The sequence below is a fragment of the Papilio machaon genome, chromosome 28 (assembly GCF_912999745.1).
Source record: "Papilio machaon chromosome 28, ilPapMach1.1, whole genome shotgun sequence".
Classification (NCBI taxonomy): Eukaryota; Metazoa; Arthropoda; class Insecta; order Lepidoptera; family Papilionidae; genus Papilio; species Papilio machaon.
The window spans coordinates 3,015,855-3,076,802 of NC_060013.1; the positions used below are offsets into that span (position 1 = coordinate 3,015,855).

At 34.4% G+C, this 60,948-nt stretch overlaps 4 protein-coding genes and 1 long non-coding RNA gene across 5 annotated transcripts; 3 read left to right on the plus strand and 2 right to left on the minus strand.

Moving 5' to 3' along the window:
* Nucleotides 1-9,337: 9,337 nt before the first annotated feature.
* On the minus strand, nt 9,338-12,554 carry LOC106708134. Its single transcript, XR_001356883.2, has 4 exons — nt 12,458-12,554; nt 10,525-10,557; nt 9,935-10,029; nt 9,338-9,416 (listed from the first exon to the last, which is right to left on the minus strand). It is a non-coding gene; the product is annotated as an uncharacterized LOC106708134 (long non-coding RNA).
* Nucleotides 12,555-18,914: 6,360 nt separating this feature from the next.
* On the plus strand, nt 18,915-28,162 carry LOC106708132. Its single transcript, XM_045684963.1, has 9 exons — nt 18,915-19,044; nt 20,331-20,476; nt 21,353-21,424; nt 22,521-22,616; nt 23,246-23,338; nt 23,676-23,759; nt 26,467-26,562; nt 27,467-27,559; nt 28,081-28,162. Exons 1-9 carry the CDS (start codon nt 19,040-19,042, stop codon nt 28,125-28,127), a joined length of 732 nt encoding a protein of 243 aa, XP_045540919.1. The 5' UTR covers nt 18,915-19,039; the 3' UTR covers nt 28,128-28,162.
* A 2,618-nt stretch (nt 28,163-30,780) lies between these two features.
* On the plus strand, nt 30,781-47,787 carry LOC106708131 (heat shock 70 kDa protein cognate 5). Its single transcript, XM_045684959.1, has 15 exons — nt 30,781-31,013; nt 31,231-31,286; nt 33,117-33,204; nt 33,600-33,837; nt 34,542-34,703; nt 36,075-36,165; nt 38,817-38,979; nt 39,369-39,524; nt 40,326-40,472; nt 41,443-41,683; nt 42,297-42,506; nt 43,973-44,160; nt 45,535-45,675; nt 46,981-47,079; nt 47,531-47,787. Exons 1-14 carry the CDS (start codon nt 30,915-30,917, stop codon nt 47,056-47,058), a joined length of 2,058 nt encoding a protein of 685 aa, XP_045540915.1. The 5' UTR covers nt 30,781-30,914; the 3' UTR covers nt 47,059-47,079; nt 47,531-47,787.
* A 2,427-nt stretch (nt 47,788-50,214) lies between these two features.
* LOC106708130 lies at nt 50,215-52,793 on the minus strand. Its single transcript, XM_014499596.2, has 5 exons — nt 52,193-52,793; nt 51,730-51,888; nt 51,466-51,614; nt 51,006-51,113; nt 50,215-50,467 (listed from the first exon to the last, which is right to left on the minus strand). The coding sequence occupies exons 1-5, from the start codon at nt 52,791-52,793 to the stop codon at nt 50,294-50,296; spliced, it is 1,191 nt and encodes a 396-aa protein (XP_014355082.2). The 3' UTR covers nt 50,215-50,293.
* Nucleotides 52,794-53,207: 414 nt separating this feature from the next.
* LOC106708141 (V-type proton ATPase subunit S1) lies at nt 53,208-58,449 on the plus strand. The gene is made up of 3 exons (XM_014499617.2): nt 53,208-54,181; nt 55,637-55,794; nt 58,007-58,449. The coding sequence occupies exons 1-3, from the start codon at nt 53,362-53,364 to the stop codon at nt 58,226-58,228; spliced, it is 1,200 nt and encodes a 399-aa protein (XP_014355103.2). The 5' UTR covers nt 53,208-53,361; the 3' UTR covers nt 58,229-58,449.
* Nucleotides 58,450-60,948: the final 2,499 nt, after the last annotated feature.

The window sequence follows — 60,948 nt, forward strand, 5'->3', positions numbered from 1 at the left end:
TTCATTATTGTTGGCGGGTTTACCCGACAAATTCTCGCGATATGATAATGGCGATCGAGCATTCAGGGTTAGATATTTCCGTTGAAGTCATTAAAACGAAACTATTAGACATGACCAACTAAAAATATTCACCAGATTATCCACTATATGCTACCGACGAGTTCTTGGATACTTTGGACATATTGCCCGGAGAAACCTCGATAACCTAGACAAATTGGTCGTGGTTGGAAAGATTGACGGTAAAAGGTCACGGGGTCGATCACCTACCCGATGGTCTGATCAAGTTCAAGATATATTGGGACTCAATATCACGACTGCCTTGAGACAAGCCGAAGACAGAACGGCGTGGAGGCAGCTGGTCGACGCATCTGTAAAGGCATATCAAGACGAGCACGACCTTCAGTAATGAAGTATACGAAGAAGAAGAAGAATTAGACATGAGTGATAATGTTGGCAGCAGTGAGTCGGAAAGCGCATTTTTATCCAATTCCATTTTATCCAGTTCCTCCATCACTGTACTCCTAGGCCAACAGTTTTATTAATCTTTATTTATTTGTTTTGTTTACACTAATAATGCACGTCTGCTTTATTTTTTGCATGAAACTTAGACATGGTCAGATTTGAAACATCGCACAAAAAGGAAATCTCTCTATAATCAAAAAAATCGTTAACAAACTGGTGGTGGTTTGTGCAGACTTGTGTCATTAAACGACTTAGAAAAGCGTGTCAGCTTTTTAATTAGTGTGTGGAATGTTTTTGGAGGGCCCATCCAAGAAACAATTGTTCTAAGCTATTTCTAACAGCTTCCAATTTACTTGTTCTTCTCAATATATTTAAAGATGACACAGATTAGGCATAACAGATAATTAATTATTTCTGCCAATCCTTTGCAAGGGCAAGTGCTATAATATCACATTTCATCACTCAAAACTTTATATTTTAGGAACTACCAGTAGAGGAACCGCAAGCTGAGTAGCCTCCAGTTGAGGAACCATCTATCCAAATACCACTTTTAGAGCAGATCACTGACAGTAATTTATTACAATCCTGTTATTTCATTTAGAAAACAGATATGTAAATCTATTCTTCAGTTGGTAACTGTAGTAATAGAAAAATATTTAATTAGTACTTCAATTTATTTACCCATGTTTAATGTTTAGTTTTTCCTTATTATATACAGTTTAAGCATTAATATTTACTAACTTTATCATCTTATTTCAGATGATGAACAAAATTATATCTATGCTACCTCCTCTTCAAGAGTACATGCTGCCCCATCATCAGCAATTGAAGCTGCATCTGATTTTGGTCCTAGCCAAGGTAAATCCAAATATAAATTTAAAGGGTTGAAACACTTTACAGTTGTAAATTCTAATTTCATCATGTTAGGTAGGCGAGTAAGAGGCAGCACTCCCTCGCAGAATACTGACACCATAATGGCCATGCTTAGAGGGAATTGCTTCACTATGGTGACGGTTACAGATGTATTTTATTTACTTTATTTACAAACACCTATTATTTATTTACAGATTCATCGCAGAACCGACGAAGGCGCGTTCTAAAATCTACGCGGCGGACCTCCTCTAATGAGACGCCGTATGAGCGAGTGGCAAAAGAGTTTGCTGCTGCAGAATAAAAACGGTTGAAGTTGGAGGAGCATCGTAACAGGCGGCAGCATGAAATTGAATTAAGACGGCTTGAGCTGGATACCTTGCATTAAACCAATCTTCACGCGAGGGAAGCTGTCAGAGTCCAAATTGATAGGGATGCAATAAACATTCAACAGGAATTCCTCAAACTCTTTAAAGAAGCGATTGATAAATTTTCTGATAATAGAAATTACAGTTCACTTTTCTTTCTGCTGGTGATAAGTGATACCCATGGAGATCAGCACAAAAAAAAACCGAAATGACTTTCTTAACAACCCAATAATATGATTTATTAAGGAACACAACATTAAACTTAAAAGGCAGACTGATGAAAAAATTGTAAAAGGGGGGGGGGGGGAATCAACAGACATATAGGTTTGTAACAGGAAAAAAATTCATTGATTAATCAATACAGGACCTTCAGAAGTTGAATTCGACGGAAAAGCAAAAACCTGGTAAGAGTGCATTACAGGGTTATTCGATGGGGGCGTCGTGTGTCAAGTTTTTTACTTATATCTATTGTTATCAAAATTAAATTATATGTTAAGTTATTGACTTGACCATTACTATCTGACGCCAAAGCTGGATCCGCCTTTGGATGATTGGCTATCGTCATTTTTGTCTCGTCACGATCAAATATACCTCAGGACTTCAGAGACAACATAGATTGCAAGGGCGAAAAAACCTACACATATACTAGATAGATTTATACTATAACTATGTACTGTACAGTAGAGCCTCGATAATCCGTACTCAGGCTAATCCGAACGTCGCTATAATCCGAACTGCATACCCCACCCCACTTCCTCGCCTTCGCCTCGCTGCTATGTTGTTTATTAATTAGTCTGCAGTTACGACTGCCACGTTGCGCGTCCATTCCACGTTTTTCTGACGCCGTTAAAGACGCCATTTTTTCGCTAGCGCAATGTTGGGATCATGTATCATCGTCTCTTATCGAAAAATCTTGGAAGCCTCTTTGGCCTGAAAAAATAAATTCAACAGAAGATAGATCAGAAGAAAATGATGACTTCGACGTAGAAGACGATCTCCCGCTCAGTCTTTTACGTAATCGTGGTTATACAGAAGAAACCATTTCCACTTTCTTGTCCATGAGTGAAGAGGAGAATTGCACAGATCCTATAACTGATGATCAGATCATAACCCAAATAACGCAAGAGAATGACGAGTCTTTAGCTGAAGATTATTTTGCTTCAAATGTCAAGAAAATTACTCATTCACAAGCCATATCATCTTTGAACACTTGCTTGGAGTGGGCTGAAGAAAATGACCTGTCCTTATCGGAAAAGATGATGCTACGTAACTTGAGGGACAAAGCTTTTTTCTGGTCCATCAACAGGACTCGCCAAACTAAAATAGATCAGTTTATGACTAAATAGACAATTACACCTTACATAGTCCGAACAGGGGTTAGTTTTTGCTAGTTCGGATTATCAAGGCTCTACTGTACTTGTGTATATGTATTGCTCATAACAACTATCGGATATAACGTCGGTAACTATACGGTTCTTTCAATGTCGCTATATCAGGTTTTGACTGTAGTTCATAATTCATATGTTAATTAATTTTATGAGCAAAAAAAAGAACATTACTTTATGCTAATTATATTCACTAAACGTTTCGCTTCAACAAGAAGCGAAACGTTTAGCGAAGAAACAAATGAGAACGACGAATTGGATTGTACAATGGGCCAAAGAAAACATTACACCAACAGAAATAAATTGTCTCCTTGGAAAGTCATCGCTAGTCATAAAGGAACTAGAAGAGAGCATTATCACATCATTTACATCTCCACCGCAAAAAACTGGGGGCATAACAGCATCCTTGGAAAAACTATTAGATCCAAAGAACACAAATGTTCTCAAATTGCATGTATTCAGTGCTTGCTTAAGTATATTACTACCGGCCCTGATCGTACAACACTTAAGCAAATTCTCACCGAGCGTGACAAAAAAGTGGCAATGTGCGTCTCTCATTCATTGGGAATTGATCCTGAACAAACAAAGGGTAACCGTACAAGTGCCGAGAGGAGAAATAGTATTTTTCGAATACAAAGCCCAACACGAAACATTGATGACGGACAAATGGATCAGAGCACTACTGATGCCAATCAAATCATACATGAGAATACATTCAATAATGAATGGGAGCATGATCAGCGTGCAAGCTCCGACAATGACACTGGAGGTGAACAGAATGCCATTCCACAACAAAGAAGACTCAACAATAGCGACAGACGTCTTAAACTTATCCGAGAAAATCAGGAACTTGTGCTTTACTTATGTAAAAACAAGGCTTTTGACGAAGGGGAAGCTACACGACTATTATGCAACACACCTCAGGGGATTGCAATTCAGTTCAACCGAAACTTCGGAGAACGACTACAGCATTACGTATCGCCAGGACACTGGTATTTCAGGAATCGGTTGAACAGAGACTACAGCGCGCAAAACAATACGAACTCCAACAAGACCCAACAATAAACGATCCCCCAGTTGTGGAACAAGGAATTGACAATTTAGTAAATCTATTGGAAAACAATGGCATTCATCCGTACCAATTTGCAAAACTAACTAAAGAACATTTCTACGGACAAACGGAAAAAAGGAACAATTTGTTTTTCTTGGGACCACCGAGTAGCGGAAAAACAATGATAATGGAGAGTCTTGTAAACATGCATTACAATTTTACAAGACTAACGGGACTCGCACCAACGTCATCGTTCAATTTCGCCAGTTTAATTCACACAAACGCCTGTTTCATGGACGAGTGTAAATTAACGGATAACCAATTTGAACAATGGAAATTACTTGCAGCGAGACAACCGATGTCAACCGATGTAAAATACAAGACACGACAAGATGTGAAAAATTGTATTCTCTACACGGCAAGTAATTATCCAATATGTACATACATAACGACATCAGACGCGAAAGAAGCGGTAGACACGAGAACAATAACATTTTATTTCTCGTGTCCCACTAAATACTTCAAATTAAACCCATTTATATGGGAAGGATTTTGGAGCATTTACGGAACCATTTCAGATATAACAAATTATATACCCTAACACTGCATACTGGATATTGTACCTTAGTAATAAGACATAAGAAATAATCGAAATGCACAACAATATAACCTAATAAAATTGCACAATTAGATACCAAGTGTTTTTATTTCACACCTGCATGGGGTTCACAGACCAAATAAAAGGGGGAGCACGCCACACAACAAATTTAGTATGGAACAAACACCCGAAGAATCAACACCACACACAGGATACACGTTACCAGGCTATAAATATCTAGGTCCGGGAAATGATCTAGACTTAGGCGAACCAACAAACGAATTAGACAAATTAGCAAAAGAACACGACGATAGTTATAACGAAGCACAACAAGAATACGACGAAGCAATAAACGAAGGAAAAAACGAAAAGGAACAAAAAAAAATCGCACAACAAAAAATTAAACAAGCAGACGAAACATTCCTAAAACAAGTATACCAATATACGCCTACATCAAAATACGACGAAGCCGCACGAATAGCAGCATGTCTTATATATATATATATATGTCTATATATATATATATGTCTTTAATGGCCAATAGCCCTTTGAGGGTGTTTTTAAAGAAATATAATAAAGTGCTAATGTGATGTCAAAAAAATGTATAAAAAAATATAAAATACTGTATTAGAGAAGGATAGTTGTCTTTAGCTTGGATCTTGTCTAAGCAAAGTTTAACTTCGGTTTCAATCGTCAATCAATTTTAAATTAATAAACTAGTTGTCGACCGCGACTCTGTCCGCGGGGAATAAAAAAAAACATAATAAATAGCCTGTGTGATTTTCCAAACAATGTTCTACATCTGTAACAAATTTCATCAAGATCTGTTGAGCCGTTCTGGAGATAATTTCAAACTAACATCCATCAATCCGTTTAAACATTCACAAGTATAATATGTTTGGAAGTCTCTCTTGTAAATTTGAAATTTATCATATTGTCCCATAACATACTACAAACAACGGTAAAAGTTATTATTCACAAACAACCCAATATGAAGATTTCATTCCAGTAGAAAAATACAAACAGATTGCAACACATCCATCTATAATGAAGACAATTAGAATCAGCTTAAAAAAGTGCCAAAATTTACAATCTTTTTTGAAGTGAAATATAGGATAATATATCTAATATATAAAATTCTCGTGTCACAGTTTTCGTTCCCGTACTCCTCCGAAACGGCTTGACCGATTCTCATGAAATTTTGTGAGCATATTCAGTAGGTCTGAGAATCGGCCAACATCTATTTTTCATTTTTTTTTTAAGTGCGCGCGGACGGAGTCGCGGGCGACAGCTAGTATTTAATAATAAACACTGTCCAGTACTTCACAAAAAGAGAGCAATCTTCCCTGGCTCTTGCAGTCACAGTGCATTCATTTAGACATCCCGGGACTCACAAGTTACACTAAAGATTCAAGTCTCACATAATCCTGTCTATGTCAAGAAGTCAGTGTATGTTTTGAAGAAGAAAACAAATAAAGAGGTTTTATTCATCACAATAGAGGTAATAAAATAAACAAGTTTGTAAGAGGAAGTAAATTGTTACCTTAAGAGTCTCTCGGTTTTTCAAAGATTCAAGAAAAAAGACAAAGCAAAGACAACCATTCTCTGTTGAAGTTTTTCACTAACCTACTTCAAATATATCATACTTCATAACTTGAAAAATTTGTATTTGTTTTTTTTTTGTAAACTAGCCGGACAGACCAGCCAGTTTGGCCGGACATTTGGATAGAAAGGTCGGACACACTATATTATTTAGGATTTTGTCTCGGTATTAATAGGTACACTCTCGTTTGGGAAATGTAAAAAGCCCAACAAAAGCCGGACAACTCAGACACCCTTTTATTTTGGCTGGACACTCAATCAAAAAGCCTACCTATGTCCGGCTTTATCCGGACTCCTGGCAACGCTAACAATAGCTCTGTCATCAAGATTTATAAGGAAAAGATTATCAAATGTGACACAGCTCAATGCTAGGTTATAAGCCAGGATACTATAGTATATTGTACCTTTGCTTGTTTGAAAAATTAATTGCCTTCCAATCTACAAAACAGATAGCAAAAACATTAGAATTTCATTGTTTAAAAATCGTAAGTTAACAATATACTGTACACGTCGTATTTTTAAAGTTTTATAATTAAAAAAAGAACCCCATTTGTTTCAAACATTGTAATAGAAGTTGGCTTTGGAAATAAAATGATTTAACAAAAATATGACTTACAACACAGTACTGCAACTTGTATAACTACATAACATATATTCAAAAATACGACCCAACCAATACAACGACTAAAAGCAAACAACAATAAACTCAACTTTCAAATATGAATTTAGCCTGGAAAGGTGACATGTTAAAGTAAGATGATATTAAATCTGGAAACCCAGTGCTTCGATTTTCGCGATTGGGATAAACAGGGATATGATGAACTCAATAGGTTATGCCAACATTTTGGACAACTATAAAAATATAAGACGGTGCAAATTTCACAAGACAAGCATAAAACATATTTACTTCAATAACAAAATTACTAACGTCGATCAACTACTGTCAATTTGTTGTTTTATTTCATTTTTTTGCAATTTTTAAAACAGAAAAACACTTGAATAATAAACTTGATTCAAGATTTCACGATTCTAAATTCTAAAAGGGCAAATTAGTCATAGACAAGTGACAAATCAAAAACAAGTACCAAAGAGTATGTAACTACTTCGTACAAGTACAACACTTTAAAACATTACAAAGAGTAAGCTATAACGTAAAGCTGTAACGAAACGAAAATGTTAATTAAATTTTTTCAGCTGATCGAAAACCTAGTTGATTTTATAAACAGGTTAGTCATACATTTAATAAATAAAAAAAAAACGACTCGTGTCTCTTTCGTTTCACCCAAAACATCCCTGAGCATTTCTCAAAATTTTTGACCATAGTCATAACGTCGATGTCCCACGTTTTTTTCCTTGATTACTTTATTACTATGGTGTTACAAGTTATATACATAATACTGTAACTGTATGGATATTAATAAAGTATCAGATAGTATTTTAAAAGAGTGTAAAAATTAAAAAGTTACTTTTAAAATTAATATTCTGATCTGATAAATACCGAAATTTTTGTAGTATGAATATAGTTTGTCCCATTTATGACCGCAATGATTTCGAACTCATTTATTTTCATTACATTCTAAGAAGTTCTACATATGTTATAGCTATATGTTCTTTTGGTTTCCATTACCATTAAACGCTAAACCTTGGATACCAAGTTTGTTATGCAAAAGTTGTGTTGAATCTTTGCGACTGTGAGCAAACAAAAAAGACCCACTTTAAAAGTACAAAGCTCCTATGACTTGGCGTCAACCATCCAACCATCGTAATGACTATTATTTCTGTTTAACGAAAATCATAGGAATAAACCACAAAAATGTCTCTAAGTGGATATATACAAACTTAAAATCTGCCATAAGACCAGTCTTGAGTATTAGTGACACATCAACATCACAGCATGCATATAAAACGGGTTGATAAAACAGCTCGTAAAAGCTCTTAACAAAGATGGCGAATGTTTCAAATACATTGAAAAAGTGTTTCCAAAATTGAGTAGTGAAAAAATCAAAGGTGGTATTTCCATGGCCCACAAATCAGGAAGTTGATAGATGATAAAAATTTTATCAACCATATGACAGCTGTCGAAAAATGTGCATGGGAAGAGTTTGCTTGGGTAGTGAGAAATTTTTTGGGCAATAGGAAGTCTGACGGCTACATTCAGCACGTTGAACAATTGCTGATACACTTCCAGCGGCTTGGATGCAACATGAGTATCAAGCTTCACTACCATCACAGCCATCTTGAATATTCCTGAAAATCTCGGTGACCTAAGCGAGGAACAAGCAGAGCGCTTTCAACAGGATATTCGCACTATGGAGGAGAGATATCAGGGGTACTGGAATGAACATATGATGGCTGATTATTGTTGGAGCATTCAAAATAGTACTCATAATACATCTCAAAATCCAAAAAAAGGAAATTTTCTTCTGAATAAATATATTTAATAAATTTTTATACTTAAACTATGTGCATTTTCAAAAAACCCTGTCACTTCGTAACTCCAAAACTAGAGCTGGTTCATAAAAACGGTACATATTTTTGAAATCAGCATGGAAATTCAGATTCATGTAAAAAATCTCATGCAACAGACATGCTGTATTCCTGTGTTATTGTTTGAAGGTATCTCCAGAACGGCTCAACGGAACTTCATGAAATTTGTAAGAACACATGGGCTAATTATGTATAATTTTTTTTAATCGCGCGCGAACGGAGTCACGTCCGACAGCTACTTTGACATTATTGAGAACTTCAATGCATCTGTTGTTACTTTGATCAGCTGCTATCTATTTTTCATACCCTTGTGTTAAAAAAGGAAAGTAAGGATGGGTAGGAGAAGTGTATTTGGCGGAAGAGGGAACACATTTTCTGAGCATCCCCTTCTCCATTGAATAGGATTATATAGGTAGGCAACGCATCTGCATTTGTGGATGTTTATAGTCAGGTGGCTGTTTGCTCGTTTGCCACCTTTTGATATAAAAAAAATACAGTTTTTTTTAATTGTTTTTATTTTTTTTATTTCACTTTCTCGAAGTTTATACTTTCCATGGGGTTGCGTCTAGATCGGGGACTGAACGGGACGTTTTCTGTAATTAAAAAAAAAAAAATTTATTAACACATTCACCGCCCATTCATACTGCGTGTTTGTGTCAATTAGTGAATATAGTGAAATTGAAAGTTACATTAGGACTGGATTAACCTTATAATCCTTCGTAATCTACGTCAAAGATAATTAATCCAATTAATAAATAAATTAAATAAAGAAACGTCAATTTATATTTTACTTTTTTTTATTTATTTTGTAAGTGAATCTTACTTATATAAATTCGAAACTTTAGACGGATTGATGGATGTTTGTTAGAAAGTAACGGATCTTTGTTAGTAAGTAACGGATCTTGATGAAATTTGACAGATGTAGAACATAGTCTGGAAGGATACATATGGTACTTATGAAGTTTTTTTTTTAAAATTACGGACGGAGTTACGGGCAACAGCTAGTTGTTAAATGAGGGTAGCTAATGTTAGAAAATTATGTAATAACATTTTTCATCAGAAATTGTTTTTGAATTTACGAGATTTTGCGTAATATCTCTGGTTAACTTACATAATTTTCGGGCACGTCACAACAGCATTCCGGGGTAAAAGATTCGCACTGTCCATAACGAACGCAGATTTCAGGATTACAAACGTGTACCGTGTCTATAAGGTTAACAGAAGCGAGTTATTAATGGCAAGGTGATCGGGTAGTGAAACACGACCATACAGAAGACATCCAACAACTGACAACTATAGCTATAGACTATAGATATAGGCTGGAGAGTTCGCTGCTTGGAATAAACAGCTTTTACTTCTTTAAGATTTCAAATCCTCCGTTACTGTCGACTATTTCTATATTATTAGTTCGAGTTTCCAACACCGCTACGAAATGGAACAGGCACAAAATACCATGGCTTGTAGCCAGTCCATTGGGTTATAAAGTCCAGTGCCCTTATATAATTTTGTAACTGCCAAAAGAACATTTTCTAAATTGATACTCTAGATGCCAAAGTTAAAAGAGTTTTTTTCTCAGATTGTTTAAATTTAAATAAAAAAACTACAAGAAAATATTCGTTAACAAATCGCTGATGTTATCTGTGTAGTGCAAAAATTGTACAAATATAGGGGAAAAAAATGATAAATATTGTTGATACAAACCTCTTTCGGGTCTCGGTTTCAGCGCGATTGTTGCTGAGGAAAATAACAATAATATTATAGTAGAAAAATAATAATACAATACGCCAAAGACATTAAATATATCAGATGTGACATTACGAACCAAACCGAATTCTAAAAGATGTACTAAGTACTGGTACAGTGTTTTTTCGTTGATTTCGCGCGGGGGGTAGCAGCCTCCTGGTCTTGAGAATTAAACTGGAATACCTACTAAACCCTCCATGTTCTTTGTCTGACAGGGCTGTGACATCTACGTTACTACTGGTACACTAACGGTTATCTATAAATGGACTCAAACACCAACTATAATTTCATATTTAATAAGATGCGATAGTATTTTCTGTATCTATTACTAATATAATGTTCGTAAGAATCCAGTGATACAGTACTACAACAAAACTGGACAGCAACTGACTTCAAGTACGCGCACAAATGTACACAGTGAGTGTAGTTTGTCGACAACAAAAAATAACATCGAGTGCGGACTTAATGTGCAGTGAGAACGCGGACAGTAGTAGTGGTCGCCGAATCAGAAAGAAGGTAGACTGATACGGCTATCTTTAACATTTTTTACACTACCGCACAACACCAGTCAACCCGTGAACATGGCGCATGCAACTATGCCGAAATATCGGGAGCTCAAACAGCCTAATCGTGGTAAGAATCCCGTTTCTTACGAGCAGTATATTAATATTATCTGCGATCTCTATAACTATCTAATACTTGTATGAAATCTCTGCAACAAACGTTACAGTAGAAAAATACTTAACGTAATTTATTACGTAATACAATATTACCTGGTTCTATTCTAGGAAAACGTGGTCATCATGAAATATGTAAATTCAAGTAATCCAAGTATATCTATACTAGTATGACATTGAGGAAAGATTTCTATGTATGTATGGAGGAATTTATTCGTTGAAACAAAACTACAAGATTTAAAAAATCTTATACCATTAACAAGTTACGTTGAAAGCTACATACTTCACTGAGATATATATGCTAGACTAGTATACTAGTAGTACTAGTAGTCGCCCGCGACTCCGTCCGCACGGGATTAAAAAAAAACAGTAAAGTAGCCTATGTGTTCTTAATATCCGTTGAGCCGTTCCGGAGATACCTTCAAACAAACATCCATCCATTCATCTATTCATCGAAACGTTCGCATTTATATTATTAATAAGATTTTTTTTTATATTTCGCGCAGAATAAGTCAATGGTAAAAACTAGTTTTTAATTAAATAAATTATACAGTAATTATTGAATGTAATTTAAAGGCGTCTCTTTTATTAATACACAATCCGACAAACAGAGGTACGCAGATTCAGTTAATTCTTACTTAATCAGTGCCTTAGTGTAGATAAATAAAAAAAACCTTTTAATTGTTCATTTAGATACATCTAAAATCTAAATCTTTCTATCGAGCGTCGATGGCTCAGGGGTTAAGCACTTGACTTGCAATCCGCAGGTCCTGGGTTCGAATCCCGCCATATACTAATGTGTTTTTCGATTTTCAATTTACATATGTACATTTATCCGACGTTCTTACGGTGAAGGAAAACATCGTGATGCTGCACATATCTGGGAAGAAATTCAAAGATATGTGTGAAGTCAACCAACCCGCACTAGGCTAGCGTGGTTAACTATGGCCTAATCACACCTAACTTGAGGTAGGCTCCATGCCCCTCGGTGGGGACGTATAGTGAGCTGATGAAGATGAAATCTTTCTCTAAGGCCAGAACGCATCTACACTTTATCTAGTGATCCGAATGTCTGCAGGCGTCGATAAGTTTTCTTAAAAAAAAACTGTTATAGGAAGCCCTTATTGGTGGTTATACAAGATGACAGAAATCGACAGTATTCATAACATTAGGCATGTTAAGTATATATATAATAATTAAATTTAATAACATACATACGAACAGTAGAGCTACCAAAATGGTGATTTTCAACATGGTGCCGTTTTCGCGCCAAATTTTCAAAGATTATAACAAAATGTCCGACGCACTGACATTTATATACAGATTGTAAATTTAAAATAAATTGTATTTTGTTTTTTTTTATTAAATCTTGATATTGTAATGAAATTAATAAGCAAAAAAATTATATAGTTATTTCACGCTTTATCATTTTTTGATTTGATGGAAAAATAATTCTACCAAGTACAAGAAAAATAGTTTTTTTAATAATCTAGAAAAAAGATTCGACAAGGATTTATTTTTTCATTAAAGTATACTGCTAAAAGTATCTATTTTAATTATTTTATTACTAGCTGTCGCCCGCGACTTCGTCTGCGCGGAATCATTATCCATCCATTCATCCATCTAAATTTTTTTAATCTTTCCTGTCATAAGAACCTTTACCTGACAATAACAAAAACACAACAAAAAAAAAGTGAAATCGGTCCAGCCGTTCACGCGTGATGGCGTGACCAAGGGATATGTTTGTATGGGAAATAGAAAAAGGCTGTTTTTAGGGTTTTCCCGGAAATTATTCGATTTTTTCTCGCCTTTTAAACCTTCCCTAGTCCTCCACAAACATTTCAAGACTAAGATAAGATAAATCCGTTCAGCTGTTCTCGAGTTTTAGTGAGACTAACGAACAGCAATTCATATAAATATATATAGATTGATCCAAAAATTATATATAGAAAGCAAATAAAATAATAATTATTCTACAAAGTCAATTAAAAATTGTATAATACAATTTTACGGATACCATCGATTATTTTAGTTCAAATCAGGAAAAATTGTTTTTTAAAATTACACATTCCAAGAAACTGTCCACTACTTCATTCGAGGGGAATTAAAAAAACTCATAATAAATACATGGATTATGTCAATCAGGGATTGTATAGCTTCCTTACCATGAAAGAGTTTTTTAATTCGGTTCAGTGAACCAGACAATCAAACCTTCTCTCTTTATAATAATTTATACATTATTATATACTAGTTGTGGGCCGCGACTTCGACAGCGCGAATTAAAAAAAACCTTACTGACCTATGTGTTCTTCCAGACTATGTTGTACAATTTATGTAAATTTTGCATGCAGATACCTTTTAACAAACATCCATCCATCAATACATCCAAACATTCGCATTTATAATTAACTAGCTAGATATCTTCAAACAAACATTCGCATTTTATATATATAAAAGAAAGTTGTGTTAGTTACACTATTTATAACTCAAGAACGGCTGAATTGATTTGACTGAAAATTAGTGGGCAGGTAGCTTAGAACCAGGAAACGGACATAGGATAATTTTTACCCCGTTTTCTATTTTTTATTCCGCGCGGACGGAGTCGCGGGTAAAAGCTAGTTTATAATATTAGTAAGATTCACTATATAAAGGTGAATTGTAGTGAAATAAATTTAATTTTACCCTTACAAGAATTAAGAATACAAGAAGTTACTAAAACGGAAAAAAATATGATATGATTAGTCATATTCCTTAAAATCTACAATCATTTCGAGAATATTTATCGCAAAATTGGTAAATGTTTCCTTGAATTGTGAACTATATCACATTTTGGAACAAAGTCACTAAAACAAACGTAGGTTGCATGCAGACTGCATGCAGACTGCGCATGTGTGACGTAAACATACAACCTATTCTCCGTGAAAAGTCAACAGTCACTTATTATTACTATAATGAATTATTTTAGTTGTTATCCTCTTTCCCTTCCCCCAATTTTCATATTAGGAATGGAAGTAAAAACGGATTTGTTGCAGTATATTTAGAGAAATCCCTTTTCTATAAAACCTTTCCTCTGTTTTTTAAAGGTAGGCAAGATATGAACATCTATATCTATCTATCTATATATATAGTCAGAAAGTCGTGTTAGTTACACTATTTATAACTCAAGAACGGCTGAATCGATTTGACTGAAAATTGGTGGGCAGGTAGCTTAGAACCAGGAAACGGACATAGGATAGTTTTTACCCCGTTTTCTATTTTTTATTCCGCGCGGACGGAGTCGCGGGTAAAAGCTAGTTATAATATATATAACTAGCTGTCGCCAACGACTCCGTCGTATTTAAAAAAAAAAACTTAATAAGTACCCTATATGTTCTTACAGACTATGTTCTACATCTGTGACAAATTTCATCAAAATTAGTTGAGCCATTCTGGAGATACCTTCAATCAAACATCCATCCATCTAAACATTCGCATGTATACACACACATCAAAAAAGTCTAAGCAACACATACTATTTCAAATTATTAATCAATTATTATATAATTTCATACCAAGTAGGTAATACCTATGTAAACTTTTTTGATCTAGCTGGCTGATTGTAAAAAAAATTGAGGATTATTTGTTTTTTTTTTTAGAAATTTTACAGCGTTTTCTTTCATCATCATCATCATCATCATCAACCTGCCCTTATCCCTATGTAGGGTCGGCACAGTATGTACTACTCCTCCATACATCTCTATCAGCCGTCATATCTGAATTTACCCCCTTCTTACGCATATCCTCTTTCACACAATTTTGCTTATTAAAATTTAGTAATCTGTATCAATTTCATGATTAAAACAATACTTTGAAAAAAGTTTTGAACAAATTTGGATTTTGAGACATCTTTTACGTTATGGAGCGACGCGACGTCATTTGAACGCAACAGATGAAGTGACAACAACTCGAAAACTGATAAATTTAATAAAATTTCATTGGAAGCAATTGCCGTAGGATAACATGAAGTATAACACAGTAATAGTCTCATCGATTCTATGAATAATTGCAGTATCATCGATTCTATGAATAATTGATGCTAGCAAGTTCTCCATAACAGAGGAGGTATTTATTGCTGTGTATTAAGTTATGCTATTTTTGTTCATTTAATTTTAGTTTAAGTTTAGTTGATTAGGCACCTTACTTTGTACTACGTACATACATTACTTACTCGTAGTTATTGTTAACTAGCTTTTGCCCGCGACTCCGTCCGCGCGGAATAAAATATAGAAAACGGGGTAAAAATTATCCTATGTCCGTTTCCTGGTTCTAAGCTATCTGCCCACCAATTTTCAGTCAAATCAGCCGTTCTTGAGTTATAAATAGTGTAACTAACACGACTTTCTTTTATATATATATATATAGATAGAGATTATTAAAAACATGCAACAAATTCAGGCGTAATTCTATAATTTTCTAAAGTATTTATTTATTTTTATTTATTTTAAGTATGTATTTATTTCCTTTTAGCCACGTTACGCGCATCGCGAATCTTACCAATATTTTAAACAACAATTTGTACTTACATAGTGAGAGTGGCAAGAAAATCTCAATGAAAATCTGAACATAAGTTCCTTACGGTTCAGGACTTTATAATATGACTCACTGCACATCACAAAACAACACTGATTATAAATATTTTGCCGCAACTTCTTGCCACTCCGAGTATCCCTTTCAGACTGGTAGTCAGACTGACGCATAGAACAGAATACAGAACAGAACAGAGAACAGAAAACAGAACAGACAGAAAACAGAACAGAAAACAGAACAGAACAGAAAACAGAACAGAACACAGAACAGAACAAAGAACAGTACAAAGAACAGAACACAGAACAAAACACAGAACAGAACAAAGAACTGAACAAAGAATAGAACAAAGAACAGAACACAGAACAAAACACAGCACAGAACAAAGAACTGAACAAAGAATAGAACAAAGAACAGAACACAGAACAGAACAAAGAAAAGAACAATGAACAGAAAACAGAACAGAACACAGAAAAGAACACAGTACAGAACAATGAACAGAAAACAGAACAGAACACAGAACAGAATTTTTTTAATTGTTTTTATTTCTGTTCTGTTCTGTTTATGTTATGTTCAGTTCTGTGTTCTGATCTGTTCTCTTCTGCTTCTGCTTCTGCTTTTGCGTTTGCTTCTGCTTCTGCTTCTACTTCTACTTCTTGTTCTAATTCTGCTTCTTGTTCTACTTTGTACTGCTACTTCTGCTTCTTGTTCTAGTTTTACTTCTTCTTCTGCTTCTTGTTCTACATTAACTTATACTTCTACTTCCACTTCTACTTCTTATTCTTTTTCTAGTTCTACTTCTTGTTCTATTTCTGCTTCTTGTTCTTGTTCTACTTTATACTTCTTCTTCTGCGTCTTGTTCTAGGTCTACTTTTGCATCTGCTGTGCTTTGCGTACTGTAACTAGAAAAGTCTAATGTGATAACGATCGCCATCTGTAGAATTTGATGTGTTTCTGTTTACTAAACTAAAGATTGGGCTCCGAACAGAGGATAAGTTCAGTAGTTCAACAACCGCTTTTTGCATAGATGTCTTAAATTAAAAATATACATATTTATATATTTATACATAGTTGTTGCCCGCGACTACGTCCGTGCGGAATTAAAAAACGTAATAAGTTGCCTATGTGTTCTTTCAGACTATGTCCTACATATGTGCAAAATTTTATCAAGATCTGTTGAGACGTTCCGGAGATAAGTTCAAACATCCATCCATCTAAACTTTCGCTTTAGTAATATTAGTAAGTAATAATTGAGATGATAACGTGATGTATATATATCGTCACAAGATTTTCATATATATAAGAAGATACTAGCTGTGCCCGCGACTTCGTCCGCGTGAAATACTATTTTGGGTAGCATTTTTTTTGAGCTAATTATTTTATTTAACCAACGTGCTATGCTTTGATGTATGTAGAAGAACATAGAAAGAGGTGTGCCCGAACCGCGCCAAATGTAGGTCCTGGGTCTCTGCCTACCCCTCTGGGTTACGGGTCGAGAATTATGTTGTTGTTGTTTTTTTTACTTAAACTTATAAAAAATGCCAAAAAATATTAAACTTACAAAATATTCACATAAACATCTTCCCATACAAACTTTCATCCCCTATTCCGTTTTGTTATATTGCAACCTTGAGGGTAAAACTTTTACAAATTTCAAATTTCATATTTATTTATATCAAATCAGCAGCCTAAAAAATAAGTTTCAAGCTTCTAACTGTAAAAATGACGATAATTCCATACAAACTTTCACCCCCACGTTCAACCCCTTGCAAACCCTTTTTCGCGCTGTAAAGTAGTCTTTATCCTTTCTCGGGCTCTAAACTAAATATTTGTAACGGTAACAGCAAAACATATTGAACAAAACATTCAACAAAATCTAAAATATTCCCAAACAAAATTTCATCCCTAATTGTTATTTAGCACGCTTAAGAGTAAACTTTTTCAAATATTGAATATTAATTTCTTTATATCAAATTAGCAGCCTCAAAAATAAGTTTCAAGCTTCTAACTGTAAAAGAAGACGATACTTCCATACAATTTTCCACCCCCTCTTTCAACCCCTTACAACCCCCTTTTCGCGTTAAAATGTAGCCTACGTCTTTCCTCAGGCTCTAGACTCAATATTGGCAAGGATAACAGCAAAACATATTAAACAAAACATTCACCAAAACCGAGCATATTGCCAATCAAAATTTCATCCCCTATTGTTATTTAGCACCCTTGGGGGTAAATTTTTTACAAAAATTTAATTTCATATTTATTTATATAGAATTAGCAACCTCAAAAATAAGTTTCAAGCTTCCAACTGTAAAAATGACGATAATTCCATACAAACTTTCACCCCCACGTTCAACCCCTTGCAAACCCTTTTTCGCGTTAAAATGTGCCCTATGTCCTTCCTCAGGCTCTAGACTAAATATTGGTAAGGGTAATAGCAAAACATATTAAAGAAAACATTCAACAAAACCGAATATATTGCCAAACAAAATTTCATCCCCTATTGTTATTTAGCACCCTTGGGGGTAAAATTTTTCCAAAAATTTAATTTCATATTTATCTTTATCAAATTAGCCTTGAAAATAAGTTTCAATCTTCTACCTGTAAAAATGACGATAATTCCATACAAACTTTCACCCCCACTTTCAACCCCTTACAACCCATTTTTCGCGTTAAAATGTAGCCTATGTCCATCCTCAGGCTCTAGACTAAATATTGGTAAGGGTAATAGCAAAACATATTAAAGAAAACATTCAACAAAACCGAATATATTGCCAAACAAAATTTCATCCCCTATTGTTATTTAGCACCCTTGGGGGTAAAATTTTTCCAAAAATTTAATTTCATATTTATCTTTATCAAATTAGCCTTGAAAATAAGTTTCAATCTTCTACCTGTAAAAATGACGATAATTCCATACAAACTTTCACCCCCACTTTCAACCCCTTACAACCCATTTTTCGCGTTAAAATGTAGCCTATGTCCATCCTCAGGCTCTAGACTATCTGTGTACAAAATTTCATTTAAATCGGTTCAGTAGTTTTTGCGTGAAAGCGAGACAGACAGACAGACAGAGTTACTTTCGCATTTATAATATTAGTAAGGATTTCGTCGGCTTGTACAAGTTTGTGCAATCACTTATCTGGTCAATAGCCAGTCGCCCTTGGAGAGTGAGCGTGTGAACAAGCCAGTTGTTAATATTACAAAAATAATTTAAAAAGTTAATACAAAGTAAAATGCAGTAAGTCATATTTTAATATATTATATTTTTTGTGATTCGATTCTTTGGTGCTTTTTTGTTGTCTTATTTTAGGAGTAAGTAAAGTGGTTATTTAACAAGTATGTACGAGTACTTAAAAGGATGTCTCAACCTAAAATATATTTATAATAATTTTGTTTTGAAATAATAAAAAAACACAATGATTTAGCAAGTTTTTTCTGATTCTGATTTATCAGATTTTTTTTTTTATAAAATCGGCAATGTATTTTAACAGTTTCCTTAACAATATTAAAAAAATCTTTTTCAATTAATACTTCCATTACTGTAGACTGACGAAATTTTAGTGTTATTTTTCAATAGTATTATTTTTAAGTAATATCTTTGTGTACTCTTCAATATTAACTGTGTTAATTTTCAAATTCTTCTTTTCCCGCCTTAAAAAAAGGATACAAAAATTTTCACTTAACAAATGAATATAATAATAGTTAATTTAAATCAAATAAACGTTTAACTTGTGAGACATTGTTATTTGCATTCGCAAGGTTACTCGTATCCGTACTAAAGGTTATCAATATAAGTTATTAGTTAGTTATTTGAAGCATTGTATCCAATGACCGAATAAACGATCTCTTTTTGCTTGTCTAAAGTACAGTCGTCATCAGTCGCGGTGTTCCACCCAAATCGTCAATAGTTAAAAAGTTCTGTACATCTGAAAGCGATATAATTCAGTTAATTTTGTGGCAATATTTATGTCTCTAATTAATCAACACATTGATATCATTCTAAATTTTTATTTGCAAGAAGGAGATAGTTGCATCTCACAAGTAAAAATCTGTAACCGAAACACCGTAAACTAACGTGACTGTACTTTGAATTATAATCGTAATAGATTTGTTTTGAATATAAAACACCAGTACGGCAACTAAAATATTTTTATTCATTGTTAAGTCATTTATATTAAACTATGTACATATTTACACTAAAATTCAATAAAACTAATAATTACTATTCCGTTGTTAAGTTCCCGCGCTCTATTCTCCTACTACTTTTTACCTATATTAGAGTTTTATTACAAAAGGCAAAGGTTTTGATTGCCAGAATGCCACCTCTTTGGCAGAACACAAACTCCATCTGTCAAAGAGAGGGATTACATAATTACGAGTACATCAACACTTTGTTCTTCATCTTTCAATCACTTACAGTTGGTTTCTGAGACCAAGATCTCTGTATAAAACATATCTTCATCCCTGTCTTTAACATAACGAAAATAACAATATCACTTAAATTGATTTCCGATCGTTTTGTAGGTTCGTGAAGAGTATACTAATTTTATCAATAAGTTGTTTGACTTTAGCCAAAGTGGAAATTGACTATAACACTTTACCATTGATCATAAAAGGATATCTCGACAAAAATACCCCGGATTTTTCGTCCCGCATAGGTGAAACAAAAGGTTAGTTAATTTTTTTTTATATTATAAGACGGTAAACGTGCATGAGGCCACTTGAATTCGCCGAAATGAACATTGACGCCGATATGGACATCCGCGATTGCAAATGCGTTGCCTACCTTCTATCGACGGAGGAAGAGAAGCACGGAAAGAGTATATTTCCCTTCCTACGCGTCCCCTCCGCTATTAAATTCACTTCCCCTTCATATCCTATACTTATAAGAAAAGAGTAGAAAGGGAAAGAGGACTAAAATTGAGCCTCCAGAACGCGCACTCATCAGACTGTACGCGGAATGAATTCCACTAAAGGCCTGTTTTATGGTCGTGGTATTTCAGAAGATGAGCCAATTTGTGCAATAGATGTTGTTGGCGTCTACCACTATTAAAATATATAGTTCACTAGCAAATCTTGTACTCCATTATATGTATATCATGTATAATTTGCTTAACTAAATAGTTGACTTCTCATATTGCATCATCACCGCTCGCATTAGAATGACGTTTGTGTAGACATAACATTTGTTCCTAAAGTTTTAAACAAAAGTATAAATATGACCTTACTAGCTGTCGCCTAAGGAAACTTTTGGTTTGGCACGTCGTGTGCGGACATAAGCATTTTTTTCACGAGCCAACTCAAGAGTCGCGTATTTCTGACAAAGATGTTTAATCTACTAGCTGTTGCCTGTGACTCAGTCCGCGCGGAATTAAAAAAAAAAACTTAATTAGTAGCCTATGTGTTCTTCTTGACTATGTTCTACATCTGTGCCAAATTTCATCAAGATCCGTTGTTCCATTCTGGAGATACCATCAAACAAACATCCATCTATCCATACATCCAAACATTTATAATATTAGTAAGATAAATGTTTTTTTTTTCAGATGATCAAATGGATGTAGCATACCTCATAGGAAATGCAACAATAGATATATTGAAAGATGCAAATCTAATTAGTAAGTAATATTTTAAGATTAAATCACCTCTGAACCGATCTTAAAGTTCACTCACATATACTTGAACCGTTGAGCTGTGGATCGACAATTAATTGGCAGCTCACAGCTCATCGCGATTTAATGAAACTATGCAGTTATAAATTGAGCTGAACCGCGAACCGGTTCACTGATCTGCTTCACATATGTGAGCCGTATTTTTTTTTTGACCAGAGCGGAATGCTTAATGCATACTCCGTGCCTCGGGGCAGACACGCGAGTTATGTGGGATTCTCTCCCCGAATGGGAGCATACCCACTAAACCCCTCTGTTCCCTCAAGGCCATAATGTGGGGCGCCACGGGATCGCGTGAGCTTGCCACCGCGACGCCCCAGACCTCCAAGTCTACTAAAATAGGATCTAATTTTTTAATTAGCGATAAATACATATTATTAAAACCTATTTTAAATGAATGCCCAATGGTTGGTTTTTGAAACCAAAAATTCCACGATCTCCAAAATTTTATGGTCTCGGAAACCAACGATAAATCTTGTAAACATCTAACGTCAGATTTCATTGACGGCGTTATCATTTTCTAATCCATAATGACCATATAATCATAGACAAAATGCGCATTTTAATAGAACTCGTAAATTTCAAAATATTTTTGGTGTCATTTTTTCTCACGAAAATATATATAACTTTAACTTTTTTTTATTTAGTCTTTTTATTCCTATATTTGGACCCCTTTCGGAGTATATGCCTCCTCCAACCTTTTCCACCTGTCCCTATCTCTTCCCTGTTTGATACAATCTCTTCCCACCTCTTATACTAATATCGTCTTCCCAACGTTGTTTTAGTTTTCGGACTTTTCTTGCGCCTGATGAACCTTTCCATTTGGCGGTTTCTGCTGTCCACCTTCTAACATTAACTACCATTATTATATTATTACATTCACTATTCACTATTAATTTCATATCACTTAAATTTATCTCACAATTTCCACAAATTAACTGAAAATGTGAAATATAGTAATGGCCGCCATGTTTAGAATAAAACTCGCCTTACTTTGTAAATAGATAATGTCAACGTTTGAAACAAATAAATATGTTTTCTTTAGATGATGACGAATATCTCGGCGCAAAGCTTATGAACATCAAAAATGCAGAAACCGAAGAGGAACTTACAAACACAAACTTTGATTTTACGACCAAAGGTATGACCCTACTTGATATACTACGGGACTGATATAAAGGTTATTCAAATCTGTTATCAAAATAAAACCTTCTTTGTGTCATTTAAAATTAAAATTATGTCTTAACGCGCACTTGTTACAAAATTCATTGTAGACTACGAAAAAAAGTGTGAAGTTAGTTTAACATGAGGAACGAACGAGAGTGACTCTTACGCTACCAAAGGTTTGAAACAATCACAAAGTCAAAATTATTTGAAAGCACGTCGATGACCTCATTTAAAATCCCTTTAGAAAATTGGCACGTTGATACGTAAAGGTTCGCCATTCCTGTCATAGAGCTAAAAGCTTCACTAATCATAGATTTCTGAGACTGAAATCCCGATGTAAAAATTATCTCTGTTTTGTCAAAGATAGTGGGAGGGATGACAATTTTTTTTATATACAGAGATTTTGGTCTCAAAAATCAACGGTAAGAAAATAGATATTTTGATGTTTTGAAGCTGTCCAAAAAGGGTTTTTGCCTTAAAAATATCTTTTTTTACAGGCTTTACCGAAGTGACTTCACTCGTCCCGTAGTTTAGGAATGAATGTATCAAACAAATATTGTTTATAGAATTCTGGCTGATGTTATCTTAATTTTTTAATTTTAGATCCCATCGATGAAGAAAATGTAAAATTTTCGGCGCCAAAAGTTATGATCGAAGATAAATATACTGAAACTATAGATAAAAAATCAACTAAAGGTACAGTAAACTGTTGCAATAAAAAATAACACTTTTTTATCTTACTAGCCTAACTTAATAATTTATCATTTAATATTTAATAATTTAACTAACCTTAAATAAATTATTTTTGATAAATTTTGAAAAAAAAAACACTGGCGCGTAAACCTCAAAGACAACATGATAAAAATTAAGTCGAAAGATTTATTTGTTAAAGAAATCAAGAAAAGAAAAAAATATGTATATAAAATCGAAGGATAAATTAAATAAAAGCGTAGTTTTTAATTTTTGTAACTATTTTTCAAAGTAGCAACATTTTTATTTTTATAAAAAAAAATACACCAATTTTTTTTTACAGATAATGACAACGACGCGGAAACGAGTTTCTTGTTGCAAAATATGTACAATTTAAAGTCTTCTAGTAAAGATGCATCGAATAAAGGTTTTTTTACTTTTTACATTACTGTATGTCACCGATAAATCTCGAATACCAGTTTATAATTTGCCTAGGCAAATCGTAAGGCATACTTTAAACCTGGTGATGTGTAGGTTATCATTTCGATCGATATATCCCGAACCCAATAATTGGTCCGTAAAATCTATCTTTTATAGTAAGTATAAGGGGGTCAAACGAGCAAACGGCCACCGGATTCCAGCATAGAAGTGACCGCGTTACCTACCTTTAATCAACAAAGGAGGAGACGCACAGAGAGGTATTATCTATGCGTTCCTTTCGCCGCCAAATTCACCTTTCCATCCTTTCTTTGTACGAAAAGAGTGTAAAGGGGAAGAGTTCATCAGACGCAACGCAGAATGACTTCCACATAACGCGTGTCTTCTGTGTGTTCATGGTTTAAAAGATGTTATTGCGCGTTGCTACCATTGTGTCAATATTGATTTATTATATTTCTTTGTTACTAGTTTAAGTACTAAATATATTTTTTAATACTTTGTAAGGGAAGGATTAGAAAAAGTAATCGATCGTGTCTTTAATAGATCGGGTTTATTGATTTTTATTGGGAACCTTAAATTATTTAAATTGAAATTTATATATAATAAAAACAAAATACTTCGAAATTGGTTATTGGGTTTGGTCGGTGAAATTTTGTCAGACTTCCGCCTTCATGCTCCGAAAAGGTCACATAACAATTTCATTTTTACATGTATTAAAAGAATACTATGAACTTCACGTTTAAATTATCATATGACAGCAGAATTATCAATGTTTTCGCAATTCGATCTTTTGCCCTCTTGTTATCATATACGATAAAAGAAGTCTTTTGATTTGGCACGTCGTTTGTTGACATGTACACTTAATTCACGTGCCAACTCAAACGTATATATCTACCATAAATATTAGGTCCTTACATATGAAATTGGCGTTTTGTATGGGAGGAACAAAAAGTCGAATATTTTTAATATAATATATTTAATTAATCAAAGTATGAACCATTATTTTCTATGCACTTTTGCCATCTCATAGGTAGTTCATTGATCCCTTTACTAAAAAACCAGTCGGACGGGAATCGATAAAATCTTTGAAGGCGATTTGGACTGCCCCATCGGAGTTGAATTTTTTCCCTTGCAAGAAGTTATCCAAATTTCGAAAAAAATGGTAATCTGTTGGAGCAAGGTCCGGGGAGTACGGAGGATGTCTTAGACTTTCCAATTGAAGCTCTTCTAATTTAGTAGCCGTCTGTTGCGCAGTGTGTGGTCTAGCGTTGTCGTGAAGCAGCAGTGGCGTGGAGCGATTGACCAGCCTAGGTTGTTTAGCCGCTAGCTTTTCCATCATGGTTTGCAATTGCTGACAATAGACATCAGCCGTAATAGTCTGGCCAGATTTGAGAAAACTGTAATGAACAATACCGGCACTAGTCCACCAAACGCTTACAAGTAACTTTTTTGGGGTTAATTTTCGCTTGGGGCAGGATTTGGCTGGCTGGCCAGGATCCAACCATTGCGCTGAGCGCTTCCGATTATCGTAAAGAACCCATTTTTCATCACAGGTAATGATTCGATTTAAAATACCTTCATTATTGTGCCGGTTTAGTAATGCAACGCAATAGTCGACGCGCGTTTGCCGGTTTGCTTCAGTCAATTCGTGAGGTACCCACCTTTCAAGCTTTTTAATCTTCCCAATTTGCTTCAAGTGAATTAAAACAGTTTTATCACTAACATCGCAGCCTGCAGCTAACTCGGACGTGGTTTGCGATGGATCCGCTTCCACAATAGCCTTCAACTCTTCATTATCAACTTGAGTCTCAGGCCGTCCACGGGGCTCGTTCTGCAGATCGAAATTTCCAGAACGAAAACGTTGGAACCAAAAACGAACTGTGTTTTCTTTTGCAACACGACCGCCATACACATCATTCACCCTTCGAGTCGTTTCCGCAGCACTTGTGCCACGGCGGAACTCGTACTCGTAAATAATGCGATATTTTAAATTTCCATTTTGTAAAATGAGTGACGCAAACAGAAAAAAACAGAAGAAAAAAAACAAATGAATGACGGTCATCGAACCACAAATACATGAGTCTATAGCTGTACAAATTTGAATTTGGAATTCCTTACCAAAGAGGAGAAATTCGTGATTAAAGTGGCTAGGACGAAAAACGCCAATTTCATATGTAAGGACCTAATATATAACCTACTGTCGCCCGCGTGTCCGTCCGCACAACATTAAAAAAAGTTAATAAGTAGTCTGTGTTCTTATTATGTGTTCTGCCAGACCATGTTCTACATCTATGCCAAATTTCATCAAGATCCGTTGAGCCGTTTTGGAGATTCAAAAAAACATCCATCCATCTATACATCCAAATATCTCTTCCCTGTTTGATACAATCTCTTCCCACCTCTTATACTAATATCGTCTTCCCAACGTTGTTTTAGTTTTCGGACTTTTCTTGCGCCTGATGAACCTTTCCATTTGGCGGTTTCTTCTGTCCACCTTCTAACATTAACTACCATTATTATATTACTACATTCACTATTCACTATTAATTTCATATCACTTAAATTTATCTCACAATTTCCACAAATTAACTGAAAATGTGAAATATAGTAATGGCCGCCATGTTTAGAATAAAACTCGCCTTACTTTGTAAATAGATAATGTCAACGTTTGAAACAAATAAATATGTTTTCTTTAGATGATGACGAATATCTCGGCGCAAAGCTTATGAACATCAAAAATGCAGAAACCGAAGAGGAACTTACAAACACAAACTTTGATTTTACGACCAAAGGTAAGACCCTACTTGATATACTACGGGACTGATATAAAGGTTATTCAAATCTGTTATCAAAATAAAACCTTCTTTGTGTTATTTAAAATTAAAATTATGTCTTAACGCGTCACTTGTTACAAAATTCATTGTACACTATGAAAAAAAGTGTGAAGTTAGTTTAATATGAGGAACGAACGAGAGTGACTCTTACGCTACCAAAAGTTTGCAATAATCATCATCATCGTCATCAACAGCTTTTATCTGCCCACTGCTGGGCATAGGCCTTTCCCAATGCCTTCCACAGTAAGCGGTCCTCCGCCTTTCGCATCCAACAACTTCGACGAAGGAGGACGCCCCACACTCCTAGTCCCCTGCCGTGGTCTCCATTCTAAGACCTTTCTTCCCCATCTGGCGTCGTTGGCCCGACAGATGTGACCGGCCCATTGCCATTTCAGCCTACTGACTCGGAGAATTGTATCGTTTACATTGGTTCTCCGTCGAATTTCTTCGTTCCGGATTTTATCCCGTAGAGAAACACCGAGCATAATTCTCTCCATCGCCCGCTGAGCGACTTTTAACTTATAGGCTAGCCCCGCCGTCAAAGTCCAGGTCTCCGCAAATAATCACAAAGTCAAAATTATTTGAAAGCACGTCGATGACCTTATTTAAAATCCCTTTAGAAATTTGGCACGTTGATACGTAAAGGTTCGCCATTCCTATCATAGAGCTAGCTAAAATAGATATAGAAAATAGATATTTTGATGTTTTGAAGCTGTCCAAAAAGGGTTTTTGCCTTAAAAATATATTTTTTACAGGCTTTACCAAAGTGACATCACTCGTCCCGTAGTTTAGGAATGAATGTATTGATACAAATATTGTTTATAGAATTCTGGCTGATGTTATCTTAATTTTTTACTTTTAGATCCCATCAATGACGAATATGTAAAATTTTTGGCGCCAAAAACGATGATCGAAGATAAATATACTGAAATTATAGATAAAAAATCAACTAGAGGTACAGTAAACTGTTGCAATAAAAAATAACACTTTTTTTATAACCTTAAATAAATTCTTTTTGATAAATTTTGAAAAAAAAAACACTGGCGCGTAAGCCTCAAAGGCACAGATGATAAAAATTAAGTCGAAAGATTTATTTGTTAAAGGAATCAAGAAAAGAAAAATTTAAATCGAAGGATAAATTAAATAAAAGCGTAGTTTTTAAATTTTGTAACTATTTTTCAAAGTAGCAACATTTTTATTTTCATAAATGATGACAACGACGCGGAAACGAGTTTCTTGTTGCAAAATATGGACAATTTAAAGTCTTCTAGTAAAGATGCATCGAATAAAGGTTTTTTTACTTATTACATTACTTAGTATATTTCACCGACAAATCTCGCACACCAATTTATAATTTGCCTAGGCAAATCGTAAGGCATACGTAAGATCTTAGAGTTACTACACAACATATTTTTGTATGTTTTAGCATTCGAAACAACTAACCACTTAGTTAAAATATAAATTGTTTGATTCCAGAGGCTGAATTTTTGGTGTCCCAATATGTCATGAGTCGCGGTGTTTAAATTATATTAGATTTAGACCGAAAATTTCAATTATAGGTAAATATTTATTATCATTGTTACAAAACCAACTAAAATATAGAATTATTTAATTTCATAACAAGACTTGAAAGATTTTTATTCTTTTCTTTTTATTTAAATGTTGCAGTATATATTCTTTCAGACAAATTACAAACAATCGGAATTCACGATCATTTGACATACATTTTTAAATATCGGTCGCCATATTTATTTGATAATGTAAGATAAAAACTAGACTGTCATCATTGTAACCATAAACACAACAGTTTTTTTTTTCAGAAAGCATAAGAACAAAGCAGACTCTAAAATGAACCGGATACGGAGAGTGAACTATTACTTACGGATATGTTCCAAGTGTCAGGGTCAAAAATATATAGTATCTACATACATTTATGTAGGGTGGTAAACCCCATTTTTTACGTAATAATGTTTTATTTTTACTTTTATAATTCGAAAAAATCTTATATAAAAAAGAGAATACGATGTTTGAGCGCAAGAGGGTGTCAGTAATGTCAAAAATCATTATTAGCTTACGTCCCTGCTGAAGGGTTTATAGCCTACCCTAAGTTAGAGATGACTAGGTCATAGTAATTCCTAACTGTCAAAAATAATTAACACCTTCACTGATCCCGAGTTAACATTATTAAATTAAAAACGTAATGGCAATGGCCGTGTTATTAAATGGCCCTTTGGTAATTTTTAAGATTTAGGCTTTAACATATTGAGATTTGCATTTATAGTTTTATGTGTAGCCGTTATTTATTATTGAATTTTATAATGCAATTGTGATATTTGTGAAATAATAAACGCTAGGCATTTATGTTATACTGATTAGAAGCAATAATTAAAACATAGAATTAAACTTTATATATTTAAATTTAACTATCAAAGATATAAAACCTGTAAATACCTGATCCGGAGCACAAAAGTGAGGAAAAAAGAACCTTTTGACGGGGTAATTTTTTTTTTTTTTTTAATTTATTTCTGACCTGGATTCAAGTCCTTTGGCCGTATACATCTTTACAAATAAACAAACTAAATTAAATCTTTCCTACTGTGGTTGTTATGAATTTAAAAATATAAACAAAAAACTGCGGTCTATTTAATAAATCTTGGATGTGGCGGGGTAAACTATTTTGGTTTCCTGGATGAGCACTGTTAGTATCTGTTAATTCTTTTAAAAGTAACTGTCGCTGATTGTTAAATTTTGGGCAACTGAAAACAACATGTTGCAGATCGGAAGATTCTTCAGGACAATGTTTACAGTGACTGTTCTCGTAGATATTGATTCGATGGAGATGTGTAGGAATAATTGGCGGGGTAAGTCCTTCAGTGTTGTCACTTACAATACAAAATGACATTTGGTAAATGAAAATCGACTTTCACTGACTGTCAGACTTTCGAATAGACAAGTTGTATGAAACATTCCATCTGTAGGTTGCATTTCTTAGTGTATGTAATGATATTCGTTTCTAAAATTATTTAATATGGAAACTAAGCAGCTATGTTGTAATGAACTAAAAGATAAAAAATTTTTTAATATATACCTAATTACTTATAAGTAACAAATATGTAACGAAATTATTTGTATTAAGATGCTGACTTGAAAAATGTTTGTTAACTTTTAACTAAATATTTATCGTGTTAGCTTTAAGGAAGTGATTTATTAAATTTAGTTTATTTAGAAATGACAAAATGGCTAAAAATAAATTAAATAAAAATAAATGTAATTTTTTTTTCTTTCGAATACTTACTACCTATTTTAAAACCCTAGAAATAAGACAATTTAAACAATGGAACGAAAAGTAATCAAAAATTAGCTATGGGCAGAACATGAATATTTGTGACAATCGGAAATTAAACCAAAAATCTCTTAAAAGAGAGAATCTTTAGAAAAGGCAGATTTAATATCTCTGTTTAAAATTAGCTGTAAATGAACATAGGAGATTTATTTATTTTATATGTGATTAGTGTTCAGTGTGTAATAGACTGGTATATGAATGACTATCTACTGATTCTTAAGATGAAAACCATTGAAATTTATAAATATCAAAACAAAATCTAAGTTCTATCATTATTTTTAGATTAAGTACTGAAGATTAGAAAATCTTCAGTACTACACTGTCGCGCCGCGGCTCCACCCGCCACTTCCGTTAGTGTCAAAATGGCGAAAATCAAAGAGACACTAAATCCAACCCTTGCTAGCCTGTGCAGTGCATTTTAGTAATAAGTCAGTAATGAAAACAAGACGACAGCGACGCAAGCATCAAACGAAGTGCTTCCTTAAATACCTATTGTCGGTTGAAATATACTTGCTTATGTGAAATGAGAAACATTGCTAAACTAATATTTTATAAAATAATTCAAAGAAAAGTCACGAATATTTGTCTATGGGCAATCAATAGGAGATTGTTTTCTTTGGCAACATTTTTCTTTGAAAATGCAATACCCTACGATTGGCTGGTTACCGGTGATTATTTTTTTTGAACCAATCATGTTCTAGTTTTATGTTTGCAGTCCAAAGAGTATATAAAAGTATATTGCAGTCGTTCGAAAACACACTTGAAGATTTAAAAAAAAAACTTTTAAACGAGAACATTCCACTTTTATTTTTATATGGCAACACTTCAAAGGTATCTGTGCTGTGCGCAGGACACTCCGCTCAAAAAAATTAAAATCTTTCTTTCAATGTTGCGTCATCCACATGTTCTGTTTGAAGTGAAATAAGACGTGAATTAATTTGTTAGGATACATAAAAATAACTTAAAAATGTTGACCGCTACGCGGGTGTTGGGTCGCAAGGCCGTCCAATGCTCTGGATTAACTTCAGACATTACGCATAGGAATTTTTCCACAATTCTTAAAAATGTAAGTATCCATTTTAATTTTTAAAACGAATGAAAATCGTTTGTCACATTTTGAACGTTATAAAATGTTTCTTACGTAGATGAAACTTAAACTTTACCGATTTTTTTATAAATAAATATATTTTAAGTTTTTAGCCGGTGTCGTAATGTTCGAGAATCGGCACATGTGTACGAATTCTGTGATAAAAAAAAGTCAAATGCTTTTTTAAAATTTCCAGGTTGCATCACCCACAGTTCCTATTTACCAGCGCCATGCGGTCCAATACAGGCACAAGTGAGTTAGAGGTTTATTAATTTCACATAATTTCGTCATAACCTAAAACCGTCTAATCATAGTTATTTCTTAATAATTTATTCAGAGATGTTGGAAACACTTAAGGTCGTGACTAGTACGTATTCAGTATTCTATTGCATAAGATAATGCCATTAACTTTTTTTTTATCTCCAATGACGTTTTTAGGTTAGACGCTGGTTGTTGCAAAGTACATATTTGAATTTTAAAATTCTATTTGATTGATGATAACCATTAAATGCGGACCGTAGATGGCTCAGGGGTAAAGTACTTGACTTGTAATCTACAAGTCCTGGGTTTGAATCCCGCCATGTACCAATGCCTTTTCGATTTACATATGTACATTTATGCGTCGTTCTTACGGTGAAGAAAACATCGTGATGCAATTTGCACATATCTGAAAAAGAATTCAAGCACTTGTACAATGAAGACACTAGCTGGCACCAGTGATCCCAAACTATCCATGCCAGGTTACTGTTATACAATACTGGACTAGTGTAAACCAGGCATTATTTTTTAAATTTGATTGATTTCTAGTTAAAGACTTCAATACAACTTCTCTATAACTTCACATCTTTGGGTGCCATCTCTTATCACAGGTTGGCAACTTGAATTTTGGATACTGCTGCTCTGAACAGAGAATGTGTGCTGTGATTATACCACTGGCACATTGTTTTTATTTCTTTTTATTGTAAAATGTAAAAGATAGGAAAGGTTTTTGCACCTTTGAGCGGTGGCAGTGCATATGTGCTGTAAACCTTTGCGGTTGGTGCTAAATTAATGATTGGATAGTATATCATGTTCTGTTTTATGCTACAGAGCAATATTAGAAAATCTACAATTGTTATAATCACAGATTAAATGGATAAGGAGTTGAATTACATACATAATGTTTTTTTAGCAACTTGCAACCCCACCCTCTGGTGATATGTGCTGAGGTTTTAGACTAAATCCCCTCCCCCTCATTTATTAAAATCGCGTCATTAATGGATAGGGGATAATATGCAAAATCTACAGGGTAGGGTTAGGCCTATGTAAAGATGCATTGTGTGAAAGGTGACAGAATTGAAAAGATAATGGTAAATAGAATAGTCTGGAAAACAAAAATAGTGCTTCTGCAAAACATAAGGGGGCGTCCATAAATTACGTGAGGTATTTTTTTTAATTTTCTGCCCCTCCCTCCCCCCCTGGTGAGATGTCGTGAGATTTTATTCAACCCCCTCCCCCATCTCCCAATCTCACGTGAGATTTATTAATTTATAAATTTATAAATTATTTTCTATTGAACGAATTAGTGAATGATCTTTATCGTATTACGATTACGCTTAAGATTAAATCTTATGCATGTACAATCTGGATTAAATGGACCAAAATAGTATAATTTTTTTTTTGTTTCAATCAGAAAAAAAATTGCGTGATATTTGCCGAGACCCCCCCTCCCTCCAACGTAAGATCAGATGAGATTTGACTCGACCCCCTCCCCCCCTTAAACACCTCACGTAATTTATGGACGCCCCCTAATTAACTTCCTGTCTTCTCCCACTCTATATGGGATTGGTACTTTTTTTTTATATAAGAAAAGGGGGCAAATGAGCGGCGGGAACACCAAGGTGCCCATGGACATCCACAACATTAGAGGAACTGCAGATGCGTTGCCTTCCAGATAGTAATAGTTTATGTCTTCCAGATAGTTTGTCTATTCTCTGATTTGTCAATTCATTCTATCCAGCCATCTGTTCTTATGCCTACCCTTGAATTTTTTTTATGGAATAATACTTAAGGCAAGTTTGTATAGCTTGATTTATTACTCAGGTCGGAAGGTGTTCGTGGAGCGGTCATTGGTATTGACCTGGGCACCACCAACTCTTGTGTTGCTGTCATGGAGGGGAAGACTCCCAAGGTAAGATCTTAAACCCTTTTTCCATTTAACAACTATGTGACAATGGTTTTGTGCAACTGGTATTTTATATGTCAGTTATGGTCGCGTCAGTGGAACGACATGGATTGTTAATAGAGATGGAAGTTTTTAAAAGTTGGCACCGCCGATCAGCTGTTCTGTTCATACGTTACAGCTTTTGCAGCGGTGCGAGAGAGACGCGCGGAACCAGCTAGTCACGGTTATTACCGCTGGCTTTCCTAGATACCGCGCTACATTTTTATTACCTTTTATAAGTTTTATAGTAATTAAATTTGAAATACATTCAGCCAACTACTCGTATATTGACTTTTATACGTAAAAAACATATTGGCACGAAACGTAGCTATAAATTTATATAACTAATTATTTTAATACAGGTTGTGGAAAACAGCGAAGGTTCTAGAACCACGCCGTCGCACGTCGCGTTTTCCAAAGATGGGGAAAGATTGGTTGGTATGCCTGCGAAAAGACAAGCTGTCACCAACAGTGGAAACACGTTTTATGCAACGAAAAGACTGATTGGAAGACGTTTTGATGACCCTGAAGTACAGAAAGATATGAAGAATCTCTCTTATAAAGTGGTTCGAGCTTCGAATGGAGATGCTTGGGTTCAAGGTAAGATTATAATTGGTTTTCTACTACAAGGGCAAAGCATGACTGGAAGTAATTTCATGTACACTCTATGTATGGTTGTGAATAAAAAATTTTAGATAATTTTTTTAAAACATTGCAGTTATTTAAATAAAGATGTTTAAATGTTGGCACCGCCGATCAGTTGTTCTGTTCATACGTTACAACTTTTGCAGCGGTGCAAGAGAGACGCGCGGAACCAGCTAGTCACGGTTGTTACCGCTGGCTTTCCTAGATACCACGCTACATTTTTGTTTATCTTACTAATATTATAAATGCCAATGTTTGGATGGATGGATGTTTGTTTGAAGTTATCTCCAGAATGGCTTAAAAGATTTCGCTGAAATTTGACACAGATGTAGATCATAGTCTGGAAGAACATATAGGCTACTTATTCTGTGTTTTTTAATTCCACGCGTACGGAGTCGCGGGCGACAACTAGTAGTATATAAAATTATGCTTAATTGAATATAATGCCTGGCTTACATTATGCCATTACAGTAGGGCAGTAGCGCTGGCCTGGCATAGATAGATTTGGATCACTGGCGCCAGTTAATAGTTACAATATTCCAGTTGCATGCCAGAGCGGATTTTGACCACTACTGTCTTACTATAATGTCATAACGTAATCAAGCATAAAATTTAATACAAAAAAAGTATTGTGTACTCAACTGATGGAAACTTTTCAGGTAGTGACGGTAAAGTGTATTCTCCAAGTCAGATTGGTGCTTTCGTACTGATAAAGATGAAGGAAACAGCGGAGGCCTATCTGAACACTTCGGTGAAGAATGCAGTGGTAACAGTGCCCGCATACTTCAATGATTCCCAGCGACAGGCCACTAAAGATGCCGGTGAGTGTACACTATATTGCAGTTTTTTGTAGCATGTTTTTGTGTTTCATGAATTTTATTAATTCAATAGAACAATGACGTAACTACTTTTTAGCTATTTTTCAGGATTTTAAGATTTTTCAGGTATTGTATGTTTGAACTTGAGAATATGTTACCCATCACTCTTGATTTTTAATCTAATATATAAAATTCTCGTGTCACAGTTTTCGTTCCCGTACTCCTCCGAAACGGCTTGACCGATTCTCATGAAATTTTGTGAGCATATTCAGTAGATCTGAGAATCGGCCAACATCTATTTTTCATTTTTTTTTTTAACTGCGCGCGGACGGAGTCGCGTGCGACAGCTAGTGCTTATATATGTTACTCTACTATCAACAATAATGACATTAAAAAGTTGTTTTTGTTGGTTTTGTACTTACGTCGTTGTTCCATTGGATGAGTAAATTATCACTTGGTTAGTGTATAATTAGATCAGAGCCTTGTAGACAGCCATTAAGATTACGCCAGTACTATATTGTCTGGGGTATCATGTTATTGTTGGCGCGTAGTGTTTTCATTCAATATGAAGCACTTTAGATCAGCTGTCCCGCTCATGCGTGGCGCGCTTCTCCCACGGTGCAAAAGAGACGCACGATTTGATTCAGTCCAGTTTTATACTGGCTACTGATGTAGATTGTGCCACATATTTTGTTTTTTTTTTTTGCACCCTTTTTTAATTTTTTAAACCGCTTTTTCTATTGCTGTTTTTTTTAACTATATTTGGTTTTTGTGAAATATTTTATATGGGTAATATCAGTCTTTGTAACCCTTCACCACACTTGTGTTAAAACTGCATTTTTTTTTTAATCAAATTTATTGACAATAAAAACCCATTTTTCAATAAATACCTTACAAAATGTAACATTAATTCATTGTTTTTATGTTTTGAAACAATTAGTTTATCTTGCTGGGGTAAACAGTCTAGTTGTTGTCCATATAAAGTTTGACAACTGGCAAAATGTGACTTTTTCATACTAACGGGTTATTAAATGTACTTTTGAATAACTGATAACCGTGTAATCATCATCAGCTCACTATATGTCCCCATTGAGGGGCTCGGAGCCTACCCCAAGTTAGGTGTGACTATGTCATAGTCAACCATTGCCCAGAGCGAGTTGACTTCACACATATCTTAGAATTTCTTCTCAGATATGTGCAGCATCACAGATGTTTCCTTCACAGTTAGAACATCGTTTAAATGTACAGTTGAAAAATACATTGGTACATATCGAGTTTCGAACCCAGGACCTGTAGATTGCAATTCAAGTGCCTAACCCTTGAGCCACCGACGCCTAATATATATTTAATAAATATATAAATGTCTTTATTTAGGTCAAATTGCGGGTTTGAATGTTCTACGTGTAATTAATGAGCCGACAGCAGCCGCACTTGCGTACGGCATGGACAAGTCTGATGATAAGATGTAAGTTTTAACACAAAACTGACTTTGTAACGAACATCAACTTAGCTAAGATTAACAATTACCAATTACTACCAAAACCTACCAAAAAAAATATTTTTTATTATCATCTAATATAGTGTTTCCCAAAGTGGGCGATAACGCCCCCTTGGGGGCGTTTGAAACCTAGGAGCGGGCGATAAGGGGCCCAAAAATGGGGGGCATTGAAATTAATTAAAGCAATGAAATTGTGGTTTTTAAGTTTTAGGGCTGAATAAAAATTAGGGGCGCTCTGAAATATAATTAATTTTCAAAGGGGGCGGTGAAAGAAATAAGTTTGACAATCACTGGTCTAACAAAACTTACCAAATGTAATCTTAGTTACAGGGACAAAACATTATTACTAAAAACTACCACAGGTGGGCACAGTTAATCGAAATGTTAACTTCGTTAATCGTTAATTCGTTAATTAAAAATTTAACTTCGTTAATCGTTAAAGCGTTAAATTCCCGAAAATTTAACGCAAGTTAAAGTTAATCGTTAACAGTTAACCATACCAAAACTATACATACTACTTTAACACTTATGGTGGTGACACTTGTTTAAAATATTAATTTGTTTATTTTAATTATGAAAATTAATTTTTATTAATATAAAAATTAATCTTAATTCTATAAGACATTAGTATTGGAGACAAGTATGAATGCATTATAGTAAATTTCATTACGAGTGCGGAAAGCTTGTCATTGCAAAGTGTTCCGACAAATGTCTACCCGACCCGAGGCGCAGCCGAAGGTGAGGGTTGACAGTTGCCACAAGTTTTAATGACAGTTCCGCCCATGTACTAAACAACTATTTTTAATACAGTTGCGAAAAAATGAAGCAATTTAATATAATAATAAAAACACAATAAACTCTAATAACTAAAATGTTTGGAAAATGGCGCCAACCGTAAAAGAATACAAACAGAGATTTTTTTTCTTCACCCATTCTGGGTAGGCAAGGGGAACTATGCCCAAACAGCGAAGTCTTCGGTAGATTATTTTTATTGATATGAAATGAAAATGAAATTTAATGAGATGAAATAAAATGAAACCAACCTAATTCATTGAATCAAATCATTAAATCTAATATTGTAATAAATTAGGAGCTTCTTTTTAGAAATATTTGCATGAATCATAAAAACTTCGTGGTTGTTTTTTTCTTTTTAACAGATATTATTTTGACAGATGGGAAAGAGAACGCACGAGTTTGGAAAAGCTAAAGAAAAAGCACGAGTAAAAAAGTGTTCTTAATACAGTTGCTTAAAAAGTGGCGTTGCAGGGACGAAGAGCGTTCGGAATGTGGGCTATTACATACTCGTGATTTTATAGACTCGTTATGAAATATACTATTTCGAATCTTCTTTTGATTTTGTCCTGTTGGTCACGTCTTTTCCGGACGCTCTGATGCTTCACACTTCACATATTATATCAATTATCAACTCGTTCGTTCACCATTCGAGTCGCTGACAGTCGCCCGACATAGCTGAACTTACGAGCGTGGCGTGGCGCGTAATTTAAACAAAATGACAGCACGTCTCCAAGTTTCTAATTTAACGATTAACGGACTTTTATTAACAGAAGTTGAGTTTAACGGAAGTTAACAAAAGCGTTAACACTTTTTGAAGTTAACTTAAAAGTTAATCCGTTAAGCAAAATGTTAACTTCGTTAATTAACGATTAACGGATTAACGAGTTAATGCCCAGCTCTGAAAACTACCAATTTTTGTTATGTAACACTAAAAATATCAAGTTTGGTAGATTTTGGTTGTACTAAAAACATGTGGATAAGACTTAAATATAGTCGAACCTGGATAAGGTAGAGTCTAAGGGACCGCGATATTTTTCTCGCTTTAATCAATTATTACCAAACAATGAGGTTTTCTTCTTATCCTGGTTTGACTGTATTAGCACCGCCGATCAGTTGTTCTGTTCATACGTTACAACTTTTGCAGCGGTGCGAGAGAGATGCGCGGAACCAGCTAGTCACGGTTGTTACCGCTGGCTTTCCTAGATACCATGCTACATTGTACTTTTGTTTATATTAAAAACTAGCTGTCGCCCGCGACTCTGCGTGGAGTAAAAAAACATAATAGTCTATGATCTATGTGTTGTTCTAGACTATGTTCTACATATGTGCCAAATTTTATCAAAATCAGTTGAGCCGTTCCGGAGATAACTTCAAACAAACATCTAAACATTACATCTTATATATATTATATATATATAAAAGAAAGTTGTGTTAGTTACACTATTTATAACTCAAGAACGGCTGAATCGATTTGACTGAAAATTGGTGGGCAGGTAGCTTAGAACCAGGAAATGGACATAGGATAATGTTTACCCCGTTTTCAATTTTTTATTCCGCGCGGACGGAGTCGCGGGTAAAAGCTAGTATATATATAAAAGAAAGTCGTGTTAGTAACACTATTTATAACTCAAGATAGGTCGAACTGATTTAGCTGAAAATTGATGGGGAGGTAGCTTAGAACTAGGAGACGTACATAGGAACTTTTTTTTTTATCTTGTGTGCACTTTTTTTTTATTCCGCGCGGACGGAGTCGCGGGTAAAAGCTAGTTTATAATATTAGTAAGATAATTTGTAATTTTTTTTTAATTCGACTTTAATTCCAGTATCGCGGTTTACGATTTGGGAGGTGGTACATTTGACATCTCTGTATTGGAGATACAAAAAGGTGTTTTTGAAGTCAAGTCAACTAATGGTGACACGTTACTTGGTGGTGAAGACTTTGACAATGTCATTGTCAACTTTTTAGTTGACGAGTTTAAACGTGATGTAAGTATTTTTTTTTTTAAGTGTAACCATTTATAAGTGAACTCTGTTTTATATGATAAATCATACAAATGTCAGATCAATTTACATTGGAAAGTAAAATATCTAAAACTGTTGTAATTTACGTAATTTTTTTATTTGTGCAATGGTTTTAACACTAAATATTAAATGAAGGTAACTTTAATACTTTAATTAAAAGCTCATTTTAATCCGTTAAGCCATTTCTCCATTTAGCTCACACAAACTTACAGACAAAGTTATCAAAGACTTGGGATGGGATTTTTTTATATATGGTTTTGTCCATTGTAACCTGTATACACAATTGATTTGTCGTTCTTTCTACTTTTTTTTAATTTATAATTCTAGTTTAAAGTTTAAAATTGTGATTACAGCAAGGTCTTGACATTCGTAAAGACGCGATGGCGATGCAACGTCTTAAAGAGGCAGCGGAAAAGGCAAAGATTGAGTTGTCCGGTTCCCTGCAGACTGATATCAACCTGCCGTACCTTACTATGGATGCTTCCGGACCTAAACACATGAACCTAAAGGTAAATACTCTCACATACACAGACTCACACACACACACACAAACATGCATGCATCTATCCATGATCCATCCAAAGATGATAGAATAATATGCACTTAAATTCAGTCAAATTCCAACAATATATGTTTGTTTCTTTAACATTTAAGTGCAAAACTACAACAATATCTGAAACCGCCCGCCTCTGGCCTGATGCTGGGGAGGGTCAAACGATTTTGTAACAACTAGAATAATTAACAGTCCCCATGTTTTATAGAATTTAACGTTTCTCTGGTTCTATCTGAATCAAATAGTTACATAATACGAAGTAGGTCTTACATATCTATAGGGATCCCGGTACCCTCTTATATTGTACTTGAGTTTGGCCACCGAGGGGGTTTAGTGGGTCAAAGCCCACATTACCCTGTCTTCTAACCCTAAAGGGTATCTTTAAAAGATCCTCCCCGACATCGAAAAAGGTCTTGTCTAAGGAGTTTCAATAGTTTTTTAGTTAGATAAAACTACTAACACTTAGAAAAATGTATGTTTTTTTTCTTGGTCTTACCTGTTCATATATAATACAATGCTTACACACAGGTCTTTTAAAATAACTTGCTAGTTCATGGTCATGCCTTTTCTTTATATTGGGGAGAAAGTCTTAACGACACCTGTTTAGGGGGAACAAGGTTATATAGGGTTTCATCCATTAATACCTTCTTGATGCTCGTCTACTGCCACAGATGAGGCTCCGGAATCTCTGGTGAAGCACACTCCTGTAGACCTTTGTATTCTGTGTATTCTACAATACTATGTTTCATTATTACAGATGACAAGATCTAAGCTAGAATCTCTAGTTGGTGATCTTATCAAGCGTACTGTGGCTCCATGTCAGAGAGCGCTGCAAGATGCTGAAGTGCAGAGATCTGATATCGGTGAAGTGTTACTCGTTGGTGGCATGACAAGGATGCCAAAGGTTGGTATACATAAATTCTAACAGTCTTAGATTCCACCATTTTGCTGTGACCAGCTCAACGTATACCCATCTTGTCTTTTATCTCTCTGTGTGCCGGAGGAAAATTTTTAGTCTTTCCCTTTCCAATTATATCCTATTTAAGAAACTAAGATATAATGGAAGGGGAAATATTTAATGTATGTTCCCAACCTCTGTCGGTTTGTAATCTTTCTGTACAGTCCAACCTGAATAAGCGCGAATTATTGTCCGGTCAAGACTGATAACCTCCATAAGCGAGACTCTATGGTTAGAGAGAAAAATAAAACGGTGTCTTGAACTCTCGCTTATCCAGGTTTTACTATGTTTGATGCTTTCTAATAGTTTAAACTAGCTTTTGCCCGCGACTCCGTCCGCGCGGAATAAAAAATAGAAAACGGGGTAAAAATTATCCTATGTCCGTTTCCTGGTTCTAAGCTACCTGCCCACCAATTTTCAGTCAAACCGATTCAGCCGTTCTTGAGTTATAAATAGTGTAACTAACACGACTTTCTTTTATATATATAGATATAGATATGCACCTTAGCAAGCCTATATTAGTCCAAATTGATTTTCTAGGCTGAAGTTATACTGGTGCTAGAATAAACTGGAGACATATTCCCCGACTATGCTGTATGTGTTCTCGGGTTATATTCTCACAGACATTTCTACTTAACAACGGTTACAACAACAAAAGGGATATTAATATCTAAATATTGGATTAGCAATTAAAAAAACACTATTATTTACATTGAATATTACGAGACAGGACTCATTAAATGCGCGCTTACCCCTTTTAAACTTGCTTGAAATTATGTTAGTTTTTATTTTTCTCTCTTTCTGAAGATTTACAGTATTTAATACTTTTTGCTTAGTCCATTTCTTTATAATCAAAGATCTCAATCATATCTCAGTTATAGATTTGGAAAGTAATTTAATCTCTTGTACTATTTAGGTTCAACAAACAGTTCAAGATATCTTTGGTCGTGCACCATCCCGTGCTGTGAACCCTGATGAGGCGGTGGCTGTTGGTGCTGCGGTGCAAGGTGGTGTGCTCGCTGGTGACGTGACTGACATCCTGCTGCTTGACGTGACGCCGCTGTCACTCGGCATCGAGACCCTCGGTGGAGTGTTCACTAAGCTCATCACCAGGAATACAACAATACCGACTAAGAAGAGCCAAGTTTTCTCCACCGGTGAGTACATATACCACTTTTACCTAAAATCCCTTTTGATTTTTTTTTAAATTAATTAAAATTAGAGACATTTAGGAAAATAAAACGTTTTTAGTCTTTTTAGTTGCTATGGAGTAAGCACACTTCTAAGCCATTCGAGTACAATATTCGTGTGGTAAAGCTGCGTGCGAGAGGAATGTGGTTTGTCGCGCGAACTGTAGCGTTTTTTTGCGTTACGGTACGATACGCTGACCTACATTATACAGTCGAACCGGGATAAGCGAGAATCTGGAACGGAAATTTTCTCTCGTCTAAAGAAAGAAGGTCTTTCTCGAAGGTTCTCTGTCAGGACTATACAATTCTTGCTTATAGAGGTTTCTAACTTATCCAGGTGTGACTGCATCTAGTATTTCCTAGCAATATTGATTTTGTCATATCCGTGAAATTATTATGCAATTCAGTTATTCCACAACCTAGTACTAAAGACTATTGTCCGAGTTTTTTTTGCAAGGAAATAAAGTTATTGTACCCAAAAAATTTACCATTGGATCCAATATTTTTTAAGGTTTTAAGTTTATGTACCTTTGTAATGTTATATGAATCAATCAATTAATGGATTTTTTTTTATATCCAGCTGCCGACGGCCAAACCCAAGTTGAGATCAAAGTACATCAAGGCGAGCGTGAGATGGCTAGCGACAACAAACTGTTGGGACAGTTCTCACTTGTTGGTATACCTCCAGCACCTCGCGGAGTACCTCAAATTGAAGTCACCTTTGATATCGACGCTAATGGAATCGTACACGTCTCCGCGCGTGACAAGGGCACCGGCAAGGAGCAGCAAAGTTAGTATCCATAGCACTTTGCACATGTATCCATTGTATTTTGTCCATGTATCCATATCAATACAACAAACACTACGTATATTGAATACGCCAAGTAGTAGAATACTTAATCTCGATACACTTTGCACATGTACCCATAGTAAATTGCATATCCACTCATATTCCAACACCATAAAGAACGATATCTACCTTGCGAAAGTAACGACAAGAAGCAGAAGAGTATCCATTACAAAAGTGGCCATAGCACTTTGCACATGTATCCATTGTATTTTGGCCATGTATCCATATCAATACAACACTTAACAAAACTACGTCTATTGAAAACGTCAAGTAGCAGAATACTTAATTTCGAAACACTGCACATGTACCCATAGTATATTGCGTATCCACTTATGTTACAACACCATAAAGAACGATGTTTATACTTGCGAAAGTAATGACAAGGAGCAGTAGAGTATCCATTACGGAAGTGGCCATAACACTTTGCATATGTACCCATACAACATAAAAAATTAGACAAGAAGACCTTGTAATAACAAGGTGTTCCGAAATCGACAAAGTAACGGCTTTGAGCATTTTTACAACTTATATCCATTGCACATGTACCCATATCTATTCAATGTAACGTCAACCACATTGTTGTATACGCTCCCTAATGCCAATTGTCTAAAACGAAGAGTTAGTATCCATATCCATTGCACATGTACCCATACAACAATAATGATAAGCTTTAGCTTTGATATGCACCATTTTGTTATTTAATGTTTAGCTCCACTTTAGCTAAATATATTTAAATGTGTGCTATAGAAAATGTATTGTCGCGCGAATCGTTGCGTTTTCTGATGCAACGAAACGATACGCCTTCCAACAAAATATCATCAACAGCCTTTATCTGCCCACTGGTGGGCATAGGACTTTCCCAATGCCTTCCACAGTACGCGATCCTCCGCCTAACAAAATATACTAGAAGAAAATCCTTCTAAATCTATTTCTATTACTAGATATTTATGTAACACTATTTTTTTATATATATAACTAGTTTTTACCCGCGACTCAGTCCGCGCGGAATAAATAAATGCACACAAGATAAAAAAGTTCCTATGTCCGTCTCCTAGTTCTAAGCTACCTCCCCATCAATTTTCAGCTAAATCAGTTCGACCGTTCTTGAGTTATAAATAGTGTAACTAACACGACTTTCTTTTATATATATAGTTATATATATGCGAATGTTTAGATGGATGGATGTTTGTTTGAATGTATCTCCAAACAACAACTGAACAGATCTTAATAAAATTTGGCACAGATGTAGAATATAGTCTGGAAGAAGACATAGGCTACTTATTAAGTTTTTTTTTTAATTCCGCCCGAACGGAATCGCGGGCAATAGCTAGTCTACAATAATTATTATTTACGTAGAAACAATTTTAAATATATAATTTAAGTAATTGTTTAATGTTCCTTTACAGTTGTGATCCAATCATCGGGTGGTCTATCCAAGGATGAGATTGAGAACATGGTGAAGGCTGCTGAACAGTTCGCAGCACAGGATCAGCAGAGACGTGAACGTGTGGAAGTTTGCAATCAGGCTGAAGGTGTGCTTCATGATACGGAGACCAAGATGGAGGAGTACAAAGCTCAGCTGCCTCAGGATGAGGTGAGAGAAATTGAACCATAATTTTAACATGCAAATGTCTTCTTCTTCATCTTCATCAGCTCACTATACGTCCCCACTGAGGGGCTCGGAGCTTACCCCAAGTTAGAGGTGACTAGGACATAGTCAACCACGCTGGCCAAGTGCGGGTTGACTTCACACATATCATTGAATTTCTTCTCAGATATGTGCAGGTTGCATCACGATGTTTTCCTTCACCGTAAGAAGGTCACATAAATGTATATATGTAAATCGAAAATCGAAAAACACATTGGTACATGGCGGGATTCGAACCCAGGACCTGCATATTGCAAGTAAAGTGCTTAACCCATGAGCCACCGACGCTCTCGATGCAAATGTAATTTCATAGAATAATGATGTAGTCCAACAAGGATAAGATCCTTACAAGTTTTTAGGGTTGCCAGTGAAAATTATCTAATTTCTTCCGATATTCGTCTGTGTTGCAACTCTAAGCAAATGATTTGTAACTTATAATCCAAGTACTTGTAGTAATTCTTTACTATTAAAGTAGATACATCATCAGGTCACTATACATTCCCACTCTCTGTGCTCTGAGTCTACACTAAGTTAGATGTGACTAGGTCATAGTCAACTATAGTCAAGTGCAAGTTGACTTCACACATATCATTGAATTTCTTCTCAAATATGTGCAGCATCACTGATGTTTTCCTTCACCGTAAGAACGTCGGATAAATGTACATATGTAAATCGTATATAGAAAAAACATATTGGTACATGGCGGGATTTGAACCCAGCACCTGCAGATTGCAAGTCAAGTGCTAAACCCCTGAGCCATCTACGCTCTTATTCATTGAACATAATTGATACATATTACCATTTTAATCCGTGATTTTTAATTTGATTTGGATATTATGAAAATGGCAACATTAGTCAGCTTCCCGTTTCCTTATTGGTCAAAATATGATGCAGTCAACATGAAATTGTTAGTTCACATATTTTCCGACTTTGTAGCAGTCCTTGTGAAATTATTTTTAGTCTGAATCTCTGTGTTTTTTTTTTCAAGAGGAAAGACGGATGACTTTTTTTAATATAACAAGGTTGCAAATGAAAAAGCGGTCACTGAAATAGCAAAGCGATTATTGCCCCTAGATATCTACAATTTCAGATGCCTACCTTTAATCGACGAAGTAAAGGGACACAGGGAAAGGAAATATTTTTTCTACCTATGTGTCCCCTCTTCTGTCAAATCTCTTTGTTTCTAATGTTAGAAAGGGAACATGGATTGAAATAAGGCCTCCGACTTACACACTTATCAGAAATTGCTTCCACTTGATGTCTTCTGAACGATGTTCCCTCAATACAATTGAGATTAACTGAAGTTTATTTATCCCCCAGTGTGATAAGCTACGTGAAGAGATCACCAAGCTTCGTGAACTCCTCGCCAACAAGGATGCTGTGGAGCCGGAGGCCATCCGCACTGCCACCGGTCAGCTGCAGCAGGCCAGCCTCAAGCTGTTCGAGCAGGCTTATAAGAAGGTTGGGAATTGTAACATTTTTAGTTGTTAATCTGTATTCTCCATATTGAATCTATTTTTTTATTTACGTTTTTAAAACAATTTGGTTCAAATTTAGATCCAAAGATTGTAATTGGTATTGAAAAATGTAATTTTTTTTTATTTAGCTCCTCCGAGTTACTAATAAATGTTTAGATGGACGGATGGATGTTTGAAGGTATCTCCAAAATGGATCAATGGATCTTGATGAAATTTGTCATAGATGTAGAACAGTGATTGTCAAACTTATTTCTTTCACCGCCCCCTTTGAAACTCAATTATATTTCAGAGCGCCCCTAATTTTTATTCAGCCCTAAAACTTGAAACCACAATTTCATTACTTTAATTTCAATGCCCCCCATTTTTTGGGCCCCTTATCACCCCCTCCTAGGTTTCAAACGCCAAAGGGGCGTTATCGCCCACTTTGGGAAACACTGATCTAGAAGGACACATAGACTACTTATTAAGATTTTTTTTTTTTAATTCTAAGTAATAAATATAATTTGATTGCACAATTTTGAGCCGGCCCACATAATTCTGGTGCAGTCGGTCAAGCAATTGTGCTAAATTAAATGAAGTGCGTTATCATCTATTGTCATACATTATGATGATGGAAGATTAACACTTCATACATTTTTCATATAAAGGTAGTGGAAATCCGAAGAATGGATGGATTGTATGAAAGAGGATATACGTAAGAAAGGAGTGAATTCTACATCCGTGTTAAATTTCAATGAGATCCATTATGTAGTAACTAATATCCAGCCATACAAACATTCGCATTTATAATATTAGTAAAATACTGTCTTTTTTGGTAGCATTTTTAATTATTTTGGCTTATTATTTTATTACAAGCTTTCAAAATGAATTAATAGACTAAAAATAAGTTTCAATCTTCTAGCTGTAAAAATGACAAAAATACCAACCCCCTTACAACCCTTATTTCGCATTAAAAAGTAGCCAATGTCTTTTCTCAGACAACATACTATTGGTGTACCAAATTTCATATAAATCTTTTCAGTAGTTTTGTTGTGAAAGTGAGACAAACAGACAGAATTACTTTCGCATTTATAATATTTAGTAAGATTTTTTTTTAATAGCTGTCGCCCGCGACTCCGTCCGCGAGCAATTATAAAAAAACTTAGCAGTCTATGAGTTCTTCCAGACTATGTTCTACATCTATACCAAATTTCATCAAGATCCTTTGAACCGTTCTGGAGATACATTCAAACATCCATCCATCCATCCAAACATTGACATTTATAACATTAGTATGATTTTTTGTTAGATGGCTGCCGAACGTGAAGGCCAACAGCAACAGCAGAGCGAGCCCCAAGAAGATAAGAAAGAAGAGAAGAAGAATTAAGCACAAAACCAGAGGAATACCGTTAGTTCTTTGTAAATAGTTTATTGTTAACTTGTATGGTGTCATACATACATCCATATAAACATATACCAATTTGAAGCAACAATAGCCTAAAGGTTAAAACTATGAATTTTTAATCTAAGGGTCTTGGGTTTGAATAATAAAAATATGGTAACACAATATCTTGTTGTTTTGTGTTTCGTAAATATGAAATAATATTGTTTTTGCGAAAAAAAAAAACATTGAATTTTCGTGATTTACAGCTTTTTTTTCTTTGTGCTCGACCCCTAAGAGTCTTAGCGTGATGTTAAAATGAAAAACCCTACGAAATAATTGGGCTATTAAATGGTTTAAGAATTTTTCATACATGTTTTGTAGTTTTTGACATTAGCGCGAAAACTTTCCATACAAATTTATAAATTCATTTTTATGTTTGTTTCTCTTTGTATTTTGTTATTGTAACAAATTACAGGCGGAGGAAACTTGGCGCTATATGTCACCTGTCAAAATTGACACAAAAGGCAAAGGCGACGCCGGCGCACAGCCACAACTGTCAGACGTCAAATTGACGTTATTTTTTTTTATGCAAAACATTTCTATTTATGCCACTCTTGTCAAATAAATGCTTCTGTTAAAATTAAAAGTTTACCAGTGATTTATAAATATTTTGAAATTTAACGGTTACTGAAATTCCTTTAGACACCATTATTTTAGTGAATTCATGAACACAGAGTAAAAAATTTATATATTGGACAATTTCAATGTGTATTTTTGTTTAGGTATAATATATATGTAATCCAGCAGGTTAAGGTTGTTCAGTTGTATTGTATTGGTAGTTTTTAGTAGGTTTTAGTTGATTTTAGTTTTATTGAAATGTAATATATATATTTAAATGATTGTATGAGCTTTTTGTGACTCTGTGAATTAAAAAGATACAGCGGCTCATATTAGAATGGAAGTTACCGGTGTAAAATATTGCCCTCCTATCAGTAGGGTAATTACCCTACTGATAGGAGGGCAATTTTTTAATTAACACATTCAACCAAATATGCATTTACTGTTTTTTTTAACTGGTTTCCTGTCAAATATTCACAGAGTCATATTTTGTGTGCGTATAAAACAAAGTTTGTTTGTTTTTTTGTTTTTTATTTTATAATTTGAAGGTTATTTTACGTTTTGTTCATGTCGTTTTTATTACGGATAATATTTTTGAAACACCTTGAAATGGTTGAAATTTTTTTTTTAATTATTCATATTTCTGTTGACGATTTGATCGTTATAAAGTAGGCTACGATTCAATTTAGTGATGGCTCCTATGTATATGGACATAAGTAACAAATTGATGATTTTTACTTTTTTATGTTAAAAGTTACCTCTTAGTTTAGTTAACATGCACTAAACATAAATACACATTTAGAAGTGTAAATGTGTTTTTTGCTGAAGTAAAAGAGCTTTTACAGCATCTTTTCCTATATGGTTGAAACTTTCCTCTCCTGTAAAGTTGTCAATTTGTACATTGACCTTTATTTGTAGCAGCCATTGGTATATGACATCGTTTTAAGTGATGAATTGGTTGTAGCGACATAAAAATCTATATCTAATATATAAAATTCTCGTGTCACAGTTTTCGTTCCCGTACTCCTCCGAAACGGCTTGACCGATTCTCATGAAATTTTGTGAGCATATTCAGTAGGTCTGAGAATCGGACAACATCTATTTTTCATACACCTATTAAGTTTTTTTTAAATGCGCGTGGACGGAGTCGTGGGTAAAAGCTAGTATATATAAAAGAAAGTCGTGTTAGTTACACTATTTATAACTCAAGATCGGTCGAACTGATTTAGCTGAAAATTGATGGGGAGGTAGCTTAGAACTAGGAGACGGACATAGGAACTTTTTTATCTTGTGTGCATTTTTTTTTATTCCGTGCGGACGGAGTCGCGGGTGAAAGCTAGTCTCTTATAAAGACAACCGGTTAGTATGACTGGATATTGCAAAGGCATTTTGATGTCGCTATAACCGATTTTAAGTAGTATTTACTCTAAAAATTTCACTTAATTAATTTAAAAGCTGATTTATTATATATTAAGGTGTTTTTAATTTTTTTTCGGTGAAAAAAATGACATGTATGAAGTTTGAATGGCATTAGTGTATGGACTATTTAGTTGTAGATGTTGTATGTATATGTATGGCGGGGCAGACGTTTGTGCGTTAGTTTAGTTGAAATATATTTTGCAAAATTTATTGGTGTGTTTTATTTTTTTGACTAGCTGTCGCCGGAGACTCCGTCCGTGCTGAATTAAGAAAAAAAACTTTAGTAGATTATGTTCTACATGTGTGCCAAATTTTGTAGAGTTTATTTAGCGGTTCTGGAGATACCTTCAAACAAAAATCCATCCATCCATACATTTTAACTTTCGCATTTATAATGTTACTGTCGCCGACGACTCCGTCCACGAGGAATTAAAGAAATCAGTAGTCTATGTGTTCTTTCAGACTATGTTCTACATCTGTACTAAATTTCATCAAGATCCGTTTCAGAGATACCTTCAGACATCCGTCTGAACTTTCTCATTTATAACATTGGTAAGATTAATAACATAAAAGTCTTATCCAAGTCCCAAACTCATTAAGGTTATTAAAACACAAAAAAAATACATAAATACCTTTATTCAAAGTTACAATTAGTTTAAGTACTAGAAACATAGTTACAATCAAAACTATAATTTACGCTAAAATTCGTACAAAAAAATATATATTTTACCATAAATACTTTTTCGCACATAACTTTAAATGTTTTGTATACATCGTTTTTTTAGTGACAGTATTTGGTTTTATGTATTTAGTGAGACAAAGTGAGGTGACATTGTAAATAAGGCTAGCCTAATCTATATATATATAAAAATGAATTGCTGTTCGTTAGTCTCACTAAAACTCGAGAACGGCTGAACGGATTTATCTTACCTTAGTCTTGAAATGTTCGTGGAGGTCTAGGGAAGGTTTAAAAGGCGAGAAAAATTCATACCGATATTAAGTTTTTAACTGCGCGCGGGCGACAGCTAGTGTTATATAGTTATTTGAGAAAACGTGTTTTTACCAAAAAATCATTTAGAATTTACTAAAATTTTAGTATAAATTATAGTTTGTCTATGGTTTACGATTTTGATTGTAATTCGGCACACTAAATTTAGACTTACAATTGAAAGGAAGGCTAACTGCGATAGTTAAATTTATATTAACCTGCAGCCTCCGCGCCTACCGATAACGGCTTGCCTTGCGGATCGTCGTACCTTTCATTGGTGACGCAATTCATTAGCGCGATCACACCGACCCCCATGATACCGAAACACACGGATGTGACGAACATAGAAGCAATTATAGTCGAAGTGAAATACGGTCCGCAATTCACCTGGAAATAATCGTGGACTTCTTACTAACGATCTCTATACAAATCAATTAGGCACAAAATACCACGTCTTATAGCCTGTCTAGTGCATACCGTAGTCAGTGGCAAAGAATAAGTACTGACCTCTATAAATGGACAGGCTATAAGCAGTGGTATTTTGTGCCTATTTGATTTTTGGCGCTGACTGTAGTTGTGGTTTTATATGGAAAGATTCGAAATAATAATAGTCGTTGGATTTAACTGCTAGTAACATCAATAAAGAAACAAAAGCTTTCATTTCCAAGTCCAAGGAGCAGACGTCTGTCAGATATCCATAAATGTGTGTCAAAAACTTGTAGCATATGTTAGTTGGCAGTTCGCTTTAAAATTTTCGAATAGTGGGAAGCGGATTAAAATTTTTACCTACTAAAATCGACTGTTATAAGGTGTTCACACATATTAGCTGCTTGGAACATGTTAGGTGTAGCGGGGCATCAAGGGATGCGGGAAGCAACAGTGCGTACCTCACTACGAGCCTTAGAATTGAGATGAAAATACTTACGCCGGGTCCGAATCCTTTGCAAGAGTCGTTAGGTGCTCTCCGGAAATCCCAGTCCGGGTAAAAGGGGTCATCATCGTAAGTCCTTCCGCTACGTCTGAATGCTTGGATCTATAAACAAAATGTTACAGCCAAAGATAACAGTAGAAGACACTATCATTTGTTTTACCAGAAATATTTTAGGATTTAATTTTTAGTGACAAATGTTCAGCTTGTCTATAGTAAAAATATTTTAGGTTTGGATTGGAACGATGTACAAATATTAAAAAAAAAATTTTTTAATAGTTGCAGTGTAGTAATGCGGTCGAATGTGGACTACATTGTTAGAGGAAGACGAGTCAAGGAAAGTATGGATAGATTGTATAAAATAGGATATACTAGAGACGGGCGTAAATTCAGATAAGGCGGAACGTACGGAATACGTACGGAACAGTAGCACATACTACCAACACTACGTATGTACCTGGTAGTAAGAAATAGTAACAGCGCTGCCATCCCGCAAGTTAATAATGACGAGTGGTTCCCCGCAAACGTAGGAATGCTCCCACGGGACGCCAGCGCCCATCCGCGTACGTCCTACTTCTTCTCCGCCTTCCAGTAACGCCACATCATCTGAAATTAAAAAATAAAACCGAACTAAATGTGTTACTAAATGGATCTTAACAACATATTTTAATGGTTCTCTGCGGTGGTGAAACCACAAGCAGTACAAAACGGTATCACAAACCAATAATCCATCCGTCCTTCTTGAAAGAGAAGTTAAATTCTAATTCAAAATCGGTGTATGCCACTCTTGTGGACAGATGTCGCCTTGTAAGTCTCTCGTCAGCTACCACGGGCGCTTGGCTGAATCTGGACTGACGCTTCGCGCTCGAAGAGTAAACACCTGACCATAAACATTTTTTTTAGTAAATGATTTAATATAGCATTTGGCATTTTTATACCTTTACATAATGGCGTATGAGAGTGTTCTTATTGAAGTAGCTATGGTAATCGCGATTTACATGCGGTGTTAAGTAATTTTAACCGGTTTCAACTGGTTAATGGGCAAACGCCTGGCGGCCAATGTAAACTAGCGCCCGCGACTTCAATATGAACAAGTGATAACAACATTGTTTTGCCAGCTTAAATACAGTACAGTTTATCTTGATACTTATAATTTAAAAAGTATAAAATATAGCAACACTAACCGACAAAGTGAAATAACGCGTCAGTACTCTCAACAGAAACTCCAGTTTCCAAAGAGATCTTATCACGTTTCAAAGGTAGGACTTTAATTTCTTTACCAGTCATAGGATTATTTTTGCCAGTATAAAACCCAATCACCGGTCCAGGAGCGTAATTCCTGACAGCGTGGTAGATTTCTTTTATAATCACATCGTGTCTTCGCAATGTATCGATTCTTGTTTCATTCAAATTATCCTCAAAATATATGTAATAGTGGCTATTACGAGTATCGTACATTCTTAACTTATCCATATTACTTACGTGAAATACGTTCGTATTGTGATTTGCGAATACCTGCTTTAGTGATTTGTATGGGTTACGTACCGCTGGGAAATACTTTAATCGCTCAGCCAATAATTCTTCATGCAAATTACGATATGGCGTACCCTTAATATCTCTACTACTTAGGTCCTCCACACACAACAATTCCTCGATAAAAATAACGACCACTTTACTGCTTCTCATCGAATCGTGAAGGATGTCTAAGAAAAATTCAGTAGACATTGAAACAAGCGGATTAGGTTCCACCTTCACGTGAGTCAGAATTCTATCAAAATCTATCATAAATACGGGCAAATTTGTATGTCCTTTAGTTGTTCTTAAGAAGAATATTAACATTGTAAAAATATGCAAGCGCATTTTCCTTATTTATATATTAATAAATTCTACTTAGCTATTTTTGAATAGATGCTTTATGACAGCTTTATTTTTCACATTTCATTTTATTATTTGAAGTTTTTGATAATCAAATTAAAATGGCTATTTACTAAAGAGTTTACCGTAAGTATAAAATTATCAATTTGAAATTTTTATGAAATAATGTACTAGTTTTTATTGTATTATAGTGGTTTGAATGTTATTCTAATGTAAACCAATATTTAAGAGATAATTTATTATTTTTGCAAATTGTAGAAACTGTTTTTTTATGGAAAGTTTTTAAAAAAGCATATCCTGGCAATACCGCTTGAACCATAGACGAGCACGCGTCAAACTAATCATATGATCACTTTTCACATGACCGATGGTCAATCGTCATCGCTCAATTCTTGTCGTTTTATGACAATTTTTGGGCTAAAACTATTACTTTTAGTCCCCATACGTCCACTAGTTGTAGTTTAAAAATCCATTGAAAATGGCGTACTGCCGTTTAGTGTTCCCTTTATTAGTGCTAAGTGTGGTCCAGAGCTACGCCTCATCCGTGCCTGTGTTTCTATGGGGCGATTTGCCTAAAACATCATTGAAATCTAACCCTCTGACCGCTGTATCCCCGAAGGAATTCGAGGATGTACTAAAAGAGGAGCTTTCAGGTGATGCTTTCATTGTTATATTCATAGAGGAGACATTGTCAGTTGAAGATTTTTCAAGTAAAACTTCAGATGGTGAAGTCCCCTTGAAATATTTACGAGCTAACCTCGGGGATTCGTATTATTTACCATCGGTAACGGACGCTCTTGAAGCATTAAACAGTTTTGCGGACGTGGAAAAGGAGAATCAGGTTAAATTAACTGAGAACGGTCTATCAGCGGAGATCGAACCTGAGGGTGGTAAATTCCTATTCATTGAGCTTAAAGATGCTAACGAAAAGGATACGCGAGCTGATCTGCTGCGTAGACACAATGACTTTATGGAGGATATGTTTGCCAAGTTACACAATCGTTATGAGAAGGTTGTAGCAATATATACTGCACGAAACCCATCATGGACAGTGTCAGAGAGTCATCGTGTACGTCGTCAGGCTACCGAAGACAACAAGATGTACAGATTAGATGGGCTTCTTCTGTATGTAGAGGATATAGTGTTGACCGAATCAAATAAGACAACACATTTGGATAACCTCGAGAGCAGCACAAGTACATTTAATGAAACAGGCAACACAATGAGTACAAATATGAAGTTTGGTGCTGATGATATCCAACTTAATTTTGTACACAAGAATGGTTATTGGACATTCAGTGAGTATATTTTACTTTTTTTTAAATTTATTGTATAAAACAATTTAGTAAAATAAATACAATTTTGATTAGACAGCAGTACAACTCACAGGGTTTAGTCACTGGTCGCTTTGTTAGTTTATAAAATCAAGAAATTAACAATATTACAAACATCTTTTACTTCATTCCAATAATTTTATTGAAAAAGATCAAACCGTTTTCAGGTCATAAAAACCGTTTGATTAACAAATTGTAAGATAAATATAAATTATTGATTTAAAAGTGCCGATTTCAATATACTTTTACATTTTGCTGCCTTTTTAACAATTTGGTCGACCACTAACAATATAAATTTTAAAATAATGAATTATAAATAAAACTAAAAACAAACCACTAACATTTTACTGTAAATGGTATCAAAATGTATTGAAATTTTACTCCTCTTCATACCTTTTTCTTAGGAGGAAGGAATGGGAAGGGATAGGGAGGTACATATTTGAAAGACGCTTGGAGTGGTAAACATCCTCTTTGTGTGTTCCCCTATCCTCTTCAGTTCATCGAAGGTATGCAACACATGGGCAGCGGGTTTCCTCACTGGTTGTTGCTTGATTGTTGTTTGTCCGTTTTGGAGTTTACTAACAAACATCCATCCATCCAAACTTTTGCATTTATAATATTAGTCAGGTAATGACAGATTTAACTATGCTATGTCTCAAATCATTTGATTCAGACTTTGGTTTAGCACAACAAATAAAAACAATACTATTTTTTTTTTAAATCATAATGCTATGACACTAGGGTTTTTAAGCCGGCACTTGACCATTATACCAACTAATGTTAAATGTGAATGATGCCTAGGGGAAGGAAACTAATAACACCTTTTATTAATTAGTTCATTTGTTTAGACTACAGAGGGTCTCAATGGTATAACACACAAACCTATACAATAAAATTACGCGCGAAAACCTTAACCTACGAAGTCTCTTAAGTAAAAAACGTGTTGTAACCAAGAAAATAATTTTTCATAAAAATTTATTTCATTAGGTATCTTACCCAAGAGGCCTAAATATTAGTATTCTTTCCCTTCTCTTGTAAGGGAGGGAAGGGGAAGTGGATTTGATGGAGGACGGAATGCATAGAAACGGAAAATATTATCTTTTTGTTTGCCCTTCTCTGTCGATTATGTCGATGTTTATGGGCAGCAGTTGCTATACTATTTCGGCGAATTTTCATGATGATATAAAAATAATGATACACAAAATTTTTAGCATTTAGTATGCCAATCTTTTTAATATTATAAATGCGAATGTTTGGATGGATGTTTTTTAGAACGTATCTCCGGAACGGCTTAACTAATTTTGTTGAAATTTGTCACAGATGTAGGACATAGTCTGGAAGAACACATAAGCTATGCATTAAGTTTGGTTTTTTAATTCCAAACGGACAGTTATCTAATAAATGTTTTCAAATTTTCAGATAATGTGGTGTTAACCAGATCAACATTGTCCGAAGTTTTATACCCAGAGATTGAAGTTTATTCATTGACTGGTTGGTCGTACAGATGCTCTGAAAAGGTCACATTCTCCACTGTCAATGAGACAATCAACTTTTCACTCACCTTTAAAGATATGGAGGTATGTTTAATTTTTTTTTTTTGTTGGTAAGGAATTTAATTATCTAGTTTCAAATGTCGCAGGTATATGTTATATTTACATTTTTACATATATGTAAATATGAAACTGTCGTAATTTAATTTATTTATTATTTACTAGCTGTCGTCCGCGACACCGTCTACGCGGAATTTAGAAATAAACTCAATAAGTATCCTATGTGTTCTTCTAGACTTTGTTCTACATCTGTGCCATTTTTTCAATATCTGTTGAGCCGCTCTGGTGACCTTTTACCAAACATCCATCCATCCATAAATACATACATCCATATATATTTTTTTATAGATCAAAATTGGAACATAGCTCATTAGCACTTCTCCACAGTAACTTTAACTGTGTCAAATTGCACATTCATTCTCGTAATTTCCTTTGAAAAAGCGGTACAAAATATTAGCTTCATGTGTTAAGGATTAACAAGTATACATATTGAGAGCGGCGGCTGTGCGGCGACAGCCAGTCTGGCGCCTCGGCGGGTATCGCGATCGATCCTAGCGTTCAACGTCCGAATGTAGGGTGACCATGCTAATACACAAATATCATATCATAAGCCACTGAGGGGCTCGGAGCCTACCCCAAGTTAGGGGTGACTAGGCCATAGTCAACCACGCTGGCCAAGTGCGGGTTGACTTCACACATATCATTGAATTTCTTCTCAGATATGTGCAGGTTGCATCACGATGTTTTCCTTCACCGTAAGAACGTCGGATAAATTTACATATATAAATCGAAAATCGAAAACACATTTGCACATGGCGGGATTCGAACCCAGGACATATGTCCTGGGTTCGAATCCCTAACCTTCCTTGTAATCCTTGTAACCTATATAGGTTACAAGTCGAGTGCTTAATTCTTGAGCCACCGACGCTTTTACATCTTTTACTTAGTAGTTTGGATATAAACGTCCTCAAAAATATTTTTCTATGTTTTGAAATATTTCAATTATTTTTTTTTTATAAAAATCTTTATACAACGCGAAGTTTTTCGTATATTAAACTTTGGGTTTGGCTTACAAAATTACTAGGACTCTCCTGAAAAAATATGGTTAACCTACATTTATATTTTTCTAGTAATGTTACTAAAAATGGAGATTAAGTTGCGTGTGAGTTAACTCAGTTATTTATAATGTTCTATCACGTTATTTTAATTAAGCTTTGAAAGTCCATTAACCTTTTTCAGATTAATACAACGTAATATATTTATTAGTATATTCTAAGGTTTTTTTAGTATGTGTTAGAAAATGTTGCGTAAAACAGAAAATTCTCAAAATTAACCACAGATTCGTAAATTTTAATATTTTTTATGAGCCTTGATTTATTCATTATCTAGCCTAATGTGGTAATTGTAAGAATGTTCAAATATTTTATTACAACAATTTACCAAGCATTTTTATTAAGAGCTTTTTTTTAATTTTAAGTTACGTAATTATTTTTTTTACATTTTATCCTTTTTTTTGTAATCACCATCGAATTTGTTTAATTTTGAAAAAATTGACTTAAAATTTGTAAAATTTAAAATGTGCAACAAATCTTTATTATTACTATTAATTATTTATTTATTACGAATTAGCTGTCGCTAACTCCGTACGCGCGGAATTAAAAAATAATCTTAATAAGTAGGCTATGTGTTCTTCCAGACTGTGTTCTCCATCTAAACATTCGCATTCATAATATTTATAGTATGGTTTAAAGATGTAGGGACCTATTATCAATCGCCATTTATTTATTTCCACTGCACTTTAATATTTTCAAATAAAACAACAAAAACGAGAGAGACCTACAGTTACGTGGCGTAACAATAACATAGCTTACGCGCGTAAACCAGAGGGGAAGGCAGAGATCATCATCATCAGTTCACTATACGTCCCCACTCTCGGGGCTCGGATTCTACCCAAAGTTAGGTGTGACTAGGTCATAGTCAACGATAGCTCAGTGCGGGTTGACTCTACACATATCTTTGAATTTCTTCACAGATATGTGCAGTTTCACGATGTTTTCCTTTACCGTAAGTAAGTCGGATAAATCTACATATATGAATCGAAAAACACATTTGTACATGGCGGGATTTGTACCCAGGACCTGCAGATTGCAAGTCAAGTGCTTAACCACTAAGCCACCGACAAAGATCACAGACCTCTATTTGGTTACATGGTGTCATAAGTTTTTTCTTTTAATTCCAGGTGCAACCGTTCTTCAAGACCATGAACGCATCGGATCTAGTCTTCGGTGATTCTTTCAACTGCATCGGTTTCTTCTCTGTGCCGATCTGGTCAGGTCTGTTCGTTGTGTTCATATTCCTGGCGATCACCTTCTACGGTATCATGATGATGATGGACATCCGTACGATGGATCGCTTCGACGATCCGAAAGGAAAGACAATCACCATCAATGCCGCTGAGTAAATCTTACAGCCAGTGTGACCATTTAAAAACTACCAACTTTGAAAAAAAAATTACCAACATTTAAATGATATGATTTTTTCAATGGTCACACTGATAGCTGTCAATTTTGACAGCTTAAACCATAGAGCTCAAAATCTATAGTTTATACGATAAAATGTAGATTTGCGATGTAGATTATAGAATACAAATTATTAAAGGAATTGTAATTTATTATATATATATATATATAAAAAAAAAGAAATACACCAATACTAATTGTAAGAGTACGTTATATTTGCTATGTTTTTCTTTTACATTTCGTGCTATTTTACTAGAGGATCCAAAAACACGTATTTATCACCTAAAATATAGAAAGCTTACCTCTTATGAAATAATATATAGAAAACCGACAAAGTGCCTGTTTGTCAGATACATGTAGGCAAAGATTTGTATACACAAATTTTCCTTAAAAACGTTTAATAATTCGCCCATAAAATAAACAGAATATTAAATTTTAAATTGTATTACCATAGATATATGACTTATAGATGGTTTGTTTTGTACAAATTTAACGTTTAATCGAAAGTAGATTTTCCAAATGTCATTTTTTATTGTAAATGACAACACTGATGGAATTTGAAGGAGGAGGTAATTTTTGCTTCTAATTTGTTATCTATAGTTTCGATATCTATGGTTACATTAATATAAATTATAGAGAATATTTGTGTATATAATCTTTGCATGTAGATATAAGAATGTTAGTAGTTTGGAATCTTAAATAAAATGGTTACATTTTGAAATCCTAAATATTATCAATTTTTATTATTATCTGTCTAAATACATAAATAAATTAAAGAAATAAATAAAATAAAGGATACGAAGATATGAGAAAAAAAACACATTTTTTTTGGAATAGCGTAAACATATGATCATCTTCATGATTCACAATCAGGCATCATAATATTAAAAAAAAATGTCAAAATGTGTTTATATATAAATCTTAATTTGATAATTTTTTTAATACCATTTCTTTTGAATTTGTTTAAAATTAAAATTTAGCTTTTTGTTATACATGTATTATTGTTATACATCATTATTTATTATTTTTAATTAACTTTTTTTTTATAATGCGCGCGAAAATCAACTTACCAACTTGATGAAAAAAATGACAAGTAATTGCTACCAACATTAGAATGATTAAAATATATTTTAACATTGTGCATAATAAATGATGTATTTTATTAAAAGTATGTGGATTTCAAATTGTAACATTAAATTACAGACCAATTAGTACGCTTTTATAAGTAAAGTAATGCCTTAAAAGAAATACATTTAAAAAAATAAAAATCATTATTTCACACAAGTCTGATTACGAGACGATTTCAATAATTCCGAGCTTCGATTAAATTTATAAAGCGTTAAAAACTAGTTGTTAATTAATGTGAGATATTTGAAAAAAATGTTTATACGAAAAACCGAAAGCCCTCCATTTTAGTGCCAACGACAAATTTCATTCCAATTACGAAAATACTGTTCAAATAGTTTTAAGTGATTTCACGTATTAATAAGTGTTTGTGCGAACCGCCATTTTGTTTCAACCATAGATTATATATAATTGAGAATGCCATTTTATTGGAACATAGAATAACAAACTTTGTGAGATATTTTGATATTTACATAAACTGTTACAAAATAAAAGAAACTTGTGTTGCAAGATTTTTATTAGAATAAGTATAAAAAATCAACTTTGTACAATCAATAGTATTCATAAATCACTTTTTTTCTTGTAAATATTTTTGGTTTATTTTCTGTGCTTTATTTTGTTGATGAATATTAAAATCATGAGATAATTTTGTTTTTTTTTTCTTATTTTATTATCTGCAGAATGTTCCTAATACATCGTTTAAATGAAATTACATGGAATGTTTGAACAATAAAGCTTGGAATATATATTTTTGAGTTTTTCTTTATAAAAAATATCCATACTGCGACAGTCACAAACGTTCAAAGAAATAAGCCATTATAGTGCGACAAAGATATCTGACCAGATGAGGGCGCTGCTATCGCGGTTAGTTCTGTCAGTAAATATGTAAAACATACATAATCATAGGAAAATTACATAAAAAACAAGACATGACAGCTATATAATATACATAGTTTAGTTTGACTTATGCCAACCGGGTCAGATAACTTTAGATTCTTCTTACTACAGTCAAACCAGAATAAGCTTTCTAGCTTATGACCGTTCGTTATCTGGTCCCCATGAACGACCTCCACAAGCTAGAAACTCGAGTAAGACCTTTACAACTGAAGAAAACACGGACTCTCGAAAGTTCGGTTAATCTGGTTCGACTAGTTAATTATTTAGATACGACTGTGAAAGTGACAATTATTCAACACTAACGCATTCACTCAGTGACCACTTAATTCTGAATTTTAGTGTTATATAAAAACTAAATCAATTTTATTATAACGCAATTAGTATTTTCGACAAGACTCATTAAGATACACAAGTAGGTTATAAAATTATGCCATCCTTTGTTTAAGAAATAATATCGTGCGAAATAACTTTTGTAACAAAAATAGGACAACAAATAGAACATTGAACTTAGATAATGACTTACACATGAGTACATTAAATGTATATTAAATGGATCATAACTACGTGACTAATTCCCGCCTTTTTTAAATGACGCAAACTTTTAAACTAAAAGTACCAATGTTTTTGATTTTTAAAGTGT

Coding starts and splice junctions, on each gene's coding strand:
- LOC106708141 (XM_014499617.2), top strand. CDS start 53,362: ATGGCGTACTGCCGTTTAGTGTTCCCTTTATTAGTGCTAAGTGTGGTC. Junction 54,182..55,636: donor GAATGGTTATTGGACATTCA/GTGAGTATATTT, acceptor TCAAATTTTCAG/ATAATGTGGTGTTAACCAGA. Junction 55,795..58,006: donor TCACCTTTAAAGATATGGAG/GTATGTTTAATT, acceptor TTTTAATTCCAG/GTGCAACCGTTCTTCAAGAC.
- LOC106708130 (XM_014499596.2), bottom strand. CDS start 52,793: ATGATAGATTTTGATAGAATTCTGACTCACGTGAAGGTGGAACCTAAT. Junction 51,615..51,729: donor GAAGGACGGATGGATTATTG/GTTTGTGATACC, acceptor TTTTAATTTCAG/ATGATGTGGCGTTACTGGAA. Junction 50,468..51,005: donor GCAAAGGATTCGGACCCGGC/GTAAGTATTTTC, acceptor GATTATTTCCAG/GTGAATTGCGGACCGTATTT.
- LOC106708132 (XM_045684963.1), top strand. Junction 20,477..21,352: donor CCGCATAGGTGAAACAAAAG/GTTAGTTAATTT, acceptor TTTTTTTTTCAG/ATGATCAAATGGATGTAGCA. Junction 26,563..27,466: donor CTTTGATTTTACGACCAAAG/GTAAGACCCTAC, acceptor TTTTACTTTTAG/ATCCCATCAATGACGAATAT.
- LOC106708131 (XM_045684959.1), top strand. CDS start 30,915: ATGTTGACCGCTACGCGGGTGTTGGGTCGCAAGGCCGTCCAATGCTCT. Junction 33,838..34,541: donor TGGAGATGCTTGGGTTCAAG/GTAAGATTATAA, acceptor GAAACTTTTCAG/GTAGTGACGGTAAAGTGTAT. Junction 44,161..45,534: donor CTCAGCTGCCTCAGGATGAG/GTGAGAGAAATT, acceptor TTTATCCCCCAG/TGTGATAAGCTACGTGAAGA.